At 31.6% G+C, this 68,716-nt stretch overlaps 2 protein-coding genes across 2 annotated transcripts; one reads left to right on the plus strand and one right to left on the minus strand.

Annotated features, from left to right (window-relative positions):
• Positions 1-293: 293 nt before the first annotated feature.
• LOC134694291 (A disintegrin and metalloproteinase with thrombospondin motifs 6-like) lies at positions 294-20,259 on the minus strand. The gene is made up of 13 exons (XM_063555298.1): positions 19,983-20,259; positions 13,469-13,677; positions 12,448-12,525; positions 9,777-9,921; positions 8,378-8,486; positions 7,536-7,629; positions 5,450-5,527; positions 5,019-5,173; positions 4,260-4,297; positions 2,871-2,976; positions 2,284-2,448; positions 971-1,121; positions 294-452 (listed from the first exon to the last, which is right to left on the minus strand). Exons 1-13 carry the CDS (start codon positions 20,071-20,073, stop codon positions 294-296), a joined length of 1,578 nt encoding a protein of 525 aa, XP_063411368.1. The 5' UTR covers positions 20,074-20,259.
• Positions 20,260-31,532: 11,273 nt separating this feature from the next.
• LOC134694856 (uncharacterized) lies at positions 31,533-36,643 on the plus strand. Its single transcript, XM_063555935.1, has 8 exons — positions 31,533-31,698; positions 32,320-32,652; positions 32,981-33,067; positions 33,756-33,783; positions 34,115-34,152; positions 34,952-35,047; positions 35,258-35,304; positions 36,180-36,643. The coding sequence occupies exons 1-8, from the start codon at positions 31,590-31,592 to the stop codon at positions 36,405-36,407; spliced, it is 966 nt and encodes a 321-aa protein (XP_063412005.1). The 5' UTR covers positions 31,533-31,589; the 3' UTR covers positions 36,408-36,643.
• Positions 36,644-68,716: the final 32,073 nt, after the last annotated feature.

Raw genomic sequence — 68,716 nt, forward strand, 5'->3', positions numbered from 1 at the left:
AAATATCGTGTTTTCCCTATTTACCACGTTTTTTAGTTTGAAATCGCTAGATAAATGTATTTCTTCGATAATCGCATTTCGGGAATCGTAAACCTCATAAAAAGTCCTAATTCGACCCTGCGCAGTTTATGCAATGAAAATATACTACAGTGTTGATGAACATGTTTGCTTATAAACAAATTTTCAATTGTGAATAAAATATACAAAAAAAACAGTTACAAATGAATATTCAATCACTGTCACATTGTGTCAGGTCTTACCTTTTTGAGTAGAATCAGATGTATTTACTTGCTTCAGTTGCCCTGTGTGCTGGCAAAGAAAAATATATTACATACCTTTGTATTGCCACACAGAGTGCCTTCTCCTGCAATTGTCGTAAAACAAGATGAACCGTCTTGATTAGAGCACCACAGAACATTGCATATTGATTCAAAATTACCACTGTACAGTCCCTATAACAATAAATCATTTTAATCATTAAATGGTAAATAGAGGTTTTGGTTTCAGGAACTGAATAATATGATTATATCAGATGTTTTCGTTAACATTAGTTGAAAATAATATCGTAGGTTGTCTCATTGATTAAGAACTATTTCTGGCTCTTCAAAATGTTCCACCCAAAAAAATTTCGAAAAAAAAGCGTTACGAGTACTTTTCTCTCTGTACTTAACGTTGTGGTACATGTAAAGAAAAACGATGAGACATTCCGAATTATTAAAAATACATAAGAACATTTTTTACGATTTCTTTTCCTTTGTGTTTTCTAAATTCGTCGTTTCACATTCAGACTCTAATGCATTTTGGGTAATATTTTCAAATGCGTATACAAAAATGTTGTTATTGGTTATAATCCCTCCAAACAATGAAAATGACATTACATAGTTTCGGTACAAACAATGCAATTACCCATGTGATGAGCAGGAAGCATATTTATTTCTACACTTTAATTGAACATGTTACATTTGCTTACCCTGCACATGTTAGATCCATTTCCATAAATATGAGCACATTGGGCATCTGCGTCATACACTTGTCCGGCTAATGACTGGTCATACGGTACCAATGCAGTTGGATCAAAATTGGATCCTAGTGTTTTCATACAATTATTGCTTTCTCCTGACCTGAATTGTCAAACATTACATAAATGATAAAGAAAAATGTGTATACTTGGTTTTTTCAAATAATTGTACTTGTCATCTTAATTATTTATACTTTAAGCAAGTTATCCTTATACGTAACTTATTTTAAAATTTCGATGATATTTGAGAAAGTACAATTTTTGTCCAGCACAGCGAATCATATAATTCTCCAAAAGTAATCATATCGGAGAACCTTAACAAAAGTAAAAAAAATCATCCTGTTCCTAATGTTGTTAGACTGTATACTTAAGTTTTGAACGGAACCGGCTATTTGTTTAGGCCTCATGTTGAAAAACCTTCTCCACCATTATCCAATCTGAATTAATGATCTTTGAACTTTGGTCCTCCAGGATCTACAACTTGGTAGTGTTTATGCCTTTCAAACTTTTTACATCTGAACTTTGTTTTGTGTGGACGTAGCGCGCGTCTGGTGTATAAAAAAGTTTTTAACATGTTACCTTTGGATTGCTATTATTCGTTTGTTTCCCTGTCCTATATTTTCTCTCATTTATCTGTTTATTTATTGTAACCCTGTCGTGTAGTGTTAAGCGGGAGGTTTTGCATGCCACAAAACCAGTTTCAACCCACCATTTTTTCATAAAATGCCCTGTACCAAGTCAGTAATATGGCCATTGTTATATTATAGATCGTTTCTGTGTGTGTTACGTTTCGGTGTTGTGTCTCTGTTGTGTCGTAGTTCTCTTATATTTGATACGTTTCCCTCAAGTTCAGTTTAACCCGGATTTGTGTGTTTTTCTATCGATTTATGAACAGGCCTATACTACTGTTGCCTATATCGTTCAAATGATAAGCAGAAATAAATTGTTTAAAAAACCCATCGAACTAATCTAGTCGCTCTAAGAAGTTACCTCGACACAAATTGGGATTGGCTAGTGACTAGATAATCCTGCAGACAAGTAATCAATATTCTGCGTCAGAAAAGGTCCTAATTCTTAATCATCAATTTTAGTGGCAGCAAAATGTGTTTGTCACATATTGATACAGATTCACACCAGCAAAATTAGTTCTGATTTATTATATAATTACTTAATACCCATTACTCCTCATTTTCAACTTAGAGCATGTTCGAAACAATTGACCAACTCGCCCTATCCTTTTTATCTCTTTACGGTTTGATACTCACAGTTCAAGTGCATTTATCTTTGACGTAAAATAATTAGTAGAGCACGTAGAAAATATCCATGGGTGCGTTGCTGTGGTGTCTTGTTGTGGACTACTTGATGAAGCCATTATATAGGCTCCGTTGACATCGCACGAGTTTTCATACCCGTCATGTTGGGCGCTTAGACTGCAATGAAAATAAAGATTATTAGTTGTTTTTAATTTTGTATCTTATAAGTTGAGACCAATAATGTATTGTTTACTGTTGATTCTGACTTGACGTTTAAAATACTCTTTCCATTCAATGCTTTAAAATAGACATTTTGTCGCAACAAAAAACGTCATAAACTATTCATGATGGAGTTACATAGTTTAAATGTGTGTACACTATGACAAAATACAAAATTTACAATCTTGTTTTATTTGTCAGTCATTTACATATCAAAAGTAATTATAGTACGTGTATAAAATACAATTCAACCTTACGTATGATCAACAATCATAATAATTTTCAGTTGACATGTTGATAATTCAAAACTTTTCCAGCTTTGCTAAATGTGGAGCAGCAATGTTAAGATAATTTGAATAATTTATTAGCATTTAAATTACCTGTGTCCTAGTTCATGTGCTGCGACAGTAATAATAATAAAATTAAATTCATCCTCAACGATGGATTGACTTTGAACACTGCAAATTGCACCAGTAAAGGCCAGTCCTAAAATAGACAGTATTATTGGATGATTTTTGGCACAAGTCATAACTTCTATTTGAAGACCTTGAGTTTTTTACGAATCATGATACATTGCTAGTAGCTAATCTCGATCTGATAATACCTTTAGGATATAGCAAAATGTGTAACTCTATTAAAATTGTGTAACCTTGTCAGATGTGGAGTGGTAATATTAAGATAAGTTAACTAATGCTTATATTTTGATTATACATTTAAAGGAACGCACCTATAATGCATTTATATAATATGTTCTGTCTGTAAAATCGTCATAGTTTACAATTTGTTCACCAGACTACAAAAAAGCTCACCAGTAACGTTCGAAACCAGAAAGTTAAAAGGACCGAATAAAGTATGAAGTGAAAGATAAGACGTGACAACCATCCCTTAATTGTTTTTTTTATCTAATCCATTTTTCTGTATTGTTCCTTTTTTCCTTTTCATTTTAATCGAAGTAAGCTTTTGATTCGAAATTTGATACCAGTTTCTGTAAACAAGTAATATATAGATATAAGGTGTAATACGGAGAATCTGTCTATATAGTTCCGTTACTATAGAATACTGTTTATCCCTTATAATGATATAATACTCACTGTAGATCTGTTATCCATGTTTTACATGAGAAAATGCCTGTACCAAGTCAGGAATATTACAATTGGTATCCGTTCGTTTGTTTTGTTTGAGTCATTTCTTTTACCATTTAATAAAAGGACTATTCGTTTTGACTTTTCCTTGGAGGTCAGTATTTTTTCTGTTTTACTTTTTCATATACTGTTTCTAAAAATAATGGTACGTATAATTATCGCGTATAATTATCGGTGTTACAATGTTGCACTGTGTCTTTTACTTTTACATGTAAAACCTCAATGAAATGTGCAAGAACGTCGGCCAAGTTAAACTCATCTGACATTATGTGTAATCCTAAAATACAGCAGTCTATAAATAAAGGCAACAGTAGTATACGCCTGTTCGAAATTCATACATCGATTGATTGAAAACATATCCGGGTTACAAACTAAAACTGAGGGAAACACATCAAATATAAGAGGAGAACTACGACACAACAGAAACACAACATTTAAATATAACAAACACAGAAACGAACTATAATATAACAATGGCCATGTTCCTCACTGGGTATATGACATTTTAAGAAAAAAATGGTAGGTTGAACCTGGTATTATGGCATGCCAAACAACCCGCTTGTATGGCAATGTTAAATATAACATACAAATGACAACTTTACATGACAGGACTATAACTATACATACCAGCATTTCCGTTATTACCATTATATGATAAGTCATATCTACAATAGAAATTTGTATCTCTTTTAAACAAGTATATAACGTCCATTATCACTGAATTAGTATACATATTTGTTTAGGGGCCAGCTGAAGGACGCCTTCGGGTGCGGGAATTTCTTGCTTTGGTGACCTTCTGTTGTTGTCTGTTCTATGGTCGGGTTGTTGTCCCTTTGACAAATTCCCCATTTCAATTCTCAATTTTATTGATTTCATATACATTTATTACAGTATTGTTCCAGAAAATATGAATTGTGTATTAGCATACACACTATATTATACTTGTTAAAACCGATACCCTCTTAATTATGTAACGTGAGGATATCGCAATGTCACCTCATTTGACAGTTTTCACTTACTTTTGTTTTTATCTAACATACAAACATGCAATTTTGCGATATTTTTTTTATAATATAGGCGACATAATCACTTAAGGCGTCCAATTAATGAGGAACATCGCAAATATAAGTCTCACAAGTAAGAGGTTTCTCTAGCTATAAAACCAAGTTTAATTCACAATTTTCTACTTATTAGAACGCATGTACCAACTCATAAATATGACCATCATTTTCTTTTCCTTTGATATGGTTTAAATTGAGCGTTTGCTTTTGCAATTTGATAAAGAACTTTCCGCTATGAATTTCACTTGGGTTTTGGTATTGTATATTATTATTCTTTTTTATCAACTGAAAGAGTTAAAAGAATGAAGTTGTGTGATATAAATACCTGGAAAATAACATAGAATGGTCCCTTTCTGGTAATTGTGACGAATTTGCTTGAATCCATGCAGTGAATTTGTTCAAGGCTGCTAATGAATCAACTGTGTTGGGAGAAGTAGCTGTATTCTTAATACTCTCAGTCCATGGGGCGTCATTTGGAGTCTGTTAAAAGAAATGAATTTGATTATAATATTGGGTAATTGCATGAATATTGGGGAATATTATCCCGAGTAGAACTTTATAGTGCATGAGCTTGTGAATGTATAGCAATATAATATTTGAAAGTAAAATTGGTTTAAACTACGATTTTGTCGTTGATGCCGTCATGAATTTTGAACTGTTGGTTACTTTCTGTGGGAAATGTTAGAATTTATACAATTCAGTTGAACAAGAAACCGTTGAAAAACCCAGTGATTTTTGAATTCTTGTAAACCATACCTTTGCAATAACAATCCCAGCAAATAAGACTGATATTGTATAATCAGTTGTCTGGATATTCTTATACATAGCATCCATCTGAAATAATAATAATAATAATAATAATACATGTAATAATAATAATAATAATAATAATAATAATAATAATAATGATAATCATGTTTAATATTTTACACCTTACATGTATGTTAAAGGAGCATTGAATTTCCAAGCTCGTTCATCATTTCTTAACAGATAATTTAAGAAGCAATCAGTTGGCAGGTTTAAAAAAAAAAATTGTGTGAATCACTTACTATTTTATGCTATTCTAATGTTACTTTGTTACCAATAGCCAACTTAACAAACTAGATATCATTGAGATGGGAGCCATCTCTGTGGGCCCCGCTGTCAATAACGTGGGGTAAATAAGTTGTATGGATAATCTGATATGAAGCATTATTTGAAGTTATTACATAGTCTCACGTGTGATTTTAATCTAAGATTTTAAGTTAAAACTGATAAATATTCTCAACTTACTTTCATAGTATAATAATGATATGACTGCATGATGTGAACTCATTGTTGACTACTCTAAGGTGACTTCTGGATATATGGATTGATGTTTGAACACTATGTTTAAAGGTGCTGCCCAATTGATATTTGTCACATATTTTTAGAATTATGCCTTCAATATATTATGACCCACCAAGTAAAAAGTATGAAATATTAATGGTTCTCGATAGGTAGAGTTGACACAATTTGTTAAGAACAACGAACGGATGGACAGACCGACGGACTGACCTTTGACCTAGGATGCATACATTATAACACATTCTCTGGTGTTGGTTAATATATATGTTGAGTTGAAAATGTTTGTCAGGTATAAAGTATGAAATAATAACAGCTGTCCTCTCAAAATATAGTGTGGATCAAATGTGTTAGCGATGGACAGACCAACAGACAGACAGACCTTTGACCTAGGAAGTGGTACATACATCATGACACACCCTCTGGTGTTGGTTAAAATGGATGTCAAGTATAATATTTGAAATCATAACGGTTCTCAAGATATAGAACAGACACAATATTCACAACAGGACACGGGGTTGTCAACTGAAACCAAAGTTTTTTTGACGTTGACCTTTGACCTAGGAAGTTGTACATACATCATGACACGCCCACTGGTGGTGGTTAAAATGGATGTCAAGTATAAACTTTGAAATCAAAACGGCTATCTAGATATGGAGCGGACACGATCTTCACCACAGGACACGGGGGTGTCAACTGAAATCAAAGTTCTTGACCTTGACCTTTGACCTAGGAAGTTGTACATACATCATGACACACCCTCTGGTGTTGGTTAAAATGGATGTCAAGTATAAACTTTAAAATCATAATGGTTCTCAAGATATAGAGCGGACACGATCTTCACCACAGGATACAGGGTTGTCAACTGTAACCAAAGTTTTTATACCTTGACCTTTGACCTAGGAAGTTGTACATACATCATGACACGCCCTCTGGCGGTGGTTAATATACATGTAAAGTATAAAGTATGAAATGAGACGGATGGACGGACAGACTGATCACTATAGGGCAACCCGCCTTAGCGGCGGGCCCTAATTAATTATTCCGATCTTTAATAAATCATACATTGATCTTCAATGGTATATAAATATTCAAATGGGTTCTGCAAGATATGTTTTACACTGAAGGAAGACACATTTCTGCCTAAGTAAGAAATACTTGATACTCCTAATTTGCAAAACACTCTTTTGAAAATCCGCCACCACCTATCGTCAGAGTTGTAGTGTCATGCATATGACTACAATATGCAGAATTATACGGGATTCAATAACTTCATAACTTTTTTTCTGTTATTAAAATTAAAGGTTTTTTGCAATTTGATTACGAAAAACATAGGATTTTTCAATATCCAATAGTATTTTACGGGTCCAATGTGATAATTATAGTCCCATTGGATATGTGTTGTCCCATGAGATCTCATTTTAAGACGAGAGATAAAATCGTGCTGTACAGCGATCTGTTTTTAATGTATACATACAAAACGAAAACGAAAATACTGTATTGATAAAAGTTTACTTACCCCATTTAAAACAAAGGCATAATATTGACGTACAGATGTAAGTGCTTCAGTCTCCTTTTCAGATGGTGTCGAGGCTTCGCTCTGACCCAACCAACTAAAACAAAATAAAAATGTTTAGTTGTTTTTAAACGCGCATATTATGTTAACTGTCCCTCTGGTATCTTTCGCTCCTCCTTTATCGTGCTTTATACTGATATTCAACTCTGTATTTCGTTTGTTTGTACTTTGCATTTTATTTGTCACAAGCTTATATAATAAAAAAAAATATTAATTGAACGAGTTTGACGAGGATGCTTTGGCTTTAATTTTATTTTGCCTTAAATGATGTTTTGTTGTATTTAACTTAGGCTATATACAAAAGTATGGAAAGTCACAAAAAAACAAAAAGTGTTCTGCCGATGTTAAAGACATTGTTGATGTTTAGCTTATTTCGTATTTTACCTTCATTTTGAAGGTGTATTTCTTTGTAGGAAACATTGGTTTCACCCTAGCTCTTAACTATATAAAGTTGTAACACATTACGCATATACAATGCGTTGTGCATACATGCACACATAAGAAAGGTTGTGGTGAAGCAAACCCGTCTAAGATAATTCAAAAATTACCCAAAAATTATAATTCTCATTTGCATTATTTTTTTCGTAATGTCATCTTAATGAATTCATTTGAAGCTTGATGACACGGTATGTGCAAGATCAATCAATACTATTACTTTTTTTTAAATAACAAATCATTTTCAAACTGTATGTTAATTAATCTTTTAAACTTCATACAATAAGAGGGCCAGTCTTAGCCCTGCGGAGACCCCCTTAATTTTAATATTTTATGTCAATTTTACTTACTAAACATATATAGCATAGTCACAAACAATTAAAAGTTCTATTTGGTTCGATCCTGTAGCTCTCTTCTGTCGATGGTGTTTTCTTACAGGTAGACTTTCTAAAGTATCACCTACAACAACGTGACATAACAATTTAATCCATGGACAACTAATTTACAGGTTGAATGCTGAGTATGTCAAATGCCCAGTGGGTGACTGTATAAATGTTCGTGAAGATGTGAAATAGTATAACTATCACTTAATTTAATGGTTACCGCTAGTATAGTTAATGGCATATATAATATAACATGTATATCAAATTGTGTTAATTTTAGAAGTCGGGTGTTGATAGTTGTTGTTGTCTGTGTACGCTATTTTTTTATTTCTGTATTTCTGTAATTGTTCACCTTTTTTATGTTTAATATCTGAATTAAAAAAAAAGGAAGCCACTGATTCCACGTGCTCTTCAATGAACTCTTTGTTTTACTGTATTGCAAGATATTAATTAATTTGAGTATATTTGTAGTGTGAACACCACTTCTCTGAACAAAATGCCTCCCATGTTTCTTAAAATACAATATATGTAGTCACTAGATACTTTGCCTTTCCTGCAAGTTCAACTTGTATTAAGCGAGAGTTTACTTACTATCTTAAGATAATAATATAAAGAACTAGAACACACCCGTGATATCGCGGGTCCGTGACTGAATTAAAGTATATACCTATGCGCAAGACTTATTTTTGTATTAGTATTGTCATCTGATAAAGTCAAGCCGATAATAAGATAGTTATCACAGCTTTCTCTGCTTTCAAATCTTTCTGTTTGAACCCGTCTAACTGGAACTTATCAATTATTGGTGATATTTATTATTTGAAAAACAAAAGGTCCTGGGATGGAGTATTTTTTTAATCAACAGCATTGTCCTATATTATAGTTATAAATAAAGTTGAATTATTTGATTCGCTATTTTACGTCATGCCCGCTAACAAATTGAAAACTGTACCTATATACGCCTTATTTTTAGTATTCGTATTGTTATCTTATAAAGTCTTACTGATTAAAATACTACAATAGGTGACAATTTGACAATTTAGTAGTGTCAACCCTGTGATTATGACCCGTGTATATAGCATATCCTGAATACACCGTTTGGTGGTGCGCCTTTCAAATGCGGAACGTGCAGATAAGGTAATAGGTAACAGATGAATATCCTATTGGTATCGGTATCGGACTCGACCCGGAACTTCTTTATTATTGGCAATATTAATTACGTAGAAAACAAAAGGGCCTGGAGTGGTGTAATTTTTAATCTACACCTTTGTACTATATTAGTTATATATAAAGTTGAATTCTTTGATTCGTCGTTTTTACGTGATGACGACTGACAAATTGGGTTTAGTATTATAAGATATTTACTCACCGGATTTCAATCCATCTCCGAACTCAGTTCGATTTCTTATCTCTTTGATTAACTCAAATCTGTTGCTGCCGGAATGTAACGACGACAATCTTTCTTTTGGAGATTGGAGGATAAAACTGTCACCACCAGAATTGAAAGTCCCAAACTATAATTGAAGGCAATAAATCCTCTTAAATGCGCACTTGATTGTTTTATTTATCAAATCATAATATATAGAATAGACAAGTTTAACCTGCGTCGTCGAAATAATGCGCAAATGTGCAGAATAAAGGCCATAAAAAATGGGTGTTGCTAAACGGCAGAAACGGAAAACGGAACGGAAACGGAATACTGCCCACATAGCAGTACATTTGGGTCCGGTTCATTTGTATTGACGTTTTTAATAAATGTATTAATGATCGAGTGTACAACGCATGCATCAAACAGTTGTCACTGGACGTGAAGGAAACAACATCAAATACAGCATCAATCACTTTAATTTAATTTAGAATAATTTCTTTAGATTTAGAGTTATCAAACACTTGATACAAATAAGAACATAAATAGCTTAATATCATTTAGCATTTTGTTCTCGCCCTTTTCTAAGTATCGATAACCATTCAGGATAGGTTAGTGAATTTAAAAAAAAAAACGGAAAATCAACTTAATTAAAATAATCTATGACGAATGCTAAATCATGTAACTTAATAAATTAAATGTACTATCGTTGTACGGGTAAACACGAATCTTACCCTACTTAGGTGCAAGGACTTATTTTATCAGATTGAATTGTTATATTTCCAAGTATCGTTTAACATCCGGGATAGGTCTACAAATTTAAAGAATGCGTAAAATAATGTTTTATTATAACACGATTTTTAAAAAAAATATTTGGACGAAAAACAGGACAGATGTGTGATCACGTGATGAAAGTAATTTTACACCTATACACTAGGAGATTCGAAGTTTAATGCTTCTTTTCAAGTTATCATACAACTTTATCACTGGTACATGTATCAAAGAGATAATCGTAACTGGAATTACGACTAACCCACTATGGCAACGGCAGATATAGGTAAAATCTTTACAGTATTTTTTCTCAAATGTAGCATGTTTTTGTCAATACATGTATTTACTCAGCTGCAAGGTTACGATTTAAATATGATGTAATGGTATAGAAAAACCATGCAGCTTAGTAACTATTGACAAAAACATGCTACATTTGAGAAAAAATACTGTAAAGATTTTACCTATATCTGCCGTCGCCATATTGGGATAGTCGTTATTCCAGTTACATGTACGAATATTACGGATTACAAATGTGTCGAGGTTTGTGATTGGATAACAACACAGATATGTCAGTGTATATTCAGGAAACTGCCGGGGTATATACGATGTGTTTATCCCCAATTGGAACCTCAAAAGCGTCATCATAACACCGGTTACTATGTGACGCAGTCAAAAGCTATCAGATTCTCAGAGGCTCACAGAGGGAAAATAATGACGTGCTTCAGTCAATAATACATTTTTGATACAAAAACACGTAGTTTACACTTTTAATACTTAAATTCAACATTAAAAGTGTTATTATAAATTATTACATACACGATTAAATTATGATCACAGCAAATTAGAAAATCTTTCACATATGCCGAACATATTAGGGTTTTCCACTTATATATGTGTTGTGAACAAAAACCTGCACTGGAAAATAACATTGAGTCAGGGGTAATCCGTAATATATGTGTAATTCAGGTCTCAAAAAGGGTATATACTGTGACATTCCCGGCTTAGGGCTTATATCCCCTTCGCCTTCGGCTCATGGGATATAAACTCTAAGCCGGGAATGTCACAGTATATACCCTGTCTGAGACCTGAATAACATATATTATCTCTTTAATACCAGTGTTTATGATACGCAGAGTAAAACATCGCTTTTCTTTACATCGAAATCATTGAATATTTACAAAATATGAACATATTCAAAAACTGTAAATTACTAGCTACTTATAATTAACTCATTTAAAAAATAGATTAAATGAATTAGGTACCCATATAACACCATAACCTTGGAACTATCTCATTATCATGCCCAGTGAAAAATGAAATCTTGACCGATCCACTTAATTGACAAATATTTAAAGAAAGAAGTTTAAGTCCTTATCAATATTTGTACAATGTATATAAAGAAAACGCATAGACAGCTATAAAAGGCCTCATAATGACAAATGTAAAACACTTCAAACGAGAAAACTAACGGCCTAATTTAAGTTAAAAAAAAATGAACGAAAAACAAATATGTTACACTTCAACAAACAACAAGCACTGAATTACAGGCTCTACGCCTCCGGGTGCGGGAATTTCTCGTTACATTGAAGACCTGTTGGTGACCTTCTGCTGTTGTGTTTTTATTTGGTCGGGTTGTTGTCTCTTTGACACATTCCCCATTTCCATTCTCAATTTTATCTTGACTTGAGACAGGTACATTATTTGGCGGGGTTAAACAATAAAGCGGGATCTCAACGCTAAGTTTCAAGTTGAAGTTCATTTTCAAGTTTGTTATTTTCAACTACAAGAAACCAAACCTTAAGCATGATACAGGACGAGCAAATAGGATCAGGAAATTGTAATTGAATATTTTCTTCAAAATAAAAGAAGTAAAATAATGCACCTATGCTAATATAGATCTTACCATACTTTCTGGATTCATTTTGTCTTGTTGAACTACAAACGATGCTCCGTTCGTTATATCTTGATAAAATATGGAGTCCTGCAATATAAATAAATTTAGAGATTAGCTACATTTTATGGTGACTTTGGTATCATTTTCCTTTAAAAAAAAAACTTAAAAAGTCTCTACAATCCATGATCGCAGTCATTTCAATCTTAAACGTTATGAAAAAGTCATCAATAACTTAAAATTAATCTCATTGAGAGTGTATGGGAAAAGTAAAATGGATAAGTCTTAAGTGACGCCTGATTTGCAACAAGCCATCCTCTTTAAAGTCGCCAAAGAACTAGTTCTGCATCTATTGACACCTAGAGTATTTAGTTATTGTTTTTATATTACAACTAGTTGTGTTTATTCCCTGAAAATATAGTAACACAGCTATATTTTTTGCAATGTAAATTTTATTATGGATTACTTTTTCCACAATCAGAGGTTCATAAAGGGATGAAAATAAGTTTGAAATTAGTTTAACAGTTCCAATAGATATTTATAAATGTTTTATTTCAAGACTTTGTAGCATAAAACAATATTTGATCAATGCATGCCTGCCAACTTTTCAGAATGTCCATGGGGGGTTTTACGTGCAAGATGGCTCCTCTAGTCATAAAAAAAAACTCAAGGGGGTTTTCAAATATATCTTAATGTTGTATGTTTTGCTTCCTCATACTTTTTAAAGCCTACAGCCATTGTTAAATGAACTGCTTTGTTTAAATTGTGGACAAAATTGCTATTTCAAAACTTCCATTTGGGAGCTTTCATTGGGGAAATCCCCCGCAAATAGGGACAGTTGGCAGGTGTGTCAATGTCAGAAAAATATTAACTTTTTTGTAATCGACACAAGACTGGGATTAAACCTTGTCTTTCCCAAGTTTAAAACAGAGTATATATTTCTGACATTGACCTTAAACGGTGTAATTATTTTATAGCTCATTGAAATACAAGCAAGAACTATGTAGTACATTTGTTAAAGCAGCATTTCTACCTTTTGTTCCTGTAGGTAGATGTCTGTTAGTATCCCTTGATTCAAGGAAAGAGTTGGAACATTAGTGTTGATGTCGTCATTTCTTTCTAAATGGAAATGAACTTGTGACCCTTCAACTTTTAGGTCAAGGTCATATGTCTGTGGATGAAAGCTGTCATCTGCTGATCTTCTTGTACGTTGACCTTTTGATATTTCCACGGGAATTTCTTCTATGAAAAAATTTAAAGATTTAATATAAAAAATGCATTTATAAATCTACTTTAAATATAAATATATATATATAATATATAACGTCTATGATGAGACCATTCTGCGATATTTGTTTCTCAAGCTTAATCTTTAGATGTCAAAGCCTGACTCCCGCTGAGTAAAATGTGGCAATTTACTTCTTTCAAGGCAGTTCTAACATCATTCAACTGCATTCAAGACGTCTTTCCTTAAAGTTGTCATGCCCAGAAATTGCCTCCGTTGAAATTTTGCAAATATCCCAAAGAGCAAATTATATTGATGATTAATATTGAACATTCGGTATATGGTCGTAGTGTTCAGAGCGAGACGTACATAAAGGTCATAAATTAATTTGTTGAATGAAATTAAATATGTTTATACTAACGGGTGCCGTAGGGGGTCCACCGGAATTTTTCGCTAGGATTTCTTGGCATGATTAGGTTTTTGTTTTAAAAAAAATGGTCCTGATAACAGCAATTAGTTGCCTTTCAGTTGAGAAAATACATGTATAGCAAATGTCGAAAGGCAAAGAAATATGTACATGAATCAGGATTTTGATGGTCTGTAGTTGTCGTTTGTTGATGTATTGCATAAGTGTATCTCGTTTCTCGTTTCTCGATTATATATATTAGATTAGATTATTGGTTTTCCCGTTTGAATGGTTTTACACTAGTATTTTGGGGGCCATTTATAGCTTGCTGTTTGGTGTGAGCCAAGGCTCAGTGTTGCAGACCGTACATTGACCTATAATGATTTACTTTTATAAGTTGTGACTTGGATGGAGAGTTGTCGCATTGGCACTCATACCACATCTTCCTATATCTATGAATATGCATAAGGCAGCTTTCATTTGATTTTAATGGGAGTATGTGGATTGGGATGGTGAGAGGACCAGAATGATATTTGAAAATAGGCAGGACAGCAGTTTTAATTAAAAAAAACACCAGGATAAGCAACCTTGCCCCAAAAAAGGCAATTGTACAATATATGTAAATTGAAAATAAAATTTTGGATAAACTGAATAAAAAAGACGGGACCGAACAAAATGAAAAAATAAAAATGAAGTACAAATATTACAACTAAAAAAAGGCAGAACAACATTTTTCATTCTAGCCTCATTTTCCTCCCCCTTAAACTAATGCAAACATACTTTTATAAGGCAAAAGGGTATATATCGTCGCAAAAGTCTAAATTGTTCGTCTTACAATACTTTCAATAACAAAATTGTGTCAAATATTATAAATGTCACGGAGCTGTTCTAAGGCACTGGCTTTTAAGACTGTGTTCAGATATATACAAATTTATTATTAACAGGTCAAAAATATACAGTTCAATTAATTTACATTGTTAAGACAGAGACACGTCCATTCTCTTTCACTAACTCTCTCCAATCCTCTCGCATCTCAACATTTACCAAGTTTTATTCACGTCAAGGCCTTGACTTCTTTCATCACTTTCTCACACATAAAATCGTCATACCGCTCAAGACCACACAACTAAAGGGACAGAATATAAACAAACAGAGACATAAATTATATCGCTTCTAATTGGAAATGATTGCAGTTACAACACAGCTGCATCATACATTAAATTTAACGGTCAATCAGACAGTCTGCTAAAGTTCATGAAAACAATAAAACTACAAATACTTAATACACATGACCATAGGAAATTAAAATGGGCAATTAAATACAGATCTGAGATAAGAATTAAATATGCAAAGTTTCACCCTATGACATACCTCCCCAATTAACTGTGGCGTCCCGACACACAAACACACTCTTATTCATACATGGTATAAGTATATATATACACAATATTATTATAATTTTTTTTTTTAACTATTATTTTTTTTTTAACATATTTAAACAAAGTCAACGTCTCTAAATACATTGTTCTCAATATATGAAAGTCATTTATAATGGCAAAATCTTTAATTGGGTCTGTCAAAATAATGTTCTCTAATCTCTTAGACTCATTTCGCGATCGAATTATATCTAAAATTTTCACCATTTTATTGTCGGATCAATGTTCCGACCAATATCTCCTTCATCTGTAATGGGCCTGTCATCAGGATCAACAAATTGTTCGATACGATTAACATGTACCTGTACAGTTTGTAATAGGCGGACATATCACTGCGTCTACTGGTAGTACGGGATCACGGCAAATTATTACGAAAAACGGAGTCTCTTAGAATTTGCATACTTTCGTGAAATAAAGTTCTGTAAGCGAACAAAACAAAAGGAATAAAGGTATCTCAATCACGCTGGTGTCCACTAACATCCATTGATAACATTGCAGTTAATGTTCTGTTAAACGTTCCAATACTAGTAAGCCATCGGTTTCAGGCTGGTAGGCTGTTCTTTATAAGTTTACAAATTCCTTTCATAATGCTTGATCGAAAGTTTTTAATTGTCTTGGAGCCCAATGACGCCAAACAACTTTAATACGGTAAACATTTTCATAAACACAATAAAATTTCCTAAACCTACGTTGCATGAAAAAGTACACAGAACATCTAATCCTACAACACAAGGATACAAACAATTTCTAGCTACATAAACATAATACACAAAATCACACTTATTTTCCAAAACACTGACTGTTGATTCCATATCAACTAACATTTAAAACACTTTTCACATTTACTCATCATCTTCTGATTTTGGCGACACAAAAACTTCGGATTTGAATAACATGTAATACCACTTTACATTAGAACATCTGAAACAATCTTGGCGAGACAAGAATTTTCAGCACTAATTTTCACATCATTTAGAACAGACGTCGCAACAGACGAATTTCCAACATTTCTATTTCCACATTTGCTTTTCCATCATCTGAAATAACCTCCATTCAGAACAGACGTCGCGACAGACGAATTTCCGAATTTTGTAATTCCACAACAAGATTCATTTCCTTTTTCCCTTTACGATATCTGACATAAGCTTCATTCTGAACAGACGTCGCGACAGACGAATTTCCGAAATTCCTTATTCAGTAGTAAATTCCACATACTTCAGAACAGACGTTGCTATAGACGAATTTCTGAAAGTTCTATTTTCACATACATGTACATAGGATAATCCACATGCCATATATTTCTTCTGCCTTCCCTTTCGCTAAGGAAGCAGGCTAGCTTCAAGTTTATTGTTATTGTTGCAATCTCTTCCGATATACTTTTTCCTCCTTTAGGTAGCATTTTGAAGAGTAAAAAGTTAAGTCCAAAACGTTAAATTAAAATCCAAAATAAATAAATCAATAAATCCCGCCGCTGGCCACCATTATGTCACGGAGCTGTTTTAAGGCACTGGCTTTTAAGACTGTGTTCAGATATATACAAATTTATTATTAACAGGTCAAAAATATACAGTTCAATTAATTTACATTGTTAAGACAGAGACACGTCCATTCTCTTTCACTAACTCTCTCCAATCCTCTCGCATCTCAACATTTACCAAGTTTTATTCACGTCAAGGCCTTGACTTCTTTCATCACTTTCTCACACATAAAATCGTCATACCGCCCAAGACCACACAACTAAAGGGACAGAATATAAACAAACAGAGACATAAATTATATCGCTTCTAATTGGAAATGATTGCAGTTACAACACAGCTGCATCATACATTAAATTTAACGGTCAATCAGACAGTCTGCTAAAGTTCATGAAAACAATAAAACTACAAATACTTAATACACATGACCATAGGAAATTAAAATGGGCAATTAAATACAGATCTGAGATAAGAATTAAATATGCAAAGTTTCACCCTATGACATAATATCAAATGACATTAAAAGTATAATATTTTACAAAGTGTCTCGTTACATCCTTGTCCAACATGATACGAGATGTGTCCATACTGGGAATATACATTAACACTTTCAAGTTTAAAAGTATAGGTTAGATCATATCAACGTAGAAAATAAATAAATCCACTTTACACATCTCAGTTTACACAAAGGACGGACAAATTTCCCTTGGGAGTTTTTCATTTACAAGGTCAAAAGTTAAAAGTTGTCAAATTCTTCTATAAATCAATGATTGGGGAGTTTGTATTATATACTTAAATTAAAGTTTCTCAAATTTACATATGAAAATAAAATAGAATTTTCATTTATTGCTTTATATTTCTTACATTTTAAAACAAAATTGGAAATTTTAATCCGTATGCCAATTTTGCATCAAATGAATTAATTGATGAGAAAGACATAGAGAAAAAGGTACGATAAGGCCCGTTTTTTGCCCCCCCCCCCCTTTTCTCATTATCCAAATGTTAATTTGAAAAGCTACTTATCACGTTTAAATATTTCCGTAGGTTTGAAGTTTATTTGGATAAACTTTACAACCATCATTAACTTCAGAAAATGGATGAGCTGAGAAGGGGGGGGGGGGGGGGGGGTAGGGGGGTAAAGGGCATCAAAAAAATCCTTGGTCACGTTGGTGCATGCAATTTAAAACTAAAAAATCGTTCTACGGAACAACTGCAATGGGACTAATAATTACACTATTTGAATAATAACAGAAAGTGCACCCCGCACATCACCAGTTGCTAAAACTAGTGGCTTTGAAGTTCATCTAAACAAATTTCAGACATCAGGGAATTTTTTTAACATAATAAATAGCTTTCCAAAAACAGAATTTGAAAAATGAGACTATAGGGGGATCAAAAACGTGCCTTTTCGTACTTTGTACTTTAATAGGAAAATGTGCCAGTTCAAATATAAGAAAAGTCATGAAAGAATCATCCCAACCAAATGTTCATTTGACAATTCTCACAAACGAAGACATGAACCTGTCATTCTAATGCAACAACGTTTGTAACGTTCATTTTGATTGGATAACGTCACTTATTTACATGGCATCAATTGACAATTCTCACAAACGAAGACATGAACCTGTCATTTTTGTTTCTACTGTTAGTTTAGTTATTTACGACAGTATATCAGAAAGCTTGTTATTTTGAAACAGACAAATGAACATCATTTAGAAAGGCCTGTTTGTCATATTATACCTTTATGAGACATAGGAATATATACAAATTTACAAGATTCCAAAACTAAGTCCAATAAAGGCATACTCATTACATACATGTACATGTACAATATACTAAACCTGTTACGTTGAATTTAAGACTTATAAATCAAATCTATTGGAAAAGTTTAAATGACGTTTTTCAGAACTTAAATCGTGTACATTACTTTCAAAAAATATTTGACACAAGAGACACTTTATTGTAATATTTGCTTTTGAAATTAAGAATCTTTCATTTATAACTGTGTACTCTACATTGTCATGGGAAGCCCTTCTGAGAAAACATGATATATTTAGAATCCATAGTGAAACTCTTCCGTTTGAGACTAAATAGTATGAATCAATATATGCACCCGGAACAAAAATTGGAAATCAATAGTTTTTCATATTAAGGAGGTTTTTCATATTAACTGTTTTTTGCATATTCTTGTGAATGCAATTTCACGTTTAATATAAGTCAAGCTTGCAGTTACGTATCTTATATAAATAAGAAGTTGGGATATGAGTGCCAATGAGACAACTCTCCATGCAAGTTACAATGTATAGATAGTGAACATTTATAGGTCAAAGAACGGCCTGCAACACGAAGTATTGACTCGCACTGAACACCAATCTATTAAGGGTCCCACAATTATTATAGTGTCAACTACAATTGGCAACTACACATTACTTAAAATATATTACTTCTTATAAATATTAATATTAATCATGATTAATACCACACATTATTGTATTTATAACTACGGCCGACAACCAATTAGTGAATCATTACTTTAAAAACATTTGGAACCACTTAGATCATTGTTCTATATGTGTTCAAAATAATTAAGGATGTCTGCTGGTCATGTTTTTGAATTCTTGTCATATTTTCGATTTTCTCAGGTTTTATCCATCCAAATGTATTAAAAAAATTTTACACGACACCCCACTTTTGTCTTCATAAATCTGTTCAATAGATCATTTAAGATTTAGTGATCCGGCGGCATGAAATCCTTGTTATTTTTTCTTGGTTTAAAGGGTAAAAAACAATTCCAATGTTAACAAATAGTAAAGTCTGAAGAAAACCCTTTTCCAGCCATTTTCTAAATGTCTCGTATTTTGAAAACTACACACGAGACTAATGATTTTATTACTTTATTTTGTTTAAATATCAAAGTCGTTTTCATTTTAAGCAACCACATGAAATCCTTGTTATTTTAAATTAGAGCAGCAGACATCCTTAATAAGCATTTTACAGACTCCTACCTCTGTACTCGACGTTGTCGTGTGATGACCATCGCAGAAAACATGAAATATTTGGAATCAATAACACATAAACAAATGAGAAAAACTTCATTTCGATTTATCGAGCTATTGTTATTATCATGTACAGATCAATATAAATCCACCCTGAATAAAAATAGGAAAAGATATAAATTGATCTTAAATTCTTCAAAGCTGTTGTCTTCCTTGTGGCTTCGTTAAAAGTAATTCCATTTATAACTTTTATGTTTAAATACCCTATCCATACACTCGCACGTAGTATAATATCAAATTCTAACAGTCATAATTTAAAAAAAATCTAGATCTATTGTTACGAAACGGTTAAATCGTGATTCGGGTGAATGACTCAACCAGGTACAGTTTCTGCTATTACGGAAAAAGATCGAAAAACGTGACCACCAGACTAAGACATGTATACAATAATTTAAATAATTGCTTTGATTCTAGATTATGACCTTTGACGCTTTTGTAAATAAAAGATGAATGGAATTTAAAGAACTAGCAAATATTATAAAACAAATAGTGTTTAAGTGGCAGTCTTTGTAAGAATCAGGCAATTTAGGTAAAAATTAAAACATGATTAGAAAAAACCCACCGAGCTAATCATGCTATTCAATACTAACCATCATCCTGAGTTAAAAAGTATTAGTCTTTCATTTGTGTGTGTCTGGTAATATCAAATATCTTGGTTAGAAAATTGGTTAGAATGATAGCAAATTACAGAGTTATCTCCCCTTATTCGTTAATTTCTAGTGCATTTCAACCAAATTGTATCTTCTATTACCAGAACAGAAAATGGAAATGAATGTTATTTTTGTGCATAACTACATATTATGAACTGAAATCAATGTCAAATAGGGTGGGATTTTTTTTGTCATGTTTTCACCACTGCCTGATTCTTAGGCAGACTGGCACTTAATATTTTGGCACATTTAAATTTCTTTTAATATATCTAAAAACAATATACAAAGAATTGGCACACTAATTGATTGAAGATATTTTCTGTTCAGAATTATAGAGTTATATAATAATTTCAAATGTGCAAATGAACACATAGAGTACACATCATAGAAACTCCTTCACTGATAATTTCAACCGGTATATAAATGATCTATTATTTAAAAGAAGTATAATAAGGAAGAATTTCACTTGTAACATATGAAATTCTCACAAAACTAACTGTCATAGTTACAGAGAAAAAATATATAATCGATCAATCTTCCATTATACATACATGTACAGTATATTAGTATATCTATGTTCAATAGATATTATAGGATGATGTGGTGTGAGTGCCAATAAGACAACTCTCCATCCAAATAACAATTTATAAAAGTAAACCATTATAGGTCAATGTACGGCCTTCAACACGGAGCCTTGCATCACACCGAACAACAAGCTTTAAAGGACCCCAAAATTACTAGTGTAAAACCATTCAAACGGGAAAACCAACGGTCCAATCTATATAAAAAACAAAAAACGAGAAACACGTATAAATTACATAAACAAACAACAACTACTGTACATCAGATTCCTGAATAAGGACAGGTGCAAACATTTGCAGCGGGATTAAACGTTTCAATGGTACCAAACCTTCTCCCTTTTTCTGAAACAATAGCATACAATCACAACATAGACATAGAAAAACACACGATAAAATATCAATTAAAAAACATGAATAAACACACTAACATGTATCTTATTGAGTATTTGACCGTTTGCGTAAGATCTGGAACGTATGCGTACTTTTCCGAATACACATACGGTCGGACTGAACGCGTACGGTCTGCCTACTTTATTGACCCCCATCCTCGAAGGCATATATTATATCAATACATTATCCTACATTTGTACCTTCTAATGAAATTATTGCAACAACAACAACAAAAAACACAAGGTGCAATTTTTATTTTAATACAAGTCCTTATAAAAATTATGCGTTATTATGCAAATACGTATTACTAAGTCATAAACAATTCAAATTTTATTTTTCGAAAAACTGATATTAAAACCAAGGCACAGAAAACGACATGCTACATATATACATATATCAGGGACGTTGCAGGCGGGCGCCCCTCCCTGTAAAATTTGCAAAGCATGTGTTGTTCTCAACTTAATAAAGAATATTTCGATAACATTACCACCAAAAATAATCGACTCGCTCCGCTCGCTTAAAACGTAATTATGCGCTCCCTTTCTAACCTTAAAATCCTGGAATCGCCCTTGCAGATATATATATACATGTAATACATATAGTAGTTCAAATTATCATAAAGTGCTCAAAGGCTCATTAAGTTGTTTATGCTGAGGAAGGGGTCTCAACAAAAAAAGTAAAAATAGTCAAGGTCTGAGAATTGTATTGACTTTAAGTTTTCATATTGTTTCAAGCGATTTATATGTTATAAACTAAACCTGCTGGACTTTGGCATACTTTTCTTGAAAGAAATACACGTGTAACTTCATTGACGAGTGATGACACACATATAACTCGCACTCCGAGCTTGCACTTCATCTACATGTATACACGTTGATATCATATTGTTATCATTAGAAGCTCATCAGAAATCATTATTATTTTCAAAAAACACGCATTGTATTTTAAAAAGAGGCAGACTTGATCAGACTTACATTTAGACAGAAGAAAAATAAAAACACGCATTGTATTTTAAAAAGAGGCAGACTTGATCAGACTTACATATTGACATAAGAAAAATAAAAACACGCATTGTATTTTAAAAAGAGGCAGACTTGATCAGACTTACATTTAGACATAAGAAAAACAAAAACACGCATTGTATTTTAAAAAGAGGCAGACTTACATTTAACATAAGAAAAAGAAAAACACGCATTGTATTTTAAAAGTGACAGACTTACATTTAGACATAAGAAAAATAAAAACTCGCATTGTATTCTAAAAAGAAACAGACTTACATTTAGACATAAGAAAAATAAAAACACGCATTGTAAAAAGAGGCAGACTTACATTTAGACATAAGAAAAATAAAAACACACATTGTATTTTAAAAAGAGACAGACTTACATTTAGACATAAGAAAAATAAAAACACGAATTGTATTTTAAGAAGAGACAGACTAACATTTAGACATAAAAAGAATAAAAATACGCATTGTATTTTAAAAAGAGGCAGACTTGCTCAGACTTACATTTAGACATAAGAAAAATAAAAACACGCATTGCATTTAAAAAATAGGCAGACTTACATTTAAACAGTAGAAAAATAAATGTATTCGTAAACCAATACCCAAAAGTGAATTTTCATCCAGAAAATTTATAAATTTTAGCTGCATATTGAAACAGCGCCATGGGTTTATCATGGATGCATGTACATGTAGTATTTATATATATCATAGTGTCAGTAATAGAAACAGCTAACACAAACAAACATGGCCCGTAATGTTGTCAAGCCAGGAGCACCGATTATAGGGAAAACGGTACTATTTGTAATTCTGCCATAGGCGACAATGCTAACATTTTCTAAATTTTATACCAGTTTTTAAAATAAAAACCTGGACAAAACAGTTATGTGTGGTGTTAGTACTTTACTACTGTATTCTTAAAATTGAAGCCAAATAGTATCATGACCAATTTTCCAACGGAGCTTGTTTAGTTATATCCATGCCCACCGTCATTTTGCACCAAATTTATGAAATTTTGGAAGCCTTTTCGAATAATTCTCAAGAAAATATTTCAAAAGGTTTTAAAATTTATATTGTTAATTTACACACTGCAGTTATTCACAGATAAATAAAAAATATATTGTACCCTTACATCTAATCACAGCGCTCCTAAGTTGACTTCCTTCACCTGTCTTTGGGTACACAAAAGGCCAACCTAATGCCGGGAAAATGTAACACTACCGTTTTCCCTATAATGTATCTCCATGATCTCGTTTATCAGGATTATTAATTACTTTTTATATATCTTTTTACACAGAATTGTTATATAACTTTTATAACTGACAGCCTTTTTAAATGAATATAATGTTTCGTTGAGTGGTATGAAACTACCCGGCTTTTGTACAAAAAGGAGGATATTTAATTTCATTTTAAAGGGAGATTCACTGATTTTTATATTGTGTAAATTTGTCTATTTAAAGCTGAACATTTGATTGAATAAAATAACATCTAAAAGTTTATTTTAACGAATATTTTACATTACCTCCCTTTGTATAGTTTCTATACTAGTATTCCTTAAATTATTATCGAATTAACAAAATATTACAAATAAAATTAAAAAAATTATCATCAAAATTAATGTTTCACTGTTTTAAATTGTAAAAAGTAAAAGTAATTGACAAATAAACATTTAATTTGGAAGTATATGTTATTTATCGGACCGTTGTATTATGTAATTTATTATGCATACGAATAGTCATTGAAAACATAATTTAATAATGTGCCTGTACCAAGTCAGGAATTTATTTATCTTTTCGTCCCTCATCAAGCAATATGCTTGATTAATAATATTAATATCCGGATCCTTCCAGCAAAGAAAATACTATCAGAAAAAGCAACAAAAGCTATGTACAACGTTATTAAAAAAGGAAGGCAGTGTAATTTATCAATTGAATGCCAATTAGAGTTATTTGACAAACTGGTGAAACCAATTCTTCTATACGGATGTGAAGTATGGGGATTTGGAAAAAATGACATTATTGAACAAGTTCATCTTAAATTTTTAAAGCATTTACTACACCTCAAGAGATCTACCCCAAGCATGATTGTGTACGGTGAAACTGGACGATACCCATTGGAAATAAGCATTAAATGTCGAATGATAACATATTGGTGCAGGCTGCTTATAGATGAAAATAAGTTATCATCAATCTTATACAAGTTTGTATATTCCCGATATCACACACACAATGATGATATTTTATGGATAAAGAACATTAAAAATATATTGGACAATGCCGGATTTTCAAATTTATTTTATGTGCAAAATACAGACCTCACCAAATGGTTACCAAAAAGTATCAAACTAAGATTAATTGACCAGTTTAAACAAAGTTGGAATTCAGCTATCCAGAGCACATCAAAATGCATTACGTATAGGCTCTTTAAGGAACATTTTGAATTTGAGAATTATTTCAACATCATAAATGACCGAGATATATATACACTTTGTAAATTCCGAACATCGAATCATTCACTGCCAATAGAAAAGGGGAGATGGTATAACATTGACCAAAGCGATAGAAAATGTTCAATATGTACGAAAAGTGATATCGGAGACGAATACCACTATATTTTTGTTTGCCCGGCTTTACAAGATGAAAGAAGAAGATTCATCCCAAATGAACTAATACCAAGACATAACACTATTGCATTAAACAAACTGTTTAATTCAAAAAAACCAAAGACACTTAGAAATCTCTGCAATTTTATAAGATGTATTAATAGTAAGCTCACTCCTTCTTAACAACCATAATTTATATACCATACCTATATTTATAGGAAGTATTTCTTTATACAATTTTATATACCATACCTATACTTATAGGAAGTATTTCTTTATACAATTTTAACTATTACACTTGACTATCAAAATCTATATATATATTCTTTAATATGTTATCTCATCCGAAATTTTTGAATTTTATGCATTTTAAATGCATAATTTGTTTTATATGTATATTATTTTTCAACTTCTCTGTAACCTTTGTACTTGCATGGTTTTATGAGAATAAACTATCTATCTATCTAATAAATTAACATAGCTAATACATCATAAAACACACGTCACGTGCATTTACTCTTGCAAATAATATTAAAGGAGTCTTGGGTTAATAAAACCTTGAATCTTTGAATCTCGAAAAAATAACCAACCATTATATATATAGCTTTCAACACATACGCTCTTACATGTAGCAGTAATTTGCATTGTATACATGGGTCTGAGAGGGGAGATTCCTAATATCTTATTAAGTAAATGTTGTTGCTCATTATCATTTAAAAGTAACGGCTTTTTAATTATGGTTTAAAATTGACTTCATAACTGTATTCTGGGCATTGTTGTTTCTTCTTTAATCAGTATATTTAACTTATTTCTTTATTTTTTGCAGTTATTCTCTATATTGTAGTATCGAATTATTTCTATTCTATATATTTTTTTAACCATTTTTCTCTATTGCATATATATTTATTTATTTTTTACCATTTTCTCTATTCATGATTATTTACGCCCATTTTCTCTATTCGGTAAACCTGCCCACACCCTCATACATGTATCAATGAAGGGTCACGGTAGATACATTGTTGCTGAAGCTCGTAAAATATTTATCAAATACAAGGACTTTGGGCTCTTACCTTAAAAATATCAAGAGTTATCTCTCGTTTCATAGTGTTAACAGCAAACCTGTCATTAGATGAAAATAGTAGACTTTGTTAGATATAAGGAAAGTTGATACATGTATTTGATTTTTTTCCAATCTAAAATTGCAGAAAACACTGTGAAATATCAATATGGTAATTTTTGGTCTTTACGTTATCCGACCGCAGTATAAAACTCTTACGAAAGTAGATTTGTTTGGCTAAGCGGGATGTATAAATTCTCAGCCATGTTCGTTCATTTTGAGAACATTAAATCTGATTTCTCGTTGAAATAGCTGAGTCGGATTTAGGGGGGAACCGCCAGGGGTCCCGGGCCACCCCTTTTTGAGGAAAAATGTGGGTGCTTATATAGGCAATCAGTGAAGCGTGACTGGAGTGGGCCCCCTCTTAGGCAGTCAGTGTGAAAATTTCGGAATAGTGTCATACTCTCTGCACGTCAAGAACTCTTGTACTTCTTTTTGACGCATGCACCCGTAAGTGGCTTGTTGCAAAGGAAAATTTCTCTCGCTACCGGCACATATACCCTCTTTTTCCAGAGGCAGTCCAAAGTTACCGACCTTCACCATGGAGGACCCTTATTTCGACCTACATGTATCTGTTGAATGTATTGTTAACTTGGTCTCGTCTCAATAATGCATGAAACGCTTGCCACTGAGCGCAAAGCATACGTATAACAATTAATCAATTATTTTCGATAAACAATCATGCCTTTAATTTTTATCTGACCGTAAGAAGTAAGATATATAAGATAAGTAAAGCCTGTGTCAACTGATTTAAATTTATAGTTTGTTTATATGTTTACTTATACTATTATATCCACTTAAAATTAGGGGGAGAAATTAGGGTTTAACAACATGTTTGACTCAGCGACTTTCTGAATGTGTATGTCCTTAATAAGGACCTTATAATTCATTGCTTATAAAAAGAAAATTTGGTATGATTGTCTATGAGTCAACTCTTCACAAGAAACTAAGAATTAACAACTATAAATCTCCGTACGGCCTTCAACAATGTGCAAAGCCCATGCCGCATAGACAATTATGAAAGGCCCAAAGGCGTCAAATCCTCCTCTATCCTAGAACAATGATGAAACGACACAGCCACATATATAATGAAGCCGGGTTAAACATGTTTAAAGGCGCCAACCCGCCAGTGTAACACCATAACATAAAAACAAACTATACATATCAATTGAAAACGACTGAACTCATTAGATGGTACAAAGCAGTAAAATATAAAAACAAAACAAAGGCCGAGCGTGTCAGGGTATTTATCTATCCCTCACAAAATTAAAACAACACTAAGTTTTTTCTTCTTTTTTTTATTTTCTTCTAAAAATATCTATTTGCTTATGATTTATGCGTCATACTTTTTCTTTTCGTCCTCATATTATAACACCGATTTGATTAATTGTCCCCTTGATTTTAGTGCAAATTTTGCCCGATGAGCCCTTGCAAAATTCAAATAAATAGGATTTACTCTTTAACGGCAAAAAAAGTGGTTTTAAAACTGTTTTGTTCCCACACAGGTATGCAACATTGATTGATTAGATGACGTTTGCTTTATGTGCAGTGGCAAATATTTCATGATAGGTATTAGAGACCTTGAATTTTACAGACGACCAACTGAGACAGTTCCCTGAACGACAAATTACAATGGTAATATTGAATAATAGTTTGCCTTTTGTTTATATTAGTATAAGGAAAAACGGGATAAAGGCAAATATTAACGAAATACCAACACAAAAGAAAATCAACAATCAAACCACGACGAGAGCGGAATATGAGTTATTTCAGACTCACTAACTTTAACATTTACCTCTCGAGGGTTACCTTTCTCTGTGATTTGTTTTTGCATTTAAAGAGCCGTCTTTAATTAAAAAATAAAACCCCTTTCAACTGTTTTTTTTTAGTTTGTTTTTATGTTGTACTAGTACTGTTACACCACTCAGCGGTTCCAGTTGAGAGGGAGGATTAGAATGTATTTAAACTAGGTTAACTTACCAAATTATGTATGTGCATGCCTATTTCAATTCAGAACAGTGGCGTATCCAGAATTTTTGGTGGGGCCCACTGACTGACCTAAGACAAGCCCGTTCCAGTCGCTTCAGTGATTCCCTAAATAAGCAACCCCCTGATCCCCCCTCTTAATCCGCCTCTGTCAGAATCTTGTAATTCAGTTGTCGTTTGTTGCTGTATATAGATATAAGAAGATGTGGTATGAGTGCCAATGAGACAACTCTCCATCCAAATAACAATTTAAAAAAGTAAACCATTTTAGGTCAATATACGGCCTTCAACACGGAGCCTTGGCTCACACCGAATAACATGTTTATTATTATTATTATTTGGTACATTAATCAGTGTTCTCGTTTGAATTGTTTTACATTTGACATATGGGAGCTTTTAAAGCTATATGCAGTATGATATTTGCTCATTGATGAAGGCCGTTTGTTGACCAATAGTTGTAAATGTCTGTGTCATATAGTCTCGTGAGGAAAGAGATGTTACATTGACAATCAAATGAATAACAAATGTATAAAAACAGGAAGTATAATAAATTACTTTTCAATTAACAATCTAGCTTAATTAATCTACTTAACGTGCTTGACACTGAATGGTGAAAGTTCAATTGCTTTTTATTTTTTCCGACCATTTATAAAAAATAAATGATAACATGTGTTTCCTATTTACAGAACAATATATTATTTTGTTGTGCCTTTAGTCTTGATGCAGGTTTAAATGAAAGGAATAGTCAAATAAGCAAAAATGATCGTGTCGGCGTTTTCACCATCATTTTAGAAGCTGTAAACATCGTTTGATCTCATATTGTAAGGATGAAGCCATGTATACGACTTTGTTGTCGGGTTATCATTATAATTTTGTATGAAACAGGTATTTATATTTATTTGCAATAGGTATTTTCTTCCTCTAGTTTCCGTCGATTCTTCGACTTTAAAGTTTTTAAAAGTTTATTCTAACTGTATTACCTGAAGGGTCATCCTGTTTTTGTTTTTGTTTTACAAGTGTCTCATCCTACTCTTTTCTCACCTGCTTTTTGTTTTACTCAAAACTCCTGCCCTGTCTATCGTTTTCAAATTTCGTCAAAGCCCTCTCTCCCTAAAAGTCAAATGGTAGCTCCCGAATACCTTTTCCAATAATGATATATATGAGACCATGAGTACATGAGCTAACTTTTATTTATGTTTCTTCTATTTCATTTGTCGTTTAATTCAATTTTCTTTAATTTATAGCATGTGTGCATCTTAGTTCAACACACCGTGTTAGCATTATTAATGAAACTACTTCCGTTATATACGGAGAAGAAGATACACCTCTACATCTGCAGTGTCCATTCAGTGTCATCAATACAATTCTGAAAAGAAATGGAAGATTCGTTAAAGAGGATAGGTTTGGTGCTCTTGTGTATTCCCTTATTCCAAGAAAAGAAGACCACAGCTCAATTTGGTCTTGTGAAACGTATACTTCCGCTGGTCATATAAGAACGAAAAACACTGCTACGCTTGATATACGATGTAAGTTAACCTTAATATTATTTGCAGTATAAAGAAGTAAAAATGGCCGATACTTCTAGCTTAAAATTCAAATAAGTATTTATTAACCAATATTGCGATGAATTCTAGTTACTCCTATAATCCCCCACATGACATATATTGAAATTATTTTTATGTTTTTTCTTGTATATAAAAATTATAAGATTTGGTATAACTGCAATAGTGACATATTTCCACCGGAGACCAAATAAGATACATGTAGACATTGTTAACAAGTAATGGTTATCATACGGCCTTCAACAATGAGAAAACTCATTCCACAGAGTCAGCTATAAAAGGCCCTGAAATGACAAATCTAATGACTTTGTTCGATAAAATTTGAATTACCAAAGCATGGACACAAAAATCTTTTGAAATTACATGTTTTATATGAGATAGATCGATTCGTCAATACAAATCATAGGAAATATATGTTTGTAGATAAACCGTATTTGTCTATGCACTATACATCGAAAAGTGTTTTTGAGGGACAATCTGTAACACTCTGCTGCAGCTCCGATAGTCGACCGCCAACAATAGATATATGGTGGGTGATGGAAGGTAGAGTTCTGTCTGTAAAGGATGAGACAGGCGTCATATGTCATGAAATAACAAGTACCAGTCGTGAGGATAGCGGTAGTTACAAATGTTTTGCCGAAAACGAGGTTGGAACTGTAAACGATGAAGTAATTATTACAGTTTTATGTAAGTTTTATATTTCTGTTGTCGACATTGTTAGTTATGTCAGTTTTATTTGTTCAATTTTGAAGAGAAACATCATGTTCAAGAGATATTTTGTCAGAGAAAAAATTGTCTAGTGAAGGTTCAAATTCTCCAGCCGCAATGGAAAGGATTTTTCTTGACAAAGCTGATATTTCCCCAAAATAACGTGCAACCTTCTAAAATACAACAATCTGACACTCACACCAAAGTTAATTGGTTAAAAGTTTAAAAATTAATGTAATTCTATATTCCCTTCATTACCAAAATGAAAGGTAAAAAAAGGTATATAAGTTTTGGCAAAGGCAAAAATCAAAAGGTTAAAAGGGGTCTGCGGCGGTGGGGAGATTTTACCAATATTTATTCTTTAAAAAAAATTACAAAAACACAAACTAGGAACCAACCAATTGAAATCCAGGATACTGATTACTTATGAAAGGTATTGTAGTATCATAGAGCATCACCGGGGAGCTTCTATATAAATAAATTTAAAAGTGTGCTTTATAACTATTTTGATATGACCGTCACTGATGAGTCTTATGTAGACGAAACGCTCGTCTGGCGTACTAAATTATAATCCTGGTACTTTTGATAACTAATAACGCAACACAACGTAACATTAGAATTGAAGAAAAAAATAAGTAATTTTTGCTATAGAAATACACCAAACCGTACTTGATTTTTTTTTTCTTATTTATTTACTTTTAATTCTTTTTATTAAGTAAATCTTGTTTTGACGAGTTTGTTTGTAACTTCATTCTTTCAGATCCTCCAACCATTCCTGATCAACACATAAATTTTACTGAAACTGATGTGTCACGAACCCTACAGTGTCTTGCATACGGGGTACCTGTAAGGTATTCGTATGGTCGATGGCAGCACCTTTCGTACTTTTGTGAACACATTAGATACTTAAATCCTTCAACTGACGGCAAAGTAACTTTGCCGCCAATTGCAAATAAGATGGAAAGGTATCAGGACAACGGTATCTATTTATGTACGGCGTCAAATAGTGTTGTGGATAGTTTCGGAAATAGTTTGCAGACCGGGAAGATCTTCGTGATGACAAATGGTAATATTTGTTTGCAATGACCATCGAGATGTCTATTATATCTGATTCTTTATAGATTCAAACAAAATGGATATATGTTGCACTTACAAAAAGACACAAACACACTTTTATAGCTATAATAATAAATGCTGAATTTGCATTATAATGCTCGTTTATGTATCAAACAGACAAGTCATGCCTAAACTAACTGTCAATTGATATATAGAAATAAAATAAAATCTTGCATGCAGCGCTAGCAAAATGAGACACCCAATGCAACCGTTGCCCCTGTCCAAAAAATGTTTATGACTTGTTCAAGGATCGCAAAGAGACTGCATTCATCAGAGACAAACTTGAGTAGATATAAGCAACTATTAATCACCGTACGACCTTCCAAAATAAGCAAAATACATACTGTATCATAAACTATAAAATTCCCAATCAATTCAAGCGCAAAAACACCTGGCCTGTCTTTGTTTTTGGTTATGGGTGCTAAGGGTTTGGTTCGAAAGCAGGAACTGTTGAATTAAAATGATTTAGTTTGACTCGAGATTGGTAAAGATCTGTAGATGTATTGTTTCCTGTTTTATTTTGTTCCTGTAATAATCCAAATGTTAAAATATATGACTTTTTTTTTCAAAGGACCGCCCATCTTTTTGAAAAACATTGAACATAAGCCGTATGGTCATCCAGGGAAACTATACAATTTAACATTTATTGTATACAGTACCTCTGAGATAGAATCTTATAATGTTAAAAGTGAAAATAAGGAAATAGCAGCTTCCATGCAGACGACACCTATTAACAGTACTATGGTATTCCACGGAACTGAAATAACTGTAAAAACCCTGAAAATTGTTTTGAGCTTCAACATATCTAATAAGTGTAGACGTCAGGACTATACTGTAACACTGTGTAATGGATACACCAACAGTAGTTTTGTAGAATATATAACACCTGTCCCGGGCGATATAGGTAAGCTTCATGTGCTTCATTAAAAAAAAGTATTAATTTGTTTCAATATTTCATTTAAAGCCGTGCATAGTTCCTCTGTACATGAAAATTGTTGCATTACCGAATACATTTATCTTACATGTATATTAACAACGTATAACAGAACTATATCAAAATCTAACTTTTGAGTTTTTGTGTCATTGCGAATGGAAAGATAAACCTAAAAATTTCGGAAAAAAACAGTACAAATAGTATTAACCTTATTGTTTAAGTCTACATATTATTGAATAAGTGTCTTACAGTAACTATTTTATAGAGTATTGTTACATTATTTATTTTATATCTTTAGAAGAGACGAAAACTGGTGTAACAAAAGTTGCAATACTTATCTTGCCGATATTTGTGGTAATGTGTGTCCTAATTCTAGGAGGAGCAGGTAACATTCTTGTGCAAAATAGCGTTGTTAATATATATAGCGCGTAGGACGAACAACATCAAAAAGTCTTATTTTCAACTGCTATCACAGAGCCGATACTACTGCTGTGCACCAAAAGGAGATCATCCGATTAGGCTTGACTGATTTTGTGGTCGGTGAATGTCCAGTAGCAAATATTACAGCATGTTAAGGACGATATTTAATTAGCATTAGAATAAAAAAACAATATTGCCTGCCCAACTGTAAATGTTTCGTCATAGTCTATTTTAAAGCCTTAATTCTCAATTTGCAATTACACACCTACTGATATATATATATTTATTTCGATTAGTTGACTTATTGATGTTAAACGCCACTGTCAACGCCAAACTCAATATCATCATAATCATTATCAGTACTATAATATGCAAATGTCATACAAATGAGAGGTTTAGCGCTATAAAACCCGGTTCAATCCACCATATTCTATATTTGAAAATGCCTGTTCCAAGTCAGGAATATGACAGTTGTTGTCCATTCGTTTGATGTGTTTTATCATTTGATTTTGCCATTTGATTAGGGACTTTCGGTTTGGAATATTCCTCGGAGTTCAGTATTTTGTGATTTAAGTTTTCAGTACTATTGTTAAAAACGATCAACAAATATAGGTTTAGTTTGTTCAGATTTAAAATACACTTTCTTATTACAGTTTTCCTGAGAAGAAAAAAAAATAGAAGGTAAAGTGATAATGAGCTTATAACCATGAATTTTGAAATCAATTTCTGATACTAATTTTTTATCAATATATAGCATTTAATTGCACCTTTTCTTTGGAACACAGATCTGTTACACGTCACCTTGGCGCTTTATCAAAAAACTTATCAGGGATATATCAGATCATAATATATATCTTACATAAATTTTTTTCGTATTGATTTTAACTTCCATATTATTTCTAATTTCTATTGCTCCGTTTAACATTTTTTTCATTTTTTCAAAGTGTTCTTTTAAAAATAACGTAGTTAGTGTACACTTCATCATGATGGTATCAATTTATACTTTTTTCAGAATATCGGAGGATATGTCAGAGTCAGAGTCGATAGAAGGTAAACTTTTGTCATTTAGAGAATAAAAAAAAATCCATTTAATTTTTAAAACAAAAGGACACCAATATAGCTCTAAATAATTCTAGATGAAGTCTTTTAAAATTCATTAACTTTTTGATTTGTTTCTATGACAAGTTAGTCTCATCATAGTCTTTAAGTGTTCTGTTACACTGTTTTCTATACCAAATACAAGCAAGAATATTCAAGAAACACAAATTCCTGACAGTGATTGGGCTCGTAAAAATTATGTCATGTGAATCCGAAGATGTACCATAGAACCGCGAAGAATAACTGACATATTCTATCACATTCGTCAATCGGGTACACCTTTGAAACAATCATATATTATTAAAACATAAAATTTCAATCCTGGTATCTTTGATGAGTTTATTCATATTATAAAAGAGACAGTTTCGCACACAACTAAGAATTTGTCTATGCACGTACTAAATGGTGAACTCCGCGATGATAATGTTAACAATCGGTATTTGTTATTTATCTCTGCATTTCTGGTATACGTATGATTCTTTTTATCATTGCACAAATGCGTAAAATAAAAGCCAGAGGGTACAAATAAAACGATATTAAAGCAAAATATCTGTTTCTGATGCTACTTAGCCAAAGAAGAATTCAAAGGGGCTAATTATACGCCTCTTTTTTTTTAATCTTTTTTCTAGTTTTTCAATCTTTTGCTTGTTTTTTTTTTTTTTATAATATTCTTGTCTTGTATTTCAACGTTCACTAGGTCTGTACAGTAACATGAGTAACTAAGATAAATAATTTTTCATTCTTATCCTAGGACAACTAGTGCCTATTGAAAATATTGTGTATCAAACTGCAACTCAGTCGGTAACTTTTCCACTCACACCTGTTCAAACAAGTGCAGAAGTCATCGGTAAGGCAATTATGTACATTGGGAAATATAAGCAATTTTTCATATTCATAAAAATTCTGACGATAACATATTTTTATTTGGTTACTTTTCTGGTAATTAAATTTTTCTATTTGATAACAGAAATATTTGTTGTCCAATTGCTTACAAACATATTGGAAATGAATGTAAGATTGTTCAGTTGTGCAATTACTTTAAAAAAAATCTTTTCAGAATATAACCGCGGCTCATATGTTCAAGAACAGACGACGGCTCCAGCGGTAAGACCAATTCTAATATAAGTATGTGTCATTGTTATGATTATAATAATTATACCCCCGCTTTAAAAAAAAGGGGGGTATACTGTTTTACCTCTGTCTGTCCTTCCGTCAGTCCGTCAGTCCGTCAGTCCGTCCGTCCCATGAATATTTTTCGTCGCATTTTTCTCAGGAACTACAATAGAAGGATTTCTGAAATTTGGTTTCAGGATTTATATAAGTCAGCTATACCGTGTGATGCGTTTTCAGATTCATCACTCGACAACTTCCTGTTTACCGAACACTTGCATATTTTTACACTATTAATATTATCCACTTCCGGCGGGGGTGTCATCAGTGAGCAGTAGCGCGCAGTTTCACTTGTTAATTCCATTTTACAGAAAAAAGCAATTACAAAACATTTTATTGAAAATTAATGGAATATATTTGCTTCATGTATGCACATGATCAAAATCAAATTGGAGAAAACCTTAAACCAAGATGATCACACATGTAGCACTCGGAACCAAATATATCGGAAACCAAATTTGAATTATAACAAATTAAGAAAATCGGAATTATTGAGTCAACAAATGTGATTTTACTCATATAAAAGTGATCGAAGAAATGATAATGAAGACTCGGGACGACTTGCAGCTTAAAATATTGAAGTGACACACCTGTCATTTGTGAAAGACTGAAAGTCTCTGAATGAACTCTACTTGTTGTTCTTCTGCATTTTTATGAAACATAACAAATTTTCCCATTACCCAAAAGATGCTGAAATAACTAAATTGTCGTACACGTTTTATGTCATGGTGGTGGATGGTTGCCAAATTTTCAACCATGCCATATGCATCTTCTTATTGTATAGTCAAAATGTGTCATTTGTGTTTTAGACAGGACAGTTAAATTATGCAGATGTTATTTTCCCGCCATCTACGACGCAAGCTAACTTGCAGATCATAGGCATTGAAAACAGAACTGTATACGCCGATGTTACTGTTTCTGCAGGAGCCTCGAGTCTCGTCAGTTCTCGTGATGTAACGAGTAGTGATGAAGAAGAAGAAGACTTTGTTGAAATGGAGGGTCTCAAGAATTTTGTTGACAAAAGAAAAGAACATTAAATTTGCCTCGATTTGTTAAATGAAATGTATCTCATTTATTGTTACACGGTGTTTAAAAATACTTTTGAAACTTTATTATGTATTCAATATCAAGAAATTTACATTGTACTTTTGACTTTTCGTTGTGGAGAAAAAAATTCTGATAAAAACAGTTAAAACTCAATTCAAGAACAGCTGAAGGTGCTTAAAACTGTTTTAATTCATTTTCGATTTATTTATTGATATATTTATACAAATTTGAGGGTCAATACAGAAACATGTAATGGTCTGATTAAAATAAAAGGTTATGCAATGTAATAAATATATTTACTTTTAATTTAGTTCTAAAAAAGTGAAGAATCAGTGTCAAATGGGAAGTGTGTTACGTCTGACCCGCTGATTTTAACGTTTTGATAAAAGTTCTCTCAATATTATAAACCATTATATATTATTATTGGTCTATTGGTCAAGACCGATGGCTACAGTGATGAAAGTCCCGAGTTTAATTCTGACTCGAGGCGTTGAATGTTTCAGTACATTACATTGGTGGTTGTCATCCTCCCACACACTTCTCTGGTATCCATACCTGAGTTTAAACTAGAATGGGTACTGTGGGGGCCACGGCTGGTCAAAGTTGTCCCCTTTTTTTACCTTGAGATCAATCTTCTAAACTCTCTTCGGTTTGTCTGTTTCCGCCGAGCGGCCAGATGTTTTTTTTAGTTCATTCAAGGATAGGAAATATGCTCTATATTTGTTTTTAGATTTTCATAACTATAAATGTAACCTTTCATCTGCAGTTAAAAACAATCAATATTAATTGGTCAATGTAAAATCAAATATCAACGTTATAAACCTTGCCATTATCCAGTTTCTACGCCTCATAGAAAAGCGTTTGATTATTTGTTTTTACATTGACCTAATGTTGAATATTATTAATGTTAGATATCATACTAGTGTATTCAAGAAAAGTTTCAACCAATGCTGTTTTGACCTTCAATTAAATTTACCAGGATTTTCTTTCCACACGTTCAGCTTCTGATCATATAATGATATTGAACTGCAGATATTTCATTCATATTCAGAAGGGAATGTGTAAATAGCAAAACCAGAAACCAAGAAACCAGAAATCAGAAACCAGAAACCAGAAACAAGAAACAAAAAATATAAAAAATATGTAATGTTGAATATTATTTTTTTAATAACTAAAATATAATTGACATAATATAATTACACATTTATATTAAACTGATAAGGACTGTTCTTTATGCATCTGCTGTAGCTGAAAACCTTATCAGATGAAACAAAACTTATATACAAAAAAGTGTCAGTTCAGTGTTGGACTGCATACTTAACTTGTTACATTGAAAGGATGACATTGATTATAGATGTTTTAATATTGTTTTATATTCTGGCTGTAAACATATCTTTCAAGTGGCATTTTGAGTACAAATTGTGTCATGTTATTTAATCATTTAGATAAATAGTGATCAGAATACCACAAGTGAAATTGGAAAAAAAAATCAGTTACACTGTTCATAGTTTCTATGTAAAAATGAGTAAAAAAAGAATAAACAATGAAAAAAGGAAAGAAAGGAAATCATAAATCAAATTCAGAGGTGATATTTCTTAAACTTTATAATTGTTTTACATCAGCAACCCTTTACTATAGTAAACACACTTTTAAAAGATCTATAAAAAATGTCAACCTTTCAACACAAATAAAAATCTGTACCAAGTTATGTTTGTTGTCTAACACTGAACTGACACTTTATAATTGTTTTACATCAGCAACCCTTTACTATAAAGTAAACACAAGATTAAAACATCTATAAACAATGTCAACCTTTCAACACAATTAAAAATCCAACACTGAACTGACACTTTTTTGTATATAATTAAGTTTTATTACAATTGATAAGGTTTTCAGCTACAGCAGGTGCATTAAGATCAGAGTTCTTATCAGTTATACATGTGTATTTATATCAGGTCAATTATAATTAGTTATTAGAAACATATTCAATATTAGATAATTTTTAATTTCTTATTTCTTGTTTCTTGTTTCTGATTTCTGGTTTCTTAGTTTCTGGTTTTGCTATTTACACATTCCCTATTCAGAACGTGTTCAATTAAATTTTCCGGGATTTTCTCTCCACACGTTAAGCTTCTGATCATATAATATTTTGATAAAGCCATTACTGTTTTCTTAATGTTAAACTGCAGATATTTTATTCATATTTAGAACGTGAACAAGATAGTTCAGCGGTTAAATTGTATCCTTTATGAAGATACTTATAAAAGATAAGACGATGTGATATTATAAAATATCTCTCAACCATAGACCAAATGGCATATACCTTATCATCGTCTTCAACAAAAAATATACAACCCATACCGAACAGTTTAGCACTAAAAGGCCTGATAAGCACAAAAGTGTTACTATTAAAACAAAACAATTTCACGGTATAATTAATGTACAAAACCATAAACAAAAAAGCCAATATGATATACAGCAACAAACAACCTGGGGGGCACTTGCTATATATAATTAGTGGTAGGGATGAGCCGCTGGAATAGGTAACTTTTTCATGCTCTTTGATATATGTAAAGGGTGAGAAATTCAGATTAAATATATCAATAGGTTGATATTATTACTTGCTTGATTATATCATAAGTATCTGAAACTAATCAGATGTCTGTATTTATTCTTGATGCGGTTAAACCACAGTCGTAAATGCATCAATTATTTGTCAAACCAATTAAACTCTATTTATTCTGATGTGGTATTTCCACTGATGCCAGTGATAGATGCAATAAATCCAACTATTTTGACATTTGCATCTAATTATCATTCAAAGGTTTGTATACATAAACATGCTAACAATGATTTAAAGAAATTCCATTGCGACAGCATCCTTTACATGAATGGCAATGACAGTTTTTATCAGTTCTTAATCAATATTTAAAAATGTTAAAATCAATGAATGTGTTACACTCTGGGGTGATATTACATTCATCTGACAATAGATGTAATACCATCTATGATCTGACCAAATGTTTTTTTATATGTATTGTTTTTTGGAATTCAAACATCTTCATAATGAAAGATGTAAAATGGGCAATAAGAAAAGTGTTTAAGATGTGACGAATTTATTGGAAAAGAAGGTGATATTATTGCGAGTATTTTGCTTCTTACCAAGAACGTGATTATGAGCGGTGAAAATATTGAAATATATCTACAGGTCTGTTTTTTTTTGTTACTTAATATATGACAAGGTATATATTTTTTATTAACAAAATATATGAAAAGGGTGGGGTACTTGATGTCTCAGCTGCTCATCCTTACCAAAAGAAGTTTGAAGTGCCCCCCCCCCCCCCCCCCCGAGCAAACAACAACCACGGAATTACAGGCCCCTGTCTATGATTGACATTATTTGAGTTTGAACTGTATTTAGTAGGCATCAAATTGTGTTAATGATTTTGATATATATATTCCTTTTTAGTTTTTGCAATACTGGGGTATAAACAATTGAAAAAAAATCAAAATACGATAAAGGCAAAGAAAACTTCAGTTCAATTGAATTGTGCTGTGCATGAAAAATTGCAAAACTGAATACATAATAATATAGTTGTTACTGTTCACAATAAATTAACAAAAGAAAACATACTCAAAGTGACTTAAATAAAAGTTTAATTTGATTATTAATTTCATTTTTCTTTAATGGTTTTGATGCTATAAAGACAAAAAAATGCAGACAATCTTATGTTCTTATGTACTGAAACATTTTAAAATCTGAAATGTATGAAATGTCGACAGCCGTAGAAATTAATGTTTCCTTATTCCTACTTCAAATGTTAAATAATGAAGACTTTGCACGAGAAACTTACACAAAACAGCACGTGCAAGAAAGTAAAATTTCAAAGACATTAAAACTGCTTTCTCAATTCTAAGTTATTAATGGCATTTGTGATAGACATGTTTATGTATATATTTATTCTAAATATCTGTGGTCAAAAAATATGATACCGAACATATTTGAACCATGATTTTAGTGGAAATTGAGACAGACATATCTATGTTTATATTAATTTAACAAATTATCTCAAGTACAATTTATGATATGAAGCTTAGTTAAACCAATTAGTGCGTGAATTCCTCAAATCGAAACTCTAAATGAAAATTAAGATGGACATGTTCATGTTCAAAGCTATCCGATAAATCCAAATAATTCAATTCAAAATTGATGTTTCCAATTTATTTGGGAATATTTGGTTCTTTAATACTCTATGGCAGCTGAAACTTGATTGCCAATGATATAAAAACTTATAGTTTCGTTGGCATCTGTTTATCTAGAAGCGTTAACTGTATGTTAGGCCAAAAAAAAATCGTAGTAATGGCCGTGTTTATAATTATGAGCTTTTGTATTTGTTTTGCTGGTTCCTATGGTAGTTCATTAGGATCCAATTTGGAATCATCTCTTCAATGTTCCAAATATCATTTTGAAGAAAAAGTATTGGAAAAACTTGTTCGATTAGAACACAAATTGGAAATATATGACGAAAAAATGAAAACTTAGGAAAAGTTAGTTCCATCACACCTTCAAGTTGATAAAATTGACGATGCCAAGAAGAAAACTGAAACATTTTTAGAATCAATGCGGGATACACTTAATCAGGAGCATATGCGATTAAATGATTCCTTTCTCGAAACTGTTGACCAAATTTATATTCAATCGGAAAGTAAAGTAAAAAGTGTTTTGGATTCGGTATCGACTAAAATTGAAAAATTAAACGAATCTCAACAAAAAAGAGAAAATGTGTTTGACAAATTACAAACCGCTCTCCAGCAAGAGAGGACACGATTTAACAAGGAGAAAAAACAACTTAATGATTTCTATCGAGAAACTGTTGAAAATATATATCTTCAATCGGAAAGGAAAATTAAAAATGTTTTAGATTTGTTATCAATTAAAATAAGTGAGTTCCAAAATAATAGTGAAAATGTGCTTAAACTTTTACAGTCGAATCTCCTGCAAAACCAAAAGCAATTTAACCAGTCGATTTATCTCCAGACGGATAAGGTCGAAAGAGACTCAAATGAGACGAATAAGATGATTCAAAACTTTATTTCGGAGCAAAAAGACATTATGTATTATTATTTTCATCTAAATATCTAATGGCACATATAATTATGAAAAAACGCTTTATAATATCACATTTGCGCTTTTTTAAACGGATATGTGTGCTTTTGTATGATACATGTGCGCTTTATTCATATTTCAATGAATCGATTTAATTCAATATCCTAAATAAAGTACATTTTTTCATACATCTATATTCAACTTGAAGTTCCTCTTTTCTTTCTTTAGTTGTTCTGTTACTTTCCCACTGACCGATACCAACTGTATTTGTTTGGTTAAGTTATTTACAAGATCTTGAGAAATTGAAAAATTGTAGATTCCTCGGTAAATGAAAACTAAAAGTAACTTATGTTTATCTGTAAAGTGATCAAGTAAATATAATTATATTTACTCTACTTAGTTTATCTTTAAAAGTAAAATAATCTACATGTACCCATAGTAAGTTTAAAATACTTTCAAAAAGATTAAATTTTAGTATAAACAAAGATATATATAATACAATAACTTCTTTTTAAAAAAGATAATTGATTTTGAATTTTTACATGCGATAACGCCTTATAAACAGACGCTTACATTGCACTCGCAAAAAGAAAACAAAACGGGCACTTTTTGTTATGATTGTTTAATTATCTTCTTGAATCAGTTCAACATCTGTCAAAACAGGAAATAATAGTTTTAGATCAGTTTGAGAATTTTCTACAAAGGTAAAAGCCATCAATGTTTGATCCTATTGATTGTGTTGTTTCTAAATCTATCAAATAGGGGACCATTTAACAACTCGCAGGAATCTTAAAAGTTGGTTTACACCATTAAGTAAAGCAATTCAAACCGGAGTTGTTTTCTCTCGATAGATTTAGGAAATAATACACAGTTAGAAGTTTATTTTGGCATTATGGCGCCTGTGAATTTTTTAAATATGAAAGTTTTTGTACAATAAAATTGATTTTTTGATAATTAAAGAATAATATAGTCTTCTTAGTGGGTTTATATGCAGATTTAGATTGTTTTTAACATGTTTTATAAGCCTTTTAAATGATTGACAGTCCGTATTTTCCTATCCGTACCGTCCATAGGTCCATAAATTATTGTAGTCCTTATAAACAAAGATTTTGCGCTCGATCTTTTCAATTCAATTTTATGGAAAAACGAGCAGAAATGCATACGATTATTTTGGACCACTTGATAGATATAAACCTATGGATTCAGGAAATGTATCACTGTAATTGATTGAAATTTTCCTTAAGACCAAATTTTTGAGACTTTTGTGACATGTTCACCCCCCATTTTTTGCTATATTTTGTATCTAAGAAATGCAGATTGTTGCCATGGTTACACCAAAAAGGGGTTATATTTCACCCTTCTTTGTTAGACAGGAGGAGAAATATGAGTGCCAATTTTAAGTTTTTTCCTAACTGTGTATTGCTACCTTATGGCATTTGACAAAGCAAAGAATTGCTTTTTTTTTAGACAAATCATACTACAATTCTATTGATATTTAGGTTAACGATACAATTATGAGGGAGAAACAACCTTTAGTATGACAATATATGTTAGTTTTGTTGTTTATTGTCCTTATCAACCAATATAGACATTTTGACACAAAAACTTGGTTCCGTCATAAATTATACTTTATTGGCTACCCCTTGGAAAAGAAGATTGCGCGGTATGTAGAAACCTTAGAAGGGAACGCTTTATATTTTTTCATGCGACTAAATCAAATTTATTATTTTAGCAAGTATGAAGTCACAATTAAGCATGAATTAAGCCTATTTTTCCCCCGCTGTTATAGATAAATTCAGTATTTACTAAATCTTAACCAAGGCTTTGGTATGGTAATACACAACAAAATTGACATTCTAGCGCTTTAAAATAGCTTAAACTTGTAAAATTTGTCTACTGTTAAGGTTAATTTAAGTTTTCAAACAAGGAAAGACAGGCTTAGAAGGTATAGTTTTAGAAATTTGACTAAAAAAAGGAGAAAATGCACTTTGACATGGCATGTTTCATAAAATCCCTTTTTTGTTGCATTTCAGTGTCAACTTCTAACCTTCATAAAATATTTATTTCTGAATTTTCAAAACTAGCAGGCCAATTTGCTCGTTTTAGCTAGTAGAAAACAGAAATCCATTTAAAGGGGAATTGGGGAAAAAAATGTTAACCCTTAAGGTAGCAATACACAGTTAGAAGTTTAGTTTTGCATTATGGCCGCTGTGATTTTTTTAAATATGAAAGTTTTTGTACAATAAAATTGATTTTTAGATAATTGAAGAATAATATAGTCTTCTTATTGGGTTTATATGAAGATTTAGATTGTTTTTAACATGTTTTATAGGCCTTTTAAATGATTGACAGTCCGTATTTTCCTATCCGTACCGTCCATAGGTCCATAAATTTTTGTATTGTTTATCAACAAAGATTTTGCGCTCGATCTTTTCAATTCAATTTTATGGAAAAACGAGCAGAAATGCAAAGGATTTTTTTTGGACCACTTGATAGATATAAACCTATGGATTCAGGAAATGTGTCACTGTAATTGATTGAAATTTTCCTTTAGACCAAATGATTGAGACTTTTGTGACATGTTCACTCCCCTTTTTTGCTATATTTTGTATCTAAGAAATGCAGATCGTTGCCATGGTTACACCAAAGGGGTTATATTTCACCCTTATGACCATTAGAAATCAAATCTATGGAAGATTATCTTTCTATAAGTATATACATGCATAACACACATATAAATCCTTCTTTGTTAGACAGGAGGGGAAAGAGGGTGTTAAGAAAATTATCAATGTCAATTTTAAGTTTTAACTGTGTATTGCTACCTTATGACAAAAATCCGCCTTAACCAAAATGACGTGGGTAAGAGCACCTAACCGTAATGGGAGCTTTATAATAAGGAAAACACCTATCGTAAAATTCGCTATAAAAGGTTATAACATGACAAAATGAAATACCTGCATTATGACAAAATAATAACCAAACACAAAGATGGCAGAGAACAACTGATATGACCAATGACAACTACTTATATGCAGGCTACTCACATTCGGCAGGAAACATACAAAATGTGTAACACAAAATAAGGCAGCATTTTGATGTATTCCAAATTTTCCTCGTTAATTTCATTCAATTCTATCCTTTTTACACCGAGATTAAGGCATATCACACATTTATCAAAACTGATTAAAATTACTTATTATTTATTTGCAATCCTAATGCGATAACATTATTCCTTTTCTATTGCAGTTGGTTTATGTGCATGCTGTTTTGGTGGACGAATGTTTGACTCAGGAACAGTTGTTAAATTTCAAACGACCAAAGCTTCTACAGGAAACAGTGATCTTGGGTCTTTCCATTCTACCGGAAAATTTACCAGCAAAGTTTCTGGATTTTATGTGATATCTGTAGTAATTATGTCCATTACAAATCAAGCACAGTATGCAGTTACACGTAATAGTTATCCGATATTAAAAATAAATCCACCGAAAGATGTCCAGAATTGGTATACCACCTCTTCAAGTGTGGTGTCAACAAACTTAGAGTGACGTAAATTATACTGTTTTTGTAAAAACGTTAAGGGCGATGACAATTGCAACAGGACCTGTAGAATCGTGCATTTCTATCATTAAAACATGAAATTGCATACATTGTTTACAATTAAGGTGCAAATGGTAGATACTGATACTTTGAATCTCTGATATAGGAAATGTGTATGATTGTAGGGTCTTTGCATCGTTAATAAACACATTTTTCTATAACCAGTTTTTTGCATGATACGGGTTACGTTCTTCTTATATTTTTATGGTAGTATAATACTAAACCCGTAATGGGAGGGATTGTACTTGATATTCATATGATGAATACATAATCTTTCAGTCAGTTTAAATGGGGTCTGAAGCTGCAGGCATGTCATGTCAGTAACTGCTAGTAGTCCTTTGTTAATCTATGTTTCATTGTTATTGTGTTTAGATTTTTTACTTACCTATTCTGACATCGGACTCGGACCTCTTTGGAACTGAGTTTTATTGTGCTTATTGTTGTGCTTATTGTTTTCTTTCTATATTGGCTAGCTAGAGGTAAAGAGGGAGGGTTGAGATATCAAGCCTGTCATTAATGAGGCTTCTGCTTCATATTCGAGGGTATAATTTTCAAACAACTGTTTATTTTCACATTGAAAGGATTTGCAAACAAATGTGCTATATTTAACCAGATGGTTGATTGATAAATGCATCAGTAGCTGTGTATACCGCTGTTAAAACAGTCCGTTGTTTTATTTCGGCCGTTTGGAGTCGTAAATATTCAAATACTAGTACTGTTACAGTATTGTACATAATGCCATTTGTGTGTAACAGTGTCTTTAATACATTATTGACATTAATTGCACACAATATCAATAATAAAAACATGTGTTATAGGTTCTAAATATTTCGACGTCAAGTTTAAATCTCTTGATTGCATCTGTGCATGTTAATAATCCGATTCTCCGCGTTTCCGTAGGTGTTAAAAATAATATCATCAACAGCCTTCGCAATGTTTAATAGCCAATAGAACAAAAATAATGTGAGCAAAAATCCATCAGCTAAAAAGAAACCATTAAAATTGTAATTCATTCAGTTTGAAATTATGCCAACTGATATACATAAACAACATTATTTAGACTGGTTGAAATCTGAATTCATAACCATGATACAGAATATTTATGAATTCTTCCTTCTATGTGGGACTGTCACAGGGAAATGGGGGCATTTCGGTTAAGGAGAGATATGTTGACAAGCACGGAGCCGTTTCTTATGTTCCCAATAACTTTGTTATTCCTCTTAACGCGTATGAGTCCTCAGATTTAACGTCCGCAATCTGAACGGACGGTATTACCACACAATAAAACGTCCTACTTCAACATACATGCGCTTAGAGTTATACTGTTTGAAGGGAAAGTGTAGAGACACATTTCATACTCTCGGTAACCCTTTGATGTTATACAATTAAACTGTTATGACTACCATGTTAGTTTAAAAGATTGCATTCTGCAAATCTGTTCTCGTGAAACATTTGTTGAATAATCACAGTCAAAATTTTTCTGAAGATAAGCGTTGATTACATGTTTTCCCTATGTTTTATATTATCATGAATAAAATCATTTTGCATCGAAATGAGAAACATAAACTAGAGGCTCAACATGGTCTACGTGAATATTCAACTAAGGGCACAGATGGATTCATGACAAAATTGTGTTTTGGTGATGGTGATGTGTTTGTAGATCTTACCTTATTGAACATTCTTGCTGCTTACAATTATCTCTATCTATAATGATTGACCCAGTAGTTTCAGTGGAAAATGCTAGCAACCATTTACAAATTTTATGAAAATTGTTAAACATTTACTATAAAGGGCAATAACATCTTAGGGGTCAATTGACCATTTTGGTCACGTTGACTTATATTTATTACTTTGCTGTAAATTATTACTGTTTACAGGTTATCTATTTCTATAATAATATTCAAGATAATAACAAAAAACGGCATAATTTCTTTAAAATTACCAATTCAGGGGCAGCAACCTAAGAACGGGTTATCTGACAATTTCAGGGCAGATAGATATTGACCTGATAAACAATTTTACCTATTCAGGTTTGCTCTAAATGCTTTTGTTTTTGAGTTATTAGCCAAAAACTGACAGAATTTGACAGAGCTTCACATACGACAACGTCTGAATTACCTGACATTTTTTTAAAGGGTATAGGATTAAAACACAATGTTGACACCAATACCCCAATTCCTTTTACCTTATACGTATCATGTCTGTTTGGTTTGCTCACAGAGTGTTGTCAATATAACTTAACTAAATGAAACTGTCATACAACTGAGAGGTTTAGCTTACTATAAAACCAGGTTTAATCCATCATTCTATACATAACGTGATGCCCCTACCGAGTCACAATTATGACAAAATGTTTTCAATGCGTTTAATGTGATTTGACTTTCTTTTTTGTCATATGATGGGTACCTTTCTAAATTGTCCTTGGGAGTTGAACACATTTCCTACTCCATCCATGTATCTTAGTATTATGGGTCAAAGAGTGCATCATTTTTAATTGCAATTGATTTTGTGTACCAACATTTGCATTCTAGAATTGAAATGTTCTTTTTGAAAGATTTTACGAAATGATAGCAAATGCTCACACATTTTGCATGAGGTTGTCAGATTTATCTGACAATTTCAGGGCAGAAAGATATTGACCTGATAAACAATTTTACCTATTCAGATTTGCTCTAAATGCTTTTGTTTTTGAGTTATAAGCCAAAAACTGCATTTTACCCCTATGTTCTATTTTTAGCCATGGCTGCCATCTCGGTTAGTTGACCGCGTCACTGGACACAGTTTTCAATCTAGATACCATAATGATGATTTTGGCCATGTTTGGTTAAATTTGGCCCAGTAGTTTCAGAGGAGAAGATTTTTGTAAAAGTTAACGACGACGGACGACAGACGACGGATGACGGACGTCAAGTTATCAGAAAAGCTCACTTGGCCCTTTGGGCCAGGTGAGCTAAAATGATATGAATTCCCACGAAACATTTACTCATTCTTTAGACTCAGGAAAGGGAAAAAAAGTACCAACCTCATAACATACGTTATTTTTTTTTAAATCACTGAAAAACAAATTATGAAACAAGTCAAACATTGGTTTATTCTAAAACATCGTTAACGCAGCCCAGCTTAATTAATGTCAAAATGAATTCTAATCCAATAATACCTTATAATCGTCGTACCTTTCCTGAGCTAATGATATCATCCCAGTTTTGTGGAAGACCTGTTGGTAAGGTATTAGGTTTCTATTTTGTGTCTTGTGTGCTATTGTTGGTCTGTTTGTAATTCTTTTAGCCATTGCGTTGTCAGTTTGTTTTCAATCTATGCGTTTGAAAGTCCCTATGGTATCTTCAGCCCCTATTTTACATAATGATTCTTCCAGCTGTTGCCCCATTAGATAGTTTCATGAAGGAGTGAACCGGTTTGGAACCTGAGTACTGCGCTGGTTTTCTCTTGACTTTCTGAAGTATTATAGGTTTTTGGTAGGTTCGTTTGGCTTAGTTGTTTAGTTAACTATTTCTTTTTTCGACTAATCTCAAATTTTTATATGTATATTTTTTTAATGTTTTTAGTTTTGTTGTTTCAATTGGGTTTTTTTTCTTTCGTTTTTTTTACATTGAATTGTCAGTTTATTTTCAAATTATGAGTTCGAATTTCCCTTTGATATCATTCGCCTCTGTTTCGGTAAGATGCAGTCTTGTATAAAAAAAAATTTAGAAGATGAGATATGAAACAACTTTCCAACAGATCTCAAATGACAAAGATAAAAGTAATTATAGATAAACGATACGCCTTAAACAATGAGAAAAAGTAAAGGCTTAATGTATACAAACAATTTACGAAAAACTGAAATTTGACAGACCTTCACATACGACAACGTCTGAATTACCTGACGTTTTTTAAAGGGTATAGGATTAAAACACAATGTTGACACCAATACCCCAATTCCTTTTACCTTATACGTATTATGTCTGTTTGGTTTGCTCACAGAGTGTTGTCAATAAAACTTAACTAAATGAAACTGTCATACAACTGAGAGGTTTAGCTTACTATAAAACCAGGTTTAATCCACCATTCTATACATAACGTGATGCCCCTACCGAGTCACAATTATGACAAAATGTTTTCAATGCGTTTAATGTGATTTGACTTTCTTTTTTGTCATATGATGAGTACCTTTCTAAATTGTCCTTGGGAGTTGAACACATTTCCTACTCCATCCATGTATCTTAGTATTATGGGTCAAAGAGTGCATCATTTTTTATTGCAATTGATTTTGTGTACCAACATTTGCATTCTAGAATTGAAATGTTCTTTTTGAAAGATTTTACGAAATGATAGCAAATGCTCACACATTTTGCATGAGGTTGTCAGATTTATCTGACAATTTCAGGGCAGAAAGATATTGACCTGATTAACAATTTTACCTATTCAGATTTGCTCTAAATGCTTTTGTTTTTGAGTTATTAGTCAAAAACTGCATTTTACCCCTATGTTCTTTTTTTAGCCATGGCTGCCATCTTGGTTAGTTGGCCGCGTCACTGGACACAATTTTCAATCGAGATACCATAATGATGATTTTGGCCATGTTTGGTTAAATTTGGCCCAGTAGTTTCAGAGGAGAAGATTTTTGTAAAAGTTAACGACGACGGACGACAGACGACGGATGACGGACGTCAAGTGATTGGAAAAGCTCACTTGGCCCTTTGGGCCAGGTGAGCTAAAAATGATATGAATTCCCACGAAACATTTACTCATTCTTTAGACTCAGGAAAAGGGGAAAAAAGTACAAACCTCATAACATACGTTTTTTTTTTTTAAATCACTGAAAAACGAATTATGAAACAAGTCAAACATTGGTTTATTCTAAAACATCGTTAGCGCAGCCCAGCTTAATTAATATCAAAATGAATTATAATCCAATAATACCTTATAATCTTCGTACCTTTCCTGAGCTAATGATATCATCCCAGTTTTGTGGAAGACCTGTTGGTAAGGTATTAGGTTTCTATTTTGTGTCTTGTGTGCTATTGTTGGTCTGTTTGTAATTCTTTTAGCCATTGCGTTGTCAGTTTGTTTTCAATCTATGCGTTTGAAAGTCCCTATGGTATCTTCAGCCCCTATTTTACATAATGATTCTTCCAGCTGTTGCCCCATTAGATAGTTTCATGAAGGAGTGAACCGGTTTGGAACCTGAGTACTGCGCTGGTTTTCTCTTGACTTTCCGTAGTATTATAGGTTTTTGGTAGGTTCGTTTGGCTTAGTGTTTAGTTAACTATTTCTTTTTCCGACTAATCTCAAATTTTTATATGTATATTTTTTTAATGTTTTTAGTTTTGTTGTTTCAATTGGGTTTTTTTTCTTTCGTTTTTTTTACATTGAATTGTCAGTTTATTTTCAAATTATGAGTTCGAATTTCCCTTTGATATCATTCGCCTCTGTTTCGGTAAGATGCAGTCTTGTATAAAAAGAAAAAATTAGAAGATGAGATATGAAACAACTTTCCAACAGATCTCAAATGACAAAGATAAAAGTAATTATAGATAAACGATACGCCTTAAACAATGAGAAAAAGTAAAGGCTTAATGTATACAAAAAATTTACGAAAAACTGAAATTTGACAGACCTTCACATACGACAACGTCTGAATTACCTGACATTTTTTTAAAGGGTATAGGATTAAAACACAATGTTGACACCAATACCCCAATTCCTTTTACCTTATACGTATCATCTCTGTTTGGTTTGCTCACAGAGTGTTGTCAATATAACTTAACTAAATGAAACTGTCATACAACTGAGAGGTTTAGCTTACTATAAAACCAGGTTTAATCCACCATTCTATACATAACGTGATGCCCCTACCGATTCACAATTATGACAAAATGTTTTCAATGCGTTTAATGTGATTTGACTTTCTTTTTTGTCATATGATGATTACCTTTCTAAATTGTTCTTGGGAGTTGAACACATTCCCTACTCCATCCATGTATCTTAGTATTATGGGTCAAAGAGTGCATCATTTTTAATTGCAATTGCTTTTGTGTACCAACATTTGCATTCTAGAATTGAAATGTTCTTTTTGAAAGATTTTACGAAATGATAGCAAATGCTCACACATTTTGCATGAGGTACAGGAGAATCGATATTAAGTAGTTATTATCCTAATGTTAGGATTTTACAACATTTCTTCGCGTTAGGCTTTTATCTGAAAACATAAATTATAGAGATAAGCATATCTTTAAAATTTAAAACCCTATACTGCAAGCAGCACCAAATAATTAACACTATTGTTTCTTAGGACAGATATAGAAATGATAAGGCAATGTTTAACATGTTCATGACCGCATACACTTTCTCGTGACCAAGGCTATAGTATTCAGTTGAAAAGTTTTAAAATTATCTGATTGGCTCGAATGACAAAACAATTATCACAAAGACATAAGAAACAAAACACCGATATAGGAATCTTGCATTTACTTGCATTACAGTTGAACTATCGTATTGATCATGTTAATGAACTTATGTTTTGCAAGAGACCTTGTAAATGTCAATCAATTTCTGTCACTTAGTGTTTTCATTTAAGTTACAAATCCCTTTTTACATGGTGATATAAGCGGGAGGTTTTGCTAGTCATACAAGCAGGTTCAACCCACCATTTATTCTTAAAAGTCTGTACAAAGTCAAGAATATGGAACTTGTTATCAAATATTTCGTTTCTATTTATGTTGACGTTTGTTTTTGTTGCACTTCAGTGTTCCTGTTGTTCCTTTTTTTAACTGTTATATTTGATGTGTTTTCCACACCGGGATTTGTTTTTTCGTCATCAAGTTATGACTTTTGAACACCTTTATACTACCGTTGCCTTTATTTATCAAGCAGTTCACATCCAATGTAATTATTTAATAGACAAAGTCAAAATATAAATGACGACATGATATAAGTCAATAAGTTATGCGCAACTTAATAAAAACAAAACCAATACTAGCATCTTATATAACATAAATACTTGAATTTTATTCAATAACAACCTAATGTAAGACAATTCACGTTTTCTCACATCTTTGAACAATATTGAGTGTTCTAACATCTTTGTTATGATAATATAATTATATGTATTTCAATCCAATACAAAAAATGAAATTCGTCTTTAAAGGATCTTGTCTTACAAAAAATACATAATCTATCTTTCTTGTCAATTTTATAATAATATACTTGTTATTTTACAATTCTGCCAAAAAAACTCTCTTGAGAAAAAAGTATAAAAAAAAATTGGCGAAAGAGCAATAGAGATAAATAGTTCAACTGATGATTTGTCTTCTATTTTTCGAGTAGGTAAATTGGTTTAAATTATTGAATATAACATTTATTTCTTCATTTCTAAATCAATTAATATGTCATAGCATAACCTAGGTTAATGAATCTTTTTTTATGATATGCTATTAAACGTGATTTGACATTGTATTACAGTTGTTTACTTTTATTCATTAAAATGTCAAACTGCAATATATATGTTTCCTCAATGATACAAATGTATCAAACACTTTTATTTACAATCGACATCAATGATTACAACTGACTGATTGCCGCCTCAATGAAACCCTTTATTTTCAATCATAAACATTTCAATTTTATATAGTTCACGTTTGTGTGTCTTATACATTTCATTAATTTATTGACCACACAAAACTCTGGTCAAGCTAGTCATCAAGGTTTAATAAACAAAGCACAAGGTTAAGGCAAATTCTTCAAACTTAAATAAAAACAGTTCGAAATAAAGAGAATAAGACTGAATTGAAATACGAAATACGAGATATTTTATTCAAGAAAGCTCAATTATGATCATATTCATTTAAAGCATAGATACAACAAAGAATAACACTTATACAATGTAACTAAAAGTAATACTACACGTTTAGCAAAATAGTATGTGTGCCAAGGGGGTAACTCTAATATAAAAAAGGTAAGTACATTGTAAATAGCAAACAATATATTTCACACATTTATTCTAAGTAAAAAAACACATGTTAAGGTACTAAGCTATACTTTTGCATACATCAGTGTCTACATTACTTACCAACAACATAAACTGGGAGTTAATATGTGCAATATTAGTAATTTTTTTTTTAAACAGTTGTAGACTTAACTCTTGTCTTAAGTGAGAACATTTTGGACAGTTTAATAAAAAAAAATGTAACTCATCTTCCACCAAATTTATATTACAGTTCTTACAAATCATTTTATCTATGGGAGTTCCTGATATAGTGTATCTACCAATTTCAATATGAAATTGATGACTAATTTATTTGGTGCGACAGAAATACTTTTCTATGTTTACCTTCATTAGGAACGTTGAAACAAAACAAATCAAAACCTTATGATATTATATTATTGTGATATCGATAAATCTTTGCTGGTTGATTTCAATGTATTTGATTGTATTTTTCTTAAACAGTTTCAATTTCATTCTTTCTATGTGAAAATATATCAAGATCCTCAATTTCAACGAAATATTCGTCTTCAGTATTTAATTCATTTAGTGTATCGAGGACACCGGTCTGACCATTTGTTAAATCAACATCAGCATACTCCGTTTTGTTTCCGAGTCCTCTGATACGCATTTCATTGCCGGGTTAAGTAGAACTGAGTGTTATATCTGCATAATTCAACTGTCTTCTCTAAAAAATAAAACAAAAATGAAAACAGCATTATATTGTGGATATGTATTTTACTGTTAAAATGATTTTCTTTTTGAATAAATATGGTTTAATTTGGTTGAATACTCTGACATAAAGCTTATTTGTGGCCATATTTGTTCAATTTCTTCCAAGTGTATGGTAGTTTTTTCACTTAGGTCATGAATTGCTTTTATTTAAATTCTACATAATTTCAGCAACAACGTTTTTTTTTTGGCGTCGATTTCGTATCTTCGATAATACATGGTGATTTTAACTTATAAAAAAAACAGTAATTCCCTCTGTTTTTGACTACATCATATTTTTGAAGTGATAAGTACTATGTATCAGATAACGACGATTCAAGATGTTTTAATTCTGCTTTCGGCCAAATACTTGATTCAATAGTTTGCAAGTGATTGATAATTACAATATAAAAAAAGAAGATGTGGTATGATTGCCAATGAGACAACTGTCCACAAGAGACCAAAATGACATTAACAACTATAGGTCACCGTACGGCCTTCAACAATGAGCAAAGCCCATACCGCATAGTCAGCTATAAAAGGCCCCGATAAGACAATGTAAAACAATTCAAACGAGTAAACTAACGGCCTTATTTATATAAAAAAAGAACCTTTAAGCTTGCAGCAAAATTGAAAAAAAATGCAATATTACTGCTTCACAAATACCATTAATTCAATTAAAATAATAAAAGTAATAAGTAAAGCAGTTGTTTTTGATAATGTGTCTATACTCTGTTTTTTTTTTTTTATTAAATGTGATTTTGTTTCATTGTATATAATGCAATCTTAAAATCATAAAAAAAAACAAAAAAAACACGTACTTTGAAGATTTTCTAAATTTTGCCTTTCTGAACCATAAACATAAATTACAGACTACTTACTTTTGAATATTTTAAAATAAATAAAAATTGAAAATACATTAGCAGTTAGTAATTGAATATTTTGAACGAAACACGTTAGAGTGCAAGAAAGATCATAACTTACCGAATCCTGGAACCTGTTGCTGAACCTATGCGGTCTTTGGTTTTCTGAAGAAAAATAAACTTATTAAGAATATATTTTTTAATTGAAATGTATACAACACATATTTTTAGTTCAAAATGTCACTTCAATATAAAAGATCATAAGTAGATTTAAAAAATCTTTCCTGAAATTTACAGTTAAATCATTCAAAAATCACAAAAACCGTGTCTGAACGGCGAACGTCATTTTGTTAAAAAAAAAAAAAAAAAAAAAAAAAAAAAAATTAGTACCTGACATAACATGCACTAGCTTAACTTGATGCCAAGATAAAATGGTTCCTTAATCTCCTAAAATGGTGAAAACACGTACCTTCATTAGTTGAACTACTTCTTTGGCTGTTTGAAACTGTAGCACTTTTTGACAGAGTACTTCGATTTGTGGCTTCAGTGTATCTAAATGCATTAGACTGGTAAAGTACATTCTCCACAGCTTCTGTACTATTTGTAGTATATGAAAGTGTTAATTAGACGTTTCAAAATGTAAAGAAAAATCATGGGTAGTTCCATTGTTCGTATCCCAAAATGAAAATAACGTATAGTCATTTGTTGAATTTCCATTGTTTATGACATTTTCAACCAATCACGACGTTTTGGTGTACACTTTTTAAAATATTACCAAGTATGCATTAAATTCTGAAACTGCAAATTAAAAAACTTCAGATCAAAGAGTTTATACTCATTATTATCAACTAATAATTTCTGGCAATTTATGTTCATTTTTCTCCAAATAAGATGTTTACTATATTAACTTGGACATGAAAGGCTATGTAAATTTTTACTAACAATCTTGATTGACGTAACAAATCAGATGCTATACTTAACTGGCGAGGGATTAAGTTTTACTACTTGGGATATTGGCTATATCTTTAATTCTTCTTTTCGTCAGATTGGGTAAATATCCTAAACTGCCTCACCTTCTAGTGCATCCCATGTTTGAAAGGCGATTATTTGATCAATTTGTTTTTCTCTATAAAATATTTTCCTAACTTTTTGTGTGTTTACATTTTGGTTACCATTTTGTCAATGATTCTATAACATATTTTACAATACCTTCATTTCTTTTATAACATTTAAATTGTTAACAGTAGTGAATATAGTAAATGTTGCATTGATGATGTACTTATAAAATATGAAAATCAGTAAGACTTTCAACAGTTTTGTGTACTTTTCCTAGTAAAAGTGCATTGAATTATTTTAACACCTTCCACAACTTCTATATCATCGTCGGTAGTTTGTATTCTGAAAGAGAAACATTACATCTTATAATAACATTCTGCTGTTTCTTATTTAGATGCAAAATTGCTATTCTTGTTGAAGATATTAAAGCACCGACATAAGAACTTAACTCACATATTTAGGTAGATGGGTGTTTTTCGCGGTCTAGAAATGTGAAAACAAATCGTTCTACAACTTGAATGAAATGTGTACCTTTTGATAGATCAGTGTTGTTTATGAGTTATACTTATTATCTAAATTTACAACCCGTTTTATATAATTATTCAAAAATATGTTTGTTTGTTTGTATTTTCTAACGGTTGTTATTAAATCCATTATAACATGTGTAAAGCTGTCGAAAGTACTTAATGTAAAAAAATTATGACGTTCTGAGATAAAGTATTGATATAAAAATATGATATCAGAGAGAGAATACAACGGGTTCGTACCTTTTATGCTTTAATCTGTTAATCAATGCTGTAATAGAACAGAAAATAATTAGAGCTTCAAAAATCATTTTTCAAAAACAATTTTCACTCTTGACTGATCTATTTTCATCAAATCAAAGTTTTAAAATATTTCAGTCTGTAGCTCAGAGGACAACAATTGTCAGTTATAATCAAAGGTTTATGATCATGGTGGTATTGTAGATTATTCGATCAAAACTAAATTTTAAACTAATTTATAAGGACGGTCAATGCAAAATCGACCAATCAGTTTCAGAAGAGAACATAGAAAATGCTCAATAATAACATATAAACCAGGTCAGCTCAAAACTAAGTGTAATTTCATCGTCATTTCAAATTTCGATTAACAGATAAAAGAAGTGTCATCAATAGTAGCTCAGTAGAGTCTATAAGACTGCCACCAACAAAGGTTCACACTGTGTATCGAATACCAAAACTAAAGGCCTGCTTCATATTTTGATGTTTTTTTTTTCTCGAAACAACCACAGATTGAATTCTTTAAACTAAAATCCATGACAAACTTGACTTTTGTTAAGGATGTATTCTTCTGACGTTTCAGTCTCGTTGAAATCTCGTTCTGGAATTATTTCTAAAATATGTGATACAAGTGGAAAATATCGATGAATTTAAAAATGTTATAATCAAATTTAACTCAGTCTGTGAAAAAAATTTCCAATGAGTAGTTTATGAGTAATCAGTTTTTCAAATTTTATTTTCAATAAGTCAATCTTTTTAGCCAAATTTTGAAGAAAATGGGTGAGGGATACACAAAATGATTTTACCAGAAACATGTACATCCCACATCCTTTTTTTCTTTTCAAATTTCTTAGATATGTATTTTTTCAATCATTTAAAACAAAGAAGTTGAAAAAATATGCAATTTGTACTTAAAACGGAGAAAGATCACAAATTAACAAAATTGACAACATGGAAAATTTGACACAAAAAAGCATCAAAATATGATAAAACTTTCTTATATTAGCACCTACCTATAGTTTTTTTTAATTCAAATTTATTCAGATTGTTCCCCTTCATCTTAAGTGAAGGTATGACAAAAAGTTTAATTGTGGAAATCTGATTTTTTTTTATGATTATAAGCCCCAATTAGGTAAACATTGATGAAAAATGGGAAAATCATCAAAATCGGGTACTTTCAAAGGGCCGTAGCAAAAAAAGAAGTGCACCACCATATGAATTTTTCTTCACCAATTATTTTTTTACAGTCTGATAAACCCTAAAAAACAGGTTTACAAAAAAAGTTTAATTCTATAAATTTTTGGCTCCTTAGAGGTGTACATCGTAAAGTAAAATTCATTCTTCGTCCTTCTGAAGTTAATTTATTTTGCCTACATTTACTCGTACAAATAAAGATGCATTCATATTCATACTCACCGAAAACAATTCCTGCTACCAGAAGTATGGTAGTCAATGAAGACAGAAGAATAACATCCAAACTAAGTGCATGGGGTATTTCAAATTCTACAAATATCTAAGGATCAATATTGATATCATAGCAATAACATTATGACCTTAATTATATATAAGAATAAGAACTGTGCTTTTCTTTAGTATTTACCTTTTCCTTGGATATCTTGGTATGATTTCTGTGGTGGAATCTTATGTGTAAATCTTACATTTTTCCATTATTTATGTTTTAATATCCGAACAATCTTCATGACAAAAACTATTGCTATGATATATAGGGGTATGCCCTTTTACCTCAATCTAACACCCCTGTCACAATAAATGGTATGTATTACATTTGAACGTTGTAGCACAAACTTTTAAGGAACTTGACAACGCATTATAAGTGGACTAAGAATCGGAATGTTTTCTCTATTCTTTCATGGTCGATGGACTTCCTACAAGCAGTAATGGTTTGGAATAGAAATAGAAAAGGATAGCATGAATGTTGTGGTAAAAACATGTTATCTTTTAGAAAAGGTACCACAACAATACAATTAAATTGATTACGACAAAATGGTGTTGCAAAACGACGTTTGCCAACACTTAGAGCAAACCAAATCCATCTTAAAAGATGAAAGCATACCTATTTGGGTATCTTTACCGTTATTCATAGGTTTTAATTCCACAGTACAACTACTGTTTCCATCATGATTGCATAGTGTAATTTTATATTTCTGATAATCACTTTTTTGCAACCCGGTAAAGCTGACTGCAATTTCCAGTTCTTCTACAATAGTATTCGTACCATGGAAAGGATGCATTGTGTGTTTTAAAAATAATTTCAATATCAGGTGGTATTTGTCTTCTGTTTTTTCCTTCAATATGACAGCATGTAATGATTGATACAGTGTGCACAACCAACTTGAACGTTATGTTTTCTCCTAATTTTCCAAACTGTATCATGTTGTGTTCCTCTGCCAAAACTGGAGGATCTAGGAAAAATATAATAAATATGAAAATAATGAGTAAATCAACCGAAGAAAGATAAATGCGATACTTTGGATATATATGTATAAAATTGTTTGGTTTTTTATGTATGTACTTTTTTGTGTTGGAATTTGTCTTCATAATAAAAATAAAATGTAGAAAAGACAGAAAGGTTCCGTATTACAAAAGCTTGTACTAATTTCGGTTGTTATATCATATCATGTGTATTTTTTATGTAAATTTCAGTCGAATCAACTACTGAAACTCAGTCTTGTGTAGACATTTCGTAGTCAATTGTCAAAATGTTACGTAACTGTTACCATTTTAACCATAAATGCTTAATATATGCTTGAAAAATGTCTGACTAGATATGACTTACAAAATTATTGTACAATTTTGAAAAAAACAAATTTTGGCACAAAAAGGCAATGAAAATGATAAGGATAGCTGAACAAAAAATCCGTAAAAAATTAATAGGATTGATACAGTTTCAAATACAAAATGTATTAAATAGTTATCAAAAGTACCAGGATTATAATTGTATACGCCAGACGCGCGTTTCGTCTACATAAGACTCATCAGTGACGCTCAGAACAAAATAGTTAAAATGCCAAATAAATACAAAGTTGAAGAGCATTGAGGATCCAAAATTCCCAAAAATTGTGCCAAATACGGCTAAGGTAATCTACTCCTGCGGTAAGAAAATCCTTAGTTTTTCGAAAAATTCAAAGTTTTGTAAACAGAAAATTTATAAAAATTACCATATAATTGATATTCATGTCAACACCGAAGTGCTGACTACTGGGCTGGTGATACCCTCGGGGACGAAACGTCCACCAGCAGTGACATCGACCCAGTGGTGTAAATAGTTATCAAAAGTACCAGGATTATAATTTTATACCCCATACGCGCGTTTCGTCTACATAAGACTCATCAGTGACGCTCAGAACAAAATAGTTAAAAAGCCAAATAAATACAAAGTTAAAGAGCATTGAGGATCCAAAATTCCAAAAAGTTGTGCCAAATACGGCTAAGGTAATCTACTCCTGGGGTAAGAAAATCCTTAGTTTTTCGAAAAATTCAAAGTTTTGTAAACAGAAAATTTATAAAAATTTCCCTATAATTGATATTCATGTAAACACTAACAAAAAAGTGAGACTAAATAATATGTTTTAGAGAACAGAGTCCCTCTGTGAATACACACATAACGAGTCAAAAACCTGAATGGAGTAAATTTGTTTTCAAAGATGTGGCTCTTGATGGAAAATGTACAACATTTCCTTAACATGAACAAACGAGAAAAACTAATCCTTTTTTATTTCTAAAAATAGTTGATTCTACTTACTTTCTATTTTCAGCAGTATATTGAATGGTAGAAACAATGTTTAAAAACAGCCGTTTGCTGTACACATTATATGTCATTCGGCACTCTCGTTTAGTAAAAAGCATGTTTACTCTTATTCGCGACATTTTTGATACAATTACTCCTTCAAAATTACTATTATTTTCCTCTGTTACTTTCGATAGAATATGTATTCAAATTTATTAGAATTATCTTCTGAAAATTAAACAATATTAAAAAAAAAACTATATATATTTCCCCCTCTATAAGCAGCAATGAGAGTTCAATGCCTCGTCGACAAATTTCTTACATAATACATTGATGTTGATTTCTTGTTCGACAAATCCTATTTCATTTTCTGCAAAACATGAATACTTTCCACTATCGCTTTCACTTATATTTCTCAAAGTAAGGCAAATATTGCTTTTATGGTGTACTTCTTTTGATATTTTTTTGTTTTTTATCCACATTGATTTAGTTGGCGGATTGCCGTCTGAAGTACAGCAAAGTGTTTTTCTACTTGAATAAACAGGTTTTCAAAGTTAAAATTAAGCACAGGCTTGTCTGTATGAAAATTTATATTGTTTAAGTCAATAGATAAGACAAATAAAAAAAAATATTAACAAAATTATTAAGCTAAAGGTAAATAATTTGAGACAATATAATAACTTTAAAAAATGTAAATAAAAAGGAGCTCGACAGCTATCTGACCAAAAGTAAGCCTTTCTACAAATAGGAAGTCACTGGAAATTACATGATTGAACAATATAAAACTTGTCTGAAATATTAGGCATGTTGACATATTGACATATTTATTGTTTCTATAATGATTAAAATTATAAAACAATGTCGATTGCAGTACCCCTATCTTTGACATTTTTACTTTTTATGTCTGATTGTTTAGTTCACACATGACTATTGTTGTCTTTGTAATTGAATTTATTCGACTTTTATACAAGTGAGACGTTAAGCTTGCCATAAAACCAGGTTTAATTCACCATTTTGTAATTAGGAAAATGCCTGTACGAAGGGAGAAATAGGACAGTTGGTAATCACACGTTTAATGTGTTTGAGCTTTTGATTTTGACATTTGATTATATCATTCCGTTTTGAATTTTGCTAGGAGTTCGCTATTTTTTCTTTTTCTTTTTACAGTGTTAAAGTCCTTTCTGCGGCTGCCAAAGTTTCCTTTAAACGAGGTTAGCTTTTAGTTTAGGTCTGTCTGTTTTGTTAGCCTTGTGTGTATTTTCTTAACTAACCTCAGGCTTTTAATTTCGAATATTCAAGATTTTTTTTGGATTTTTTTTCAAATAACATTATCAGAAGTTTAAGTATCGCTAAGAGGGAAGATAAAATATGCCACTGACCAGTGCTTCGATTCTGGCATCTGTTAACTTATACAATTCGTTTCAGTGTTTATTTATTAATAAAATAGCAAAGTTATGAAATTGACGTCTGACTCATATGAGTTGACTCATACAAATAAAACATATGTTTTATGTTCTTCCGGAAATATTCAAAACAGTCAACAACTGCATCTGGTTTGGTTTTTGATTGAATATTATCTCCAAACTTCTGAAATTTTAAAAATTTTAAGAAACCTGTGAATGTTTGTTGTATTATGTATGATATACCCATTTTCATCAGTCAAAATTAAAGATTTTTTTTTCATACGTTGAAATCGTATTTTCGTGTTTTAAAAATATTGTAAGTGATTACCTGTAGAGGTGAACTAAGCTTTTTTTTCTAGAGAAACTGCAATAAAGCAAATACTGACATGTAAGGGGGAAAAGCAGTTATCAACATACATTTTATATCCAGTGTTACAACCTTCTCTTTGATTTAGCCTTTCAATGTATCGTGCAATTCACAGCAGAATTCAGCCAAATGGTCATGTTTCATTGGAATAAAGGAGTATAACGCATGCCCATTACGACCATCTGTCACTAGTTTGCCATTTCGTGTCCAAAGAAGAACTTCCCCAGTGTAAATACCTTCAAATGTGCATTCTAGAGAGAGAAATTTATTTTCAGTTCCACGAAGTATACTTCCAGGTTTTTCGTTCATTATGATAATGTTCGCCATTGAAACTAAAATAAAAAATATTTTTATTGTGTAGAGCTTTATGATAAACGATAGTATCATAATTATGAAATACTATTCACATTTCCTTATTTAATTTCAGACTAACACTATTAGTGAGCGATTGGTATTGATAGGAGATTTATAAGTTTAATGGAAACTACCAACAATTGGCAAAAATAGAAAATAACTAATGACACGGGCGTCTTGATTACGCCAGTTTCATAGAACGATCGTTTGTTTTTAACTAGAGCGGTGTTTATTTAAAAAAAAAAATAAGTGTTGCATTAAAAAAAAACAAGTCGACACATATTTTTGATGTCTATCATTAGATTTTTTTTAAATTTTGTAATGTGAAATTATCAACGATTTTTTTTTATGGTATATGGCTTTCTTTCTTTGATCAGACATTATGCGAATTATCTTGATAGATTTAAACTGCAATAAGCTTCGATTTCGATGCAATTGATGTTTTCAACTTTGTAATAATACATGTAGTCACAAAACACTATTGAATTTTCTCGTATGTGAATATTTTAATTTTACAATTTGTTAATACATTTCTTTTTATAATATCTGATTATTAATTGTTAACTCTTGTCACACAACACATTTTTTTCTGTAATCAAATTAAAATCTCATCACTGTTTTTGAATGGCAAAATAAATTGCCTTTCTATTTTTTTCTTTTTCTGGTTTATTGGTCAAACCCTTATTCTTTTTTAATGATAAATAAGAAATTGCTAGAATTGTATTGAAGGCAAAACACTATTATTCCAATGGTAATACCTGGAGAGAAAAATTATACAAAGAATTGTTATTAAATAATATGATCATCACTTATGACTCAACCCAGATATGATAGTTAGTCATCTCGAAAAGGATTAACATATTATCATGATACAAAAGAGGGCCGAAGAATACCGAGGGACAGTCAAACTTCTACTTTGAAAATAAACTGACATATCCATGGCTTATAAATAAAAAAAGACAAAATGACAAATAACAGTACAAAAAACATAATATAGAAAACTAAAGACTAAGTAACATATTCAGCATTGTTCAAACGGGATATTCCGAAGCAGCAAACATTTATCTTAGCATTCATTTGAACAGCATAGATCAAACTACTATTGATTTTTTTAAAAATGAGAGGATTTGATATGATTGCCAAACAGACTACATGTATGATCAACAAGAGATCATATATGATATGGCGTACATTTCAGCTACTCAATCATGTAAATGTTGAAGATATAAATTTCAAGCACAAGCTAAAATATGTTAAAATTGAAACTTACCGGTCCTCAATGTCATCATCAGAATATACAGTAACTGGCAGAATATCTGTTTCTGCATACTCCTGTCATTAAATAAAAAAAAATCCATCTGTAAGTAAATGAACTCTGTATCCAGACATCAATCATTTTTAAACCTTAAATTTACGCTTGCATAACAAATATGTGAAAGAACATTCAAACATTAAATTTACAGAAAGAAAATTAATTATATAACTTCGATTTCATTTATGTTGATTTGATCACTACTTTTCATTTTCTTTTATTACCGAAAAGACACAATTAGATCATATGTTTTGTTTAATTTCAGGAAGATGTTAACAAACGTATAATTATGAAAGGGTTTAAAGCTATTTCTATACTTTTAATGAAAATCTCGGTACAATTTGTACACATTAAGATAAACTACATGTTAACAACGCGTTTGAAGTTTTCTCGTTGTGTGGAGGACCCATGGGTGACCTTCGACTGTTTACTGCTTTCGGTCGGGTTGTTGTCTCTATGCCACATTCCATATTTCAATTCTCAATTTTATGAATTTATTTAATTTTGTTTTAAGAACCGATGATATTTCATAGGAAGGGGCTGATAAGTGGCTTCCCGTGTCTAGAGAGAGCCATATCTCTTGCACGTGAAAGACACCCTTACAGATATCGAAGAAGAACAGGTTAATGCCGAGTTTCAATCTTATTTTGGTTTCTGGTTAGTTTCACTTTCAATAGTCCATGGGAAAGTGACAGAAGTCTATGATTATATCGATTGTGATAAATGGTTGATATATTTGTAGAAAAACAAACAAAATTCGAAAAAGACAATCATGACTTTGTATGCAACTGTAAAATACGATCCAATAAATGACCTCTTATATATCAGTGAACATAATTCAAAGATAGACAAACATGTGTGCAGTAGTGATTATATTTTAAATCATGCAAATTAACCGGCATCAATGAAGTAAAATACATTGTCTGCTTATAAAAAATATAAAGAACACTAAAATATTGTGAAGCGAGTTTTAGTATACGTCCAATAATATAAGAATACACAATATTATAAAGTTTTACCCATTCATTTTTTTTCTATAAAAAAGTAAATACCTTAAACTAACTGAGACATTAAATTTGTATTAACTTTCATAATATCTTAGAAACGTAACGTTACTGACAGTTCACATGTTATCTTATTTGATGTCTGCCGTGACAAATGAAATGTATAACAATAAAGAATCCAATTTGTATCAATGATTTTGATTGGATTACAACCAGAATAACATAATCTCACTACCTGTCTGCAGTTGCCGACGATTTGAATTCTGGTATATATTTTGACATGTTATTCGTGCACCACAAAATACAAAATTCACATTTTTTACATTCTGCAACACGAACCCCACCAAAAACATCGCGTGTTTTCGGGTAAGCGTATGAACTGAAAATATACCAATTTTGTACTATTCCCGATTCTTTACATTTGACTGGGTTTAAATTTGCATGAAAGGTAATGCATGCATGGAACGAATCGGTCGGCATATGGTGAAATACACTAGTTAAGTTGCTGTCATCTCTTCTATAGATAGTTGCCATATATGAGTCATACCAAATGTGCCGTTCCTTTTTATGTTGATCTTTGATATCTTAGTTTACTTTTAATGTATAAACACTACACGTATTGAATAATGTGTGTCTTCGAACACTTCTTCGTGCTAACAAACTGTTCCAAGTATCAATTGACAAAAAAGAAATACTTAAATGTATTATGCATACTAGTATATGATCGCTAGAAAGTGTATGTTTTAAACATATAGACACAAGTAGGTTTCTTTTGATAAATGAATTACTTGGCCGTTGTTTAGTGACTCCTTGTTTACCAAACCAAGCATTTCATAATTATTTGATTTTTTTTATAATCTATGGCTGTATCTTTGTTCTATTGATTATCGTGTTTAAAATAATTAATTAATGATTATGTGAATATATTGGCATATACGTTGTGATAATATGATAACTTTGACATCCCCATATGCATGCGGGGCTTTGACAGTAAGGTTTCGAATTAAGACTTCCTTCAGACATGTTTTGATTTCCTCGTTATCATATGTACATGATGTATTCAACGTTAAGCACTTTTGATAAATAAACGCCCATCCTTATTTTAATACGGGAAACATAATAGCCTACGGTACAATGTTTTCATCAGGAAGGTTTTTACATTTATTTAGGCTTCCTTAAACTTTTGTTTTTAATCAAGTAATATTATCTCGCAACAAGTGTATATCCAGGGACGCAGTGAAATGGGTAGGATTTTATTTTTTATGGAGCATGCAAAGATAGAGACTCTATTCGGGCCTTTTTAACGTCTTTGGATTCATTTTTTTCTAAATACTAAGGCTTTTCTACCTCAGGCATAGATAACCTTAGCTGTATTTGGAAAAACTTTTAGGAATTTTGGTTCTCAATGCTCTTCAACTTCGTACTTTATTTGGACTTTTCAACTTTTTTGGATTGGAGTGTCACGGATGAGTCTTTGGTAGACAAAACGCGCGTTTGGCGTATACTAAATTTAGTCCTGGTATATACGATGAGTTTATTTACAACCACTGAGTCGATGCCACTGCTGGGGGAGATTTATTTCCCCGAGGGTATCACAAGCCCAGTAGTCAGCACTTTTTGTGCTGACATGAATTGTCATAGATATGGTTATATTAATAAACTAACTGTGCAATCATATGCTTTGTATTTTTGACGTGTAAACTGTGATGGTTTGACCTATTTTGTTTACCTAGATAAAATTGTGATGTGGGACAAAAATATTAGATTGTAAGCAAATGATTCTATATCAGGAATCAGTTGTAGTTGTACTTATTATATGCATATGATATGTCAAGAACATTGAAGTATGTATGCATACATGGTGAAATTATATAGTATGTAAAAGAAGATGCATGGAAACTAGTTGTACATACTTTGCACCAATAAAAGTTCTGATTTAATTAATAGTGCTGATTTAATAATATCAGATTATTACATGACATTTTTCATATCTTATGTTTTATCAACCCTATGTTCAATATCAGCCAAAGAGTCGTATCATATGTTATTTAGTCGAATTATATGATAAATATGTTTATCATATACTTAGTAGTAAATACAGATAGATTGTATGTGTAAAGCAGTAAACGGCAATGGTGATGTCTAATGGTTGTCGTTGGTCGCTGTTATATTTGTTTTGTTTAATATTATTTTTTTCATGAAAACAGTAATTGGTTAGTAATGTATAACACTAGTAGCGCATTTCATCTATTTGAAAGGACAAACTATATTTAAAGCTTATAAGCATTATTGAGTATAGCTGTAGGACAATATATATATATATAATAAGAGATTAATCAGAAATGTGACAATTTATCTAATTAGCACAAACTAAAAGTGAAAGTTGGCCCGATGTCTTATTTAAAATGAGTAAATTTTTGGTATGTACTTGAACTGGATATGTAAAATCCATTGATTTACATAGTATATGTATTTTGTTTACAATCTGTTTAAATAATTCTATTATGTTTTAACTTCCACAAACTGCACCTTGGAATACATATATAGTTAGGAAGAGGTAAAAAAACAAACAGCAAACTCTTTATAAAGCCATATACAATTGAAGTCAAAATAATTCAAATATCAATGATGATAAAGTGTAATGGGTGGCAAAATGTTCATGTATGTATGTAATCATTTGTGGTTTATTAAATAGATGCAGTTTGCAGTTATCATTTTAAAATATTTAAAACAAAATCCTTTCTAAAAATTGCTTTACTTATATTTAACGTTAATTCATTCACATTATCTAAAATGTTTTTTTTTCAAAGTTCATTGTAATCAGATGTAATCATGTTTAATTTGCCAATGTAATCATTAGTTTAATCAAAGACTTTCAGAAATGATGTAATGATTAATTTAATTTAATCGTACAAATGACAAAGTAATTGGAATTTAATCTATTACATTGAAAGTAATCGGACCGATCTCTGTACTTGGATACGGATACTCTCGGACACCAAGTGTTCGTCAGCAGTGGCTTCGACAAAAAAACATCAACGATATGTGACTTGAAATTAAATCATTGTTAACATTTTGTCATTTGTAGGTCTTTTGTGGCTATTTTTTTCTCAACAAGTATTTTAAAACGTAACTGTAGTAACATATAACAAAAATGTAGAAACTTAATTTCACACATCGTCTGCTTATATATTGCACCTGATAATCGGTGAATAATTTTTAATATTGAACACCATTATAAAATTCTAATTAACTGCCTACAAATATTTAATTCATAATCGTATCTTTCAGACATCATGGACAGAACCGCTAGAAACCAAGATCATTTTGATGCTGTAAATCATGTTCCCATGATGAAAACCACGTACTGGGAAATATATGGTGTAAAACGTTTCACGTACCTTGGGCAGCGTAAATATACACCATCACTTTACCAATCTTTTGATGGAGGAATGATCATCCGGAATGACGTTTTTGGACTTACAATCAGACAGTTTGAACGAGTGATTAAAACTTGTTTAGAAAGAAGGAAAACACGAGAACAGTGGATACTTAACCTTAGATATTCTGACAAATCTTCCAACGCATATCTAGAATACTTAGAGAACTGTAAAGACAGTAATAAAGGTAATATATTTGTTAGGTTTTTTTTTATTTCTAAAACTCCTGAAACAAGCGAGCGAAAATATATATTAAATCAAACCAGATCAATAAACGGAAGACAACTTAACAACACCATGAATAAGAAAGGCAAATGACAAACAGACAATACAAAGAATAAAATGCTAATGACAATCAGACAACACCATGACCAAAGGGAGTTGTACACGGTCCATGTATGTGCACTAAATGAATCACATAGACAGTTTAAATAATGTGTTTGAAATCAAATCAGTATTACACATTAGAATATATTCATCAGTGTATTTTCGTATAATTCAACAATGAAAAAAAAGTATATTTACACAAAAAAAAAGAAATATATTTATGATAATAAATATCAATATTTAACGTTTAATAACTGTACATTCTATC

Source organism: Mytilus trossulus, chromosome 13 (genome assembly GCF_036588685.1).
Source record: "Mytilus trossulus isolate FHL-02 chromosome 13, PNRI_Mtr1.1.1.hap1, whole genome shotgun sequence".
NCBI classification, from domain to species: domain Eukaryota; kingdom Metazoa; phylum Mollusca; class Bivalvia; order Mytilida; family Mytilidae; genus Mytilus; species Mytilus trossulus.

Excerpts from the sequence above, each read along its gene's own strand:
- LOC134694291 (XM_063555298.1), bottom strand. The coding sequence starts at position 20,073 with ATGAAGTTTTTCTCATTTGTTTATGTGTTATTGATTCCAAATATTTCA. Across the intron at positions 9,922-12,447 it reads AAATGAATCCAGAAAGTATG|TTTGGGACTTTCAATTCTGG; the intron begins GTAAGATCTATA and ends CTTCAATTATAG. Across the intron at positions 453-970 it reads ATGGATCTAACATGTGCAGG|GGACTGTACAGTGGTAATTT; the intron begins GTAAGCAAATGT and ends TTATTGTTATAG.
- LOC134694856 (XM_063555935.1), top strand. The coding sequence starts at position 31,590 with ATGGAAAGGTATCAGGACAACGGTATCTATTTATGTACGGCGTCAAAT. Across the intron at positions 31,699-32,319 it reads GATCTTCGTGATGACAAATG|GACCGCCCATCTTTTTGAAA; the intron begins GTAATATTTGTT and ends TTTTTTTCAAAG. Across the intron at positions 33,068-33,755 it reads CCTAATTCTAGGAGGAGCAG|TTTTCCTGAGAAGAAAAAAA; the intron begins GTAACATTCTTG and ends TTCTTATTACAG.